The sequence below is a fragment of the Pelecanus crispus genome, chromosome 4, assembly GCF_030463565.1.
Source record: "Pelecanus crispus isolate bPelCri1 chromosome 4, bPelCri1.pri, whole genome shotgun sequence".
In the NCBI taxonomy this organism is placed as follows: domain Eukaryota; kingdom Metazoa; phylum Chordata; class Aves; order Pelecaniformes; family Pelecanidae; genus Pelecanus; species Pelecanus crispus.
Window position 1 is genome coordinate 59597346 of NC_134646.1, and position 72089 is coordinate 59669434.

The window sequence follows — 72089 nt, forward strand, 5'->3', positions numbered from 1 at the left end:
ACGAAACATAAATTCTTGCTTCTGCAGACCTGATATGATCCTTTTGAGCTATCATGTAAAAACCCTCAGACTATAATGACTGCTGAATATATTAATAGAATTTTAATGTCAGAGAATCAAATACTGATAAAGATAAAAAAATGTTACCAAACTTGCTACCAGCATGTCACTATTGACATCTATCTCTAATGAACCATGATGACATGGTGAATCTGCTGCTCAGTGTTGGGTAGCAAATTTACAACAGAAAGCTTAAATTTTCAATTTACTTTACAACATATTTGATTTTTATACATAATAAGGTTTTTAAAGTTAAAACAGATGTGTTATAGCTATGTTTAACAATTTAATTATTTCTAGGTATCTAATAACATCAACTGAGGAAGGAAAGAAGAAAAGTCAGAAATTGCTAGTTTTTTCAGATATAAAGCTTTTGGGAAAACTTTATACTTAAAAAAGCAGGGGAAATACTTCAAAGACATTTTTTTAGGGGGAGAAGAAAGTGTATTCCAATTTTTGCCTGATAACATCTACATGAATCCGGGCATCAGCAAAGATTGTTTTTGTCTGGATATTCAGATTAATTTTCTCTCCCTCAGTGCCTCTGAGGCAAACAGAGAAGTTAAAACAGGGATGTTAAATCTGACTTGCCATTCAGAATTGCTGTGCTGATCTTCGCTGTTTATGAAATACTTCCAGATTCACAGCCAAGAAGTCTTTTATCAGTTTGTAATTATTACTGTTATTATCAATATGAAATACCATGTTGGGAAAAAAGTGCTTTGGGGATTTAATAAAACTCTTGAAAATAAAGCTCACTATGAAGTTAAGCAAAAAAAAAAAAAAAAAAAGCTATTAACTGCTTTGGCTTTATGCTGTTTCTCTGCAGGTGTACATTGGATGAAGATAGTTGGTTACAGGAGGTTAATAGCCCCACTCAAGGTGGCTGTCAGGAGGAGTGAAGAACAAAGGCTGACACCAGCTGAGGATTTAGGACACCAGGGCGGAATAAACTACCTCTATTAGGCAAGACGTATAAACTGTTTGATGGGGAGAAGATGAAATGAGTGAATCTGGGATCAAATTCTAAAACCAAGTTATGGTATAGCAAGGTATTCTGGCCCATAAGTTATAGCACGGCAAAGACAGATGGTTGGGAAGCTCCAAGACAGGGCAATAGGATTTGTGGCTAGGCCCTGAGCCTATAAATCCTACAACAAGTAGATATACCAAGTTGGCTGAAGGTAAGCATAAAGTGCAGCATGACATACTTGGCATTATTGAGCATTAGATGCTCTGCAAGAAGTATAGGCTGCAATAGGAAAGACTTATTGCCATCATAGACCTGATAAAGGAGTGGAGAATAAATGCAGAAAAATATTATAGGGTTTTTCAAACTGTATTGCTCATGAAGTATGTCCTGGAAGATCAGATATGGTGGCTATAAAAAGAGGAGAGGATTTTATTGTTAACTTTTCTTTGATACAGAATGTGAACATTTGGTTGAGAATGTGAGAAAAGGCTGACAAATTTAGGATTATTATGTCCCAAACTGGTAAAAGAATGAAGGACACGGAAAAAGACCACGCAGCACCCGTCATCTAGGTGCACTGTGTGCACTGCTGGGAGTATCACAAGAATGCAACATCAAACAGCAAGGATCCCTGTTGTGAAAATTTGCATCCCACAGAAAGCACATTAATGGGTCTCTCTAAATCATTGAGGAAGAGGATTGTGGACTGAACTTTCTGAAATGTTTGTCTATTAATTATCTTTAGTTATTCTTGCTTCTCCTAAGATCTTAACTGATGGAGTGAATAGTAGTAACAATAATATTCTCCATATTTTTAAAAGTACAGTTCTGTTGTTTGATAGTATTCTAGTAAATTTTATTCTGTGATTATGATGAAAGGGAAAACTTATCAGCATCAGTTATTACCATCAATCTGTAATGAGCGGCAGCATCTCAAATATATAAGTAATGATGATGACTGTTTATTATTTTTGTGCTTATATTTACCAAAAAAAAATACAAGTTTTTACTGAGTTCTTTAATTTTGCAGACTGAGGTATTGATCTTCCTTTCTGTCTGTCTGATTAGATCCCTTAGGCAGTATAAAGAACTCATTGCCAGTGCAGCTCTGTTAATGCATAAGGTTTAATATATCATCCCACATATCTGGAGGCTTTTTGTTGGAGTACACCACCTTTGTCGTACTGTGTACTATTCCCACTTGGATGGGGAAAATTAATGTGCAAATGAACTTTGGGGGTAAGACAGAGTCTAGATATTCTTCAAAGTGGCAGACATTGGCCCAAATAAGGGGCAGAGCCCCAGACAGAAGTAGCAGTATGAAGTTGGTACTGGGAGTTAGCTCAGAGAGTATTCTGGTTTAGATGATGCTTCATAGATTTGTCATCCCCACTCATGTATAACCTACCTGACTTGAGATCAGAAATTAATTTCTCCTGTATCTGACAGACAAGAATGCATCCACCAGATTTAATACTATAAAGTAAAATAGCCACTTTTAAGTGGTAGTTTGATAAGTGTTCGCATTTAAATGATGACATTTGATGATTTTCTATTGATCATTATTTGCCTACTTTGAACAGATCATGATCAATGATAAAAATAACACCTTATAGTCAACCCTTCTGACTGGTCATATAACCCTTACTTGTTTTGTGTAGTCACAAGTTTTTTTTCTCCAGATCAAAATATAACTCTCTGTCAGCTACCAGAGGGCATTACCTTGCAGCATATTGCTTTTATATACTTTCAAATTTCAGGTCACTAAAGGATAATGACTTTTATTGTACTTAATGTCTGATTGTTGGGATTTTTCTTATAAATAAACCTTTGTTTTCAATAAGATGATCCTTCCATCAGTGGAAAAAATATGAGGCCTCAAATAGAGACAGGCAGTATATGTCTTATTGCAGTGTGGCTTTTCTTGAGTGGAAAACTTATTGGATTTCATAAATCTTTTAACTCATTCAAAACCAATTTTTCAAAGTAGAGCTGATAAGCTAGAAGAAGCTTAAACTGCAAGGTTTTTTCACAGCCATTTCCTTCTAATGCAATTATTTCCTAATTCATCACCCCTAAGCAAAGTAATGCAAGAAGAAAGAAAAATGGGATTAAACATAAAGATATATTTCTAATAATTTTTACTTTTCAAATTATTGTTGGATTATGATATCCTTTACTATCATCTCTAAATTATTTAAAGTAAGCTAAGCAATCTAAATTCTTCTCCTTACTAAATTATTTAGGGCATAAATGTCTCCTGTTGAATGCTTTTGTGGTTAAATAATGTATCTCAGGCTACGTGAATAAAATTAATTTTAATGTAGTAATACAAAGGCAATAGCTAGGAAAATACCTGAAGTGTCTTCCATTATGTATTTACTTATGAAAATTGTAAAAGTCAGCTCAGTAAAATTAATTTTTTATTTTCATTAATAAAAAAACAAAACTCTGAGGAATTTTTTGTTACTTTTTTCACGTGACACTGAAGTCAAAAGTGGTAAGTTTTTTCCAATACATGTTTACTTATAGCAGAATTCACTTCTCTTGTTTAAAGACCTATCAGCTTCTTTTCATTCATAATTATGAGTTCCCAGGTGTGGCTAATTAACTCACAGAGTGAGTGAACTTCTTGGAAGACCTCAAGACATGCCACATTCTTATTTTAAAAGAGGCATTTATACTATACACTACATAGTGTTAATTTGGTAACTGTATTTCACAGCAGTGCACTTGTAAAGGGAAGGTAGGCTAGACCCAGTCAAACAAGCATTTAAATCACTAGAATGACTCACACTGATTTGAAAGGACTGTGTTTGAGATCAGCAAACTTTAGAATCAGGTGTGGAGGTCAGTAAGCTCTACGTCTGATACAGTGTTTAGATATGAATTAAAAAGCCAAGCTCATCTGTGCAGCATTACCTGCAGAAAATCTCCTCATTCCAAATTAATATAAAATATTTTATTACAGTAGGCTGCTGACAGGTAAGACAGCACATCTAGTTTTATGTATCTTTAGAAATAGTACATCAAGGAAACAACCAGAGATTGAATGGAAATCAACTCCTAGGCGTACTATTTCTTATTAAAAATGGCTGGACTTTTCCCGCAGGGAAAGATGCCCATTGGTGTGTTAAAAGAGTAAGCTACTCCCCAACACAGCAAAACCAAAAATGTTGATTAAATAGCTTAATATTAAATAAAATTCATAATCTCTAGGCTCTTAAACAGTGCAAGTGAGAAATGCATTACTCTAAAATACCCCAATGTTATTACAAAGAAAACAAGGTGAGGATGGTGAAAACCCTGCTTAAAGGGGTCCTCTCTATTTAGAGTAACAAATTTACTTACACTCTACTCTTATGAATAGTAAAATCCTCTACAGACAAGACCAGTCATAAGCTCAGATTCCATCCTGAGACTACATAAAATTAAAGTACGTGTAGGTTTGTCAATGTGTGATCTTCTGTTGAAATTTAAAATATGATTATTTTATTCAGTATGATACGGGTTTTTTACTTGGAAAGAAATGCCAAATGCTTTTTATTTCTTAAAATTCATCAAATCAGTATTAATAACAGGAAGAGAAGAAGAAGGTTTTAAGTCAAAACTTGCAGAGGAAAACCTGCTATTGCAGCCCTGAAGTTCAGGCAAGCAGGGAGAAAAGAAAGCTCAAAAGAAGCTCCTAACCACCATCTTGTCACTGAAAATTCCCATACACCACTTCTCAGAGAACTTGTTCATCTCAGATGGGTCTGAGCTCACATGAGTGAATGCGTGCAGATGCTGAACAGGCATCTGACTTCTGCAGACATCTCATGCCAGGTATGAACTCAGTTGCTAGTCCCTACTACATCGGCATTTGATTTTGTTTTAGAAAGTACTCATATACTTCTTTCTCTGCCTTACGATGGGCAGTTGTTTCCTTTCCAAAAATTAACTAGAAAATGTTATCCATAGCAGTCTAGTATTTTCTATCTTACCCTGCTTCATTTCCCCCTCTGCTCTAAACACTTTTTTAAATTTCTTTTTACGTTTCTCTAGTTAGGCAAAGTTAGTTCAAAAGTTTTCTCCTTTCAAAATCGTCGTGAGGTCACCAAAGCGTGTGTATTCTGCAGGTCATTATATACTGCAACACCATGTTTGTCTAGCCATGGTGTTAATAATTTAAATAATAAATCACATTATTTAGAGTGATATGTACCATCCCCAGAGCAATAGTCACAGAGTCTTCGTTGCTTATACCTGAAACGATACCTTTATTTGTCAGTCAGTAGGAGCCTTTGCCGTGGGAGGGCCTGCATTTATCCATGAAGTTTCAAGTACGCGAGACCTCAGATGGCCCTGATGTGTAAGCCAGTTCGCTGCAGAACTTCAGTTTCTACTTTTCAGTTCTTTTTCATGAAAGTAACCAGTTATGTAACTGGTACCAGTAACCAGCCCATGAAAAAAGGAAATGAAAAATTAAATTCATAGAAAACTCAGAGAACAAGTTGCATTATGTCATGTCCTAGGACGTGAATCCTGATACAGCCAAGCCACCTGACGGCTGTAACATATCAGCCTAGGGGATATGTAGTCCACTGGAAAGCACGCTGTGAGCTACAGGACTGAGAACTCCCAAAACATTCTCTCTCAGGATCAAAAACATTATTTTGCAAAGCAGACAGCCTAAGGATTACCTTGCTCTCTGATACTTGCCCTCATATACGTTAATATGCTGAGCTGTCAGCCAGAAGATATTTACTTGTATCCTTACCTCAGAGGGGCAATGAGGGCCAGAAACAAAAGGAGCAGAGCTTGATGCACTGAGAAATAGAAAATCTTCTGTACAAAGATGCAGCTGAATGTGTCTTATTTATCACATCAGAGATCGCTGCTAACTTCTTAAAAGTAAAGATGCAACGCTGGTGTAAATCAGAACAGAGCTGCATTCCTTGTCTGTTCTCAGACTGGCTTAAAAGTTGTATTACTATCTGCCTGATGCGTATCTTATACCAGAAAGTGTCATACCCCTAAACTGGCTCCTGGGTTTGCCTGAGTAATATTGTCATTCTGTCACCTTCAGTGTTTCTAGGGTGGTTGGAGCAAGCTGAGAAGCCAGACCCAAAACCCTAGCAAAGGTGGTAAACCATGCAGTAAAACATCTTCTTGATAAAAAATTTGCTTTTGTTTTTGTTTTTTTTATGCAGGGTACTACAGGGAAAATATAGCTGGAGACAAAAAGCTGGTAATTTAGTTGATGACAGAAGAAAAAAGAACTTTTCTAGTACTGGAAATCTGACATAAGTTTCTCGAAAATATATGGTGCATGAAGAATGCTCTATTTGTGAACATTATGTGTGCTGTGTTTTACTTTATTACCTTCTAGTCTCCCATAAAAACTCTCTGAAAAAAAGATTCTACAAAATGTGCCTTTTTGCTTTCATCATTTCTCCTTCTAAAAAGAAAACTAAGGAGGTTTTGCCTCATCTTTGCTTGTAGGAGTTAAGTGCCCCTGTTAGAAGGGTCATGCCTAGGCTAGGACAGTCTCTCTAGGTTTCTTGCATGGCCCCTGGAGATAAATCAGGAAAGAAACTGAATTTAGTGTATTTGTCTCACTCTGAAGAGAACTCATTTTCTGATTGCCTGAGAGGTGGGAAAACCAGCTTGAAACCCTTATTCCAGATCAATGAGGAATTCAGTTTCACCGAAAATGTTTAACATCCTTTGACGAGTTGTAGTAATTTGGCCACATAGCGTTTCAGTGGGAGAATGGTGATATGGACTATTTCATCAAGCAAAATGGCTTTTCCAGGTTGAAGGCTATGGAATTACAGTATTACAGATACACTGTCATTTTCTTCAATAGTAATTTCCCTCGAGGACAAGTTTGCTTATGCCATCTTAAGTGCGGTATTCACTACTGTGAATGAGCTCACTCCCTAGATCCATAGCATGTTAACAACTAAAAAAAGTAAGTTTTCATGCATGAGAAATTATGACACTCTAAGCATCAGTATTCTGCTTTATGCTATATTTCATTCCCTATCACACCAGTCTAGACTGCAATATTAGCCAGAAATTGAGGTTACATGATGGTATTAAATAAAAGAAGGGAATTGTATTTTCTTTCTTTTCTTCTTTTTTCTTCTTACTCATGCAGTAATAAGTTAGGCACATCTGCAATTCAGAGTTTTATAGCTGGGGTGCTACTAAGCATTGTGGATGGCCTCTGTGGAAAATTTAATCTCTCTCATGTTATGCAGAAGATCCAGACACTCCTCTGAGCCTCACTGTAGAAGCTGTAGGAGCAGTAGGATCTTACAAGCATGTTCAGGCCTGCACATTCAATAGCTCATAGAATATGCATAAGTCCTTTAGATTCATATGTTCAAAAAGATAAATTAGCCCAACTTGTCCAATTCTTCAGCACCAGCTACCACCTCTAGATATGGCAAGTGGAATGGAGGGGGAGGAAAGGTTGTCTTCCGTTGATTCAGATGAGGGAAATAAGGCATCAGGAAACACAAATGTTATCAGAAGGGGCTTTTTTGCAAGCCACACTTTGTGCAGCTGTAGCTATTCTGCTTTATACCACAGCTGTGCTGTGCCCAAAACACTGACAGGAAAGCTGAGCTTCCCATCACAGACAAATTAAGCAAGGTTGTATGGGAAGAGGGAAGGGAAATGGGGAAGCAGCCTTTAGTAAAACCAGCTGCACTTACGCAAACCCCAAGCAGCACAGATTTACAAGGAATGAGGCAACAAGCAAAAAGTGACATGGCTTAACATTTGCTAAAACCGTTTCGGCAGGATGAATTGCCTACCATGGAAGCCTTTTCTAGCCAATACTAATTTCAACAAGCTGCTAAACCTCTGTATTGCTGTCCTGGTTTCGGCTGGGATAGAGTTAATTTTCTTCCTAGTAGCAGGCATAGTGCTGTGTTTTGGATTTAGTAGGAGAAGAATGTTGATAACACACTGATGTTTTTAGTTGTTGCTAAGTACTGCTTATGCTAGTCAAGGACTTTGCAGCTTCCCATGCTCTGCCAGCTACACAAGAAACTGGGAGGGGGCACAGCCAGAATAGTTGACCCAAACTGACCAAAGGGTTATTCCATACCATATGACGTCATGCTCAGTATATAAACTGGGCGGGGGTTGGCCGGGGAGCAGCGATTGCTTCTCGGAAACTGTCTGGGTATCGGTCGGCAGGTGGTGAGCAATTGCATTGTGCATCACTTGCTTTGTATATTATTATTGTTATTATCATTATTATATTGTTATTATTATCATTACTATTTTACTTTATTTCAATTATTAAACTGTTCTTATCTCAACCCAGGAGTGTTTCTCACTCTTACTCCTCCAATTCTCTCCCCCATCCCACCGGGGCAGGGGGAGTGAGCGAGCGGCTGCGTGGTGCTGAGTTGCTGGCTGGGGCTAAACCACAACAATTGCTTATGCCACTACAGACTGACATCAGCAGCAGGAGGAAGATGTGCAATGTCAGTGTAAGCAGAGGAAGGTGGCCCACTAAAGTACCCTGTTAAGAAGTGCTTGGCGGAAGTGCATGAATGCTAATGCATTTTCAAACTGGAATATGTCCACAGTCCATTCAGACTAACGGCTGACTAATTCTCTTGTGCTTGTGTTGGGGAAACCCACCAAAAACTACAAAGGTTCACACAGTGCTGGAGTTGTCTGGGCATAGACCAGTGGCCCTAAAGCACTTGCACCAGGCTAGCCCTTGAACCATAACAGTCACTAAGCTGAAAAAGCAGAAATCCCATCCACAATGACTTTCTGTGTAATTTATAAAGCTATCTGGTGTTCTCACTTGATCACTGTGGGATCTACTGTGATATGGAGGATCATAAAGCTCTGAGACAGTACAACAATGGTTATCAACATCTATGTTAAATGTTTATGTAACTTTGTCTAACAACATTAATTTAGTACTGAATACAAAGCAGCACTAAAAGAGAAAGCTGATCCATGGGACTTTTAAGAAATGTTTCTGTTCCTCTATTGCCACTTAGAATTCAGGCCAGAATTTGGCCACAGCAACTTTTCGGGGAAGTGTTAAGTGGAATGGTCTTGGGCTAGTCCACATCACAAAATAATCTTTATTGTCACTGATTTTTTTAAACTGCAGCTGCTCAGTGATCTGAAGGTTAAGCTTGATTCTGCCGTAATCTTGGGAGCATGACTCAGGACTCTGAACAGAAACACATACTATCGCTGACGATCCCCCATAGAAAAAGGGAAGACCTCACATCCAAAGGGCTTATAATACAATAAGTTTTGCAGACTACAAATCTCTCTATAAAGAATACAGAAAAATATATTTCAGAGTTCATGTTACGGTCAGTGACCTAAGTTTAAATGGCTCCATTGATCAAACCAGTAGAAGTATACTACAAATGAATTTTTATTGACTGAATTGGATAAACAGATTCATTTTTAAAAAAATCATATTACAAACTGCTGGAGTACCATAAAAACAGTTTGTACATGTGGAGATACCATTCTTAGCCTGCACAGCTCCTGCAGCGTTGTAGCCCGTTCTCATTGCAAGCGGTACATTTGAGGGCTTTGAAAGAGTCCGTAAAGCAGTTCCGAAACACAGACATCTTGCTCCCATGGCACGCTGAGCACGGCAGGAAACCAAAGCCCCCGCAAGAGAGGCACTCGTGAGGATGCTGGACTCTCTGCTCAAAGAAGAAAGTGAGAAAGACAAAAATGTTACCTCATCAACCACCATAAGCTCTAGGACAGCGAGGACTCCAGGACAGCTGACAAGACACATTCTGGTTCCCATCTTGAGCCATACCCACTGCCCCATCCCAAGGTATACCACCATGGAAGAACAGTACCTCTGCCTTTTCCTTTGGTCAGATCCACATGCAATGGTCAGAGAGGCTCATTGCAGGTTCATCAGTCACATTATATCTTAGTAGCCTGTGTTTATACTTAACAAAATAGCTAGTTAAAGGATAGCTTGCGTACATTATTCTGATGTAACTTTAGGTCTAGATCAATTCTAGGAGGCATTGCAATTGATTGAACCTAAACTCCAGGCAGTTTATATTGGTGTTATATTTTCTATGCTGTATGTTAAAATATTATGACTTTTAGCATGCTTGTATTGAATGTGTTGTTCCTATTACAGTTAGAGTTGATCATATCAAAAAGCAATTCATAGCTTTTGACAAGTAGTGCTTGAGGAAATAAGTGGTGTATTCAAATTTAAGGATGTAGAAAGCCAAATCTGTAAATGTAAAAGAGAAAGATCATCAATATTCAACAGTTATACCTGGAGAAAATTACTGCAAGCGAGGCATGGGCTCTCTCAATTGCCCTAATTCCTGAGTAAAACAATAATTTTACTCTTTTTTTTATTATTATTAAAGACAATGGAGAACACAGGAAGATATTTCAAAGACATTTTTAAGTTTCACTTGCTGAAAATGTTGCTAGTTTGTTTAATGACTGCCTTAAAGTTCTATGTCAGAGAAGTGAAAGGTGCATCACGTTGGATACTTACCACAGCACAGATACATGGCTTTAACATTGCCCTGTTGAATAAAGACTTTACAGATTTATTTATAAAGGAAGAACAGTAACCCATACAATTCTGCTAGTGTTAGTCTGAGGAATTATTCACCATTAAAAAATTAGTGACAAATTATTACCAGAGTATACTAAAATACATACAGATAACGTAGCCCTTGCAGCTTCATTGAGAAAACTGAAGAGGTTTCTACAAAATCATTAATAATAGCATTCATCTATTGACAACTCAGATGAACATGGAAAAAAGGTACTTTTTCTTTTTGTCCTGTAGCTCATAAACTTGCCATTCTTCTTGTTTGGAAGTATGTAATGTAATGGACAATGTCTGGAAGTATGTAATGTAAAATTAACACTCTTTCTATCTCAGGAGTGCCCACATCTTTCATAATTTATGATGGAGGCTTACTTCATTGGAAATCATTGCAAATAATCTCAAAATTTTAAGAGAATAATATTTTTAACCTTTACTTTCATTATTGCTTGTTAGGCTTGTAAACAACTACCTTTCCATGTAATGAGGAGAACTAACAAAAAACAAATGCAAAATTGCTTTAACTCACTTCCTTGAACAATCGCCACTTCCTTCTTGAACAGATGACATTTTGTGTCACCACTTTCTGAAGAAACCTGACTTGCCCCTTGCAATTGTAGCAAAGCCCTCTTTGCAATTAAAAAAAAAAAAAAAAAAAAAAAGCAACAATGTGTTTGAAGCAGTGTTTGTATTCAGTAAGCAGTTATCATAGTCTTCTGTAGTCTGGCATTGTTTGTCTTTTGGATGTACTTTCTGTCCCAAGATTAAGACACACATTGGGCTAGGTAATAACATCATAGGACCCCCCAAAGCAGGATCTGGGGATGTTTCGTTCCAAAGTAATGAAAAATGTTAAGGAGGTGTATTAGCTAATCTTTCTAGTCAGACAACAAGAATTCTGCATGCTTTAATCATATATATGTATTTGTTGAATAGTTTCTGGTTAGCTCGTCAATATGGTTCAATATGGCCAGCAGGTTAGAGATGGACATTTTGGTTTGATGTTATCGCCATTCACATTTTCTCAAACTTAATGGGCTGTTATACTATGATATCATTCATTCAAAGAGAAAAACAAAGACAACATTTGGGATCATCAGTTTGTAACAGAAGAAAAGGAACTGGTAAAAAAAAAAGTGTTCTTAATTACAAATATTCAATGTATGTACATTCCTTATATTTATTTGCAGAAATACAATTACCTCAATTTTGGTTAAGAGATCCTGCAGTTCCCCAGATTCATTCATTAGCAAAATTTTCTCAGCACCCTATTAGAAAGAAGAAAAAGGTCAGCCAGTTTAGCATGAAAAAACAGAGATGATCAGAAGATGTGGTCTTGAAATTTTAAACAGGCTGAGGACAAATTTGACTCACATTAAGTATTTTGTAATTAGGTCAACCTTAGGAAAGTTAGAAGAGGAGAATCCAATCGTAGTTCTGATAGAAGTGCCTGTGGTTCATTACCAGATGTCATATCACATTGTCTTTTTGCAAAATGTGACACAGCTTGGAAGTTCTGATTGTGTTCACTTTATTTTACAGGGTATGCTTCCTGACAGAATAAAAAATACATCTAGTTACCGTGTCAAAAATTACAATTATATAAATATACAACACATCAGAGAATGCAGCAAAATGAGAGGAGGAAAATGTATTTCAAATATTCTGGCAGTTGAGCATTGAATTAAGGCATAATATGCCTAATGTATGACACAAGGAGAAAAAGGGTAATGAAAATACTGTAACAACATTAAAGTCAGACACAACAATGAATAATAATAATATAGTCTGAGTACATTATGCCTCTGAGGGGTTTGAACTGAGGCAGTACTGAAGTGTTTTTTTCTTTCTTCCTTCTGAAAGTAAATGCTAAGAGATTATTGCAGACAAAATGAAAGTGTCAAAGATGATGTAAAACTTTTTTTTTTCCTTTTCTTCTACTTAGAGGGCCACATTTGAATGCCTACAATTCACTTATGTAACCAAATTCACTGAATACTAAACATTACCAAACACTTACAGACACTTTTAACCAGTGGATCACAAGAAACCAACAAAAGTTGAGGAAACTGAGGCACTGATGGAGGTAACTGCACAGCCCTCGCTCACTGCTCAGGGCGATTGGCCTCATCTAGACTGGCTGGTGGGTTCATGCCATCACGATGCCCCAGTTTGCTAGTCCCTGCACGCCCAGGCTGTTAAATTCCACCTTTGGGTTTCCTTCCAGCGTGAGCTGGGAGGTGCAGGGGGATTGCTGGCACATGGCTGAGGTGCGGTGGGATGCTGGCACGGAGCTGAGGTGCGGTGGGATGCTGGCACCGGGCTGAGGTGCGGTGGGATGCTGGCAAAGAGCTGAGGTGTGGTGGGATGCTGGCACGGAGCTGAGGTGCGGTGGGATAGAATCATAGAATCATAGAATCATCTAGGTTGGAAAAGACCTTTAAGATCATCCAGTCCAACCATTAACCTACACTACCAAGCCCACTCTAGACTAATCAAGGGTAGACCAGACTAAACCATGTCCCGAAGTGCCACATCTACCCGTTTTTTAAACGCCTCCAGGGATGGTGACTCCACCACCTCTCTGGGCAGCCTGTTCCAATGCCTGACCACCCTTTCCGTAAAGAAATTCTTCCTAATCTCCAGTCTAAACCTCCCCTGGCGCAGCTTAAGCCCATTTCCTCTTGTCCTATCGCTAGCTACTTGGGAGAAGAGACCAACACCCACCTCACTACAACCTCCTTTCAGGTAGTTGTAGAGAGCGATAAGGTCTCCCCTCAGCCTCCTCTTTTCCAGGCTAAACAACCCCAGTTCCCTCAGCCGCTCCTCATAAGACTTGTTCTCCAGACCCTTCACCAGCTTCGTTGCCCGCCTCTGAACACGCTCCAGCACCTCAATGTCTTTCTTGTAGTGAGGGGCCCAAAACTGGACACAGTATTCCAGGTGCGGCCTCACCAGCGCCGAGTACAGGGGGACAATCACCTCCCTGCTCCTGCTGGCCACAGCATTCCTGATACAAGCCAGGATGCTGTTGGCCTTCTTGGCAGGATGCTGGCACGGAGGTGAGACTGGCCATTACTTTGAGCTGCCCACAGTCAGCTCCCCACCAGCACTGCTCTCCCTCTTACTGGGAGCTACAGGAAAGGCTGCTGGGGAGCACAGGGAACACATATGGATCAGTAATGCATGTGCTAGCGTCCAAACATTTGTAGTGCCTCGCTAGGGACGGCAGAGGTTACAAGTATGTAGCCCAAAAGCCAACTAAGGGCCACCAAAATGTTGCAAAGGATTGTGTATGTCACCCTATTAAGGTTAGTTTCCTTGTGCAAAGTCTTTTTGCTCTGGTTTTGTACAAAAAAGAAGCGCTTTTGACTCTGTGTTTGATAATTTTCATTTCAGTTAAAAAGCAAAGTATTAATATTTTAGTGGATGTGAGTGTCACTTTTGCAGCGGACACTGCTCTTACAGTGCTACACTTTCAAAGAGTTTCTTTTTTAAAAGAAGTATCCGGAAGGTAATTAGTTGTGGTTAGTTACAGCTGATGACAGGAGACTCAGATCAGCCAGCCTTACTTGTGCTGACTCTTCTGCTGAAATCTGCTGTAGATCGTGGGCACAGAGCGTACCAGGTCTGCTATAGATCATGGGCACAGGGTGTACCAGCTTCGACATACGCATTAGGCTCTCTGCGTCCCCAGCAGAGCAGCTTTTAGCAGTCTGTCAGCCCCTTTCACGCTTACCCTCTAATCTTTTTCTGCTTTCACCCAGAACGGCCAATAGGAGTGATTGGCACAACAAAGCGAGGGCTTGCCAAGGCGGCCCACAGAGTATTAGCTCAGGGCCTGAGTACACTGCAGCGGCTTAAGACAAAGCTTGCGCTGCCCATCAGATGCGGAGACATTAAGGATTTGCAGCTTCATTGATGTAATTGCAGCACTGCGAATTCCCTAAGCCGGAAAAGGCCTGATTTGCCCCCGTTTAGGAAAGGATCTCTTCTCTGCAGCAACAGCTGGCAAAAGCGTTCCTGCGACTTATGCTCCATATTACAGTGATGCTGTATGATAACGCTGATTGGCTTTTGCAGCAGTATAATTAAAAGTCTGACAGGTTTCCCATTATAGATCCATATTTTAAAGGATTTATATTTCACATGACATTCAGTCAGCCAGCTGTGTTACTTTCAAAGTGGAAAGCCTCATTACTATGGTTTTAAAATTAAAAACCAAACGTCTGAATGGCTATCAACTTTTTTAAGTGTTTCGGCATGGCTTTTCTGATTAATGGCTGCCTCAAGTGAAATTTGAATAAAAGATACTTTGCAGAGGTTAACCTTCCCTTTGGATCTCTGAATCTTAACACACAGAGTCTGTAATTAACAGAGTAATTAAAGCAGCTGTTAAATAAGTCCAATAGCTGCTTTCTGAACAGAAAGCAACGCTTTTCTTTTTCTTCCTAGATTCTACTCAGTAGAATTACAAGTACCCTCAAAGGGATGTGAAACATTAAAGAATCTGTCCCTCCTAAGACTCACATAAGGAACATGAGGAACAGTGGCCATAATGTCTAGAGAAGCAGCAGGGAGAAGTGAGTTTTCAGTTTTGTTAACCAGTTAAATTTCAAAGCACCAGCCTGTGAATCCTTTATCTACTAACTTCAGTAGCTCTCTACCGTGGTGGAGGAGCCCAGGGGCTGCCGCCAGGTCTTTGCCCTTCTTTTGGCAAGGAAATGCCAGACTTGGCTAAATCACTCAACAGATTTTCAAGACCATCTTTATTCTTTTCCCAGTTTTCTCTTGAGAACATCCAGAAACCAGCATCAGATTTCAGGTACAGTCCCACTAACTGCAGAACTAGGATAAATCCAAGGTCCATTAAATCTCCTACTGCCACAGCTCTGTCCTGTCACTAAACCAGTCTGGTGCTCACGTGTCTTGGATGTAGCCCACTACCATTTTCACAATGTAACTCCTCATCAGGGAATACACATAGGTATATGGCTCTGCATCTGGCTGTACTAGAATACCTGCTGATTTTGGGAAGCAGCTTCTCTTCCACACGCTTCCCTGTATACCAAGAAAAATGAGCACGGCACCGCAACATCTGTCCTGTGGACCCGTTTGCTGTGCAGATAAGTTGCCTCTCATCTCCTTAAAAACAAACTTTTGCTAATTTTACAGGAGAGGCCTCTTGCTGAGGCAGCAGAATGCAATCACATGCCTTACCCTTACTGGACCTGCCTGGGGCTGAGCAAGGAGACAGACTGCATATACCTCTGCCTTTGCCCAAAGCTCACACACTCTTCAGCCTACAGCACTACACCTCTGACAACGAGGTGCCTCTTGGCAGCAGGCATGCATGGAGTGTGATTAAATGCCTGGAAATCTGCCCATAAACTGAGAAAATTGACACTGCAGTATAGTACCAGCACCAGAAACGCCGGGTTTGAGATGCAAAGAACTGTTAACACTGATATGGAAGGAGCTATCAGATTAATTAAACCCTGCTGTTCCTGAAATGTTAAACTGCAAAATGGAAGAAGCAAGTGGGAAAATGCTAGGTGATTCGATGCAATGATTACATCACAGTTTTGCTGCCACAGAGCCATTCATATCCACCCCATCAAGGCAATGCCAGGAGAATGTGTTTAACAAAACATGGAGGCAGTTGAGAACCACTAATCACATATGGCCACTGGAAAGCAGCAGAAAGAGAGCGGTAACTACTTGCATAATAAAAAAATATCTTACACAGATATTTTCTAGAAGTCAATTACAAAAGTAACCTTATCATTCTTAGGAAGTAAACATAACCAATGAGTCACATAAAATAATTTTACTGTAAATCTCATGCTGTTGTGGATTCATTACTGCTGGAAAAACTAAATAGGAAACAGTTTCTTCAGGAAAAAAAATATTAAATTCATATATTTGAAAAAGATTCAAGTAGGTTTATATGGCAGGTGAATACTGAATTCAGTCACATATTTAAAGTGAAAAATAAAAAAATGTATTTTAAAACTATTATACAGTGAGCTAACATGTTTACTAAAGATGACTCTATTTGCCTTTTTTTATGTGCATCCTTTTTCCAGCAGAGTGGGTCTTTACATAACGGAAACCTCTAACAGCCTTTTTAAAAGAGGAAATTAATGCTTCATATTTTATTTTTTTCTATGTTGCTTTCTCATTTCTGGAAGTCATTTTTTATTCTGCTTTGGTGTCCCAGCAGATGGCATAATTCCATTTCAGATGGCAACAGCCTCAGGTGAAAAGGAGGGATTAGATCAGCTGGTAAAGAGCATGCTGCAGAAAGAACCTGCAATTTCCTGACAGACTGATATTTAGACAGCGTGTGTCAAGAAATACAATGATTCAATCCTGAAAAAATGAGAAGATTAAAGAACCTGCTGTACTGCAGCATCCAGGACTTCACTTGACAGGGGCGAAATATTATTTTTCTATTGCTTCTGCCCAAGTCGCTGGTTTGTTTTCTTCCCCTGTGCAGGCAATGATGAATTCCACAGCGCTGTGAAGATTTATCCACACAGCCTGCAGTGCTCTAACAACCTTGTCCCTGCTTCTGAACAGCTCGGATACTGCATACTCTATCAGATGCACATACGCTGTGTTCTGCTGCTTTTGTTACATTTATCTCATTAAAAAATAATCTTGTCCCCTTTCAAAACTGTTCGTATTTTAATTAGGGGTTGGGTTTTTTTCTCCTTATGACTCATTGAAAGGTGCCTGGCTCAATATAGATTCTCCTTTGTATTGCTACACACAATCTTCTTCAGAGAGGGATTTGCCAGGAAATAAATATTCAAAATTTTAGAAAGAGAGACAGAAAAAGGGAGAGAGAAAATATTACATGATTAATTTACTGGCACACCAGGCTTCTGGATTCCTGTGTTGCATTTGCATATCAGAAGATAATTATCATAAAAGACATTACAGAAATGTCCACTGTTACCAACGAGACCAAATTCTGTAATTAGTTCTCAATCGCATTTTAATGAAACACAAGCCCAGCACAGGTTCCAGCCAACTTACTGCTTTTGGAGTCAGTGATGCAATGTCTTCTTAAGATGCCACATCCACCAGGCATTGACACAGCCAGGGGGGTGATCACTTCGTTGCCAGACCTCCTCAATATGCAAAGTGTCCCACCCCCCCCCCATTATTTCTCTTCCTAAATGAATGAATGCCAACTTCTCTTATGAAGCCATATTAAGACAAAGAAATAAAAAGTGCAACAAAATACTGGGGTATTGCCACATTTACCAAAGAGAGTGTGTGGATAGAGGTCCCCTGGGGCTGTCCCTTCCCATCACCCTGCCAGCCGCCGTGCTCCTGCTGGTAGCCACAGTGGGCTACCTGAGTTAGCTCTGCTCGCTTTGAACTTGGTTTTCCCATTCTGGTTCATGTCAATGAAAGCACGTTAGAGAGTGATGCTGATAGACCCAAAGCAGCAGTGCTCCCTAGTATGACGATGACCTTATCGCTCTCTACAACTACCTGAAAGGAGGTTGTAGTGAGGTGGGTGTTGGTCTCTTCTCCCAAGTAGCTAGCGATAGGACAAGAGGAAATGGGCTTAAGCTGCGCCAGGGGAGGTTTAGACTGGAAATTAGGAAAAATTTCTTTACGGAAAGGGTGGTCAGGCATTGGAACAGGCTGCCCAGAGAGGTGGTGGAGTCACCATCCCTGGAGGCGTTTAAAAAACGGGTAGATGTGGCACTTCGGGATATGGTTTAGTCTGGTCTACCCTTGATTAGTCTAGAGTGGGCTTGGTAGTGTAGGTTAATGGTTGGACTGGATGATCTTAAAGGTCTTTTCCAACCTAGATGATTCTATGATTCTATGATTCTATGATAATTAGTGGAGAGCAGTGGAGGGCAGAAACCTCATCTGTGAGCGCAGGTGAGGGGCACCCACATTGGCAGAGCAAAGGGTGGCCACCATCCCCACTGGCCATGGTGCCCCCCATGAGCAGAGCAGGTGTCTCCTGGACTGCTCCCCACCTGCAAAGCGCATTCTCCACAAATAATACCACTGTTACATGGAATAACTTTAATCCTCTCCTGGAGCTAAAGTCTGCTCCATTTAACCACAATGTGCCTCATCAATTTAATCAAAAAAAGAAAAAGAAGGAAAAAAACACACCCTGAAGTCTGATTTTGTTCTGGTTTTTAGCAGATCAATAGGTTTTTTTTTTTTTCCTTGTGTTAAACAATGTCCATGGAGTTGCTGTGCCGTAATAAATGTCTGTAGGCCAGAACACCAAATTCTTTCTTCATTTTTTTACCTACAGGAGGTAAAACCTGCTGAGTACCTGTCAGCAGGTAGTTGGACTGCTAGATTTGTGTCTTCCACAGACAGCTAGCTTCCTAATTCACTTGCCTTCCTTTCTATACCTCTCCAAAATATCTCATACAATACTTAAATAATTTTAATGAGATTGTATTGCTTGTTACACTGTTGCTTCTCTGTTAAAAGTCAAGTTTCCCATGATCTTGTAAAAAAGAAAGCAGCAGTGAATTAATGGGCCATCCATCTTATGAAAATGACTGTAACGAGGCTTCACCTAGAGCTGAGCAAATAATTTATTCAATCCATTTCAGTGTTTTAACTGAATTCTTTTGACAAATTAATCACACGTGGACTGAGATTTTCTTGGACTCTGTCATAACTCGCTACTTTTATTTTTAACGTGATAATTAGGTGAGCAAATCTTAGTCTGAATCCTGTTGAATTTTAAGCTGTTTTTGAATGACGCACTTCTGTGCCTGGCTGACTGGAGAACTCTCCAGCTCAGGTTTTTGATAAAAGCATCCTCTACTAGGAAGTAAAAATCACTGTCTGCTAGTATTCTGCACACAGGCGATTTTGCAGTTGCTGCAGTGGTCTGGTGAGCCCTGGGCCAGCAAATGCATTTGCTAGAGTACTTGGGGGAGCCCGCCTCGAGCCAAGAGCACCAAGAGCTAGGAGGCGGACTGGGAGTAAGGGGAGAAAGGGCCTATGTTTATACAGGCCCAGTATCAGTTATGCCTGATTGTTGATTACATTTCATTTCATTACTTAAACCTTTTGTGAAAATGAAAGTGTTAAGCAATACAAACACAATGACCCTGCTGTGTATAAATACAGTTTGCCTTCACAAATCACAGTCTCGCTGTTGGTGCTAATTGCTAGTTCCTTACTGCTCGAGACAAATACCTTCTCTGAGGTCTCAGGTTGTTTTCTCTGTTCCACTTTCCAGAATATTTTTCTTTTAAACTCTGATTTTTTCAGTTTCTGAGAAATACATTTCAAAAGTACAGGCTGGCCTTAATGAAAAGGCAATTTCAAATAGCAACAGGCTTTTAGTACCGGAGTACGAATTTGGATTATAGTTTTCCACTTGGAGCTTATGTCTTGCAACAGGGCAGAGTTGGGCTCTCTCTTTTACTGCTAGACTTTTCTAAAATTAAGTATTAACCAATTCTGTACCTAAAACAATGTTCAGTTGATTACGGATGCCTGATACAGACCACATCATATAAAATTCAATGCATGTTTAAGGTCTGACACTACAAGTTGTTAGTTTCATATTCAACACAGATATTACTAAATGACAGGTTTATGCTATGTGTGTTCATCTTCCTGGGTCAATCATAGATACAGGTTCCCATGAGGAAAAAAAATCCATTTCTCTAGATTTTCATGGTTTCAACTACAAACATAAGCTATTTTTTAAGACACACAGGATATCTTAGATTGTATTACTGCACCTTATTCCCTCTTGATCTCCTCTCCCTGGTTATCTTTTGCATCTTCAGATCAAACCTATCAGTGTGGATCTGCGCAGCACATACCACAAAAGGATCTCTATCTTTGTTCCCATCATTGCAGCATTGCAAACAATTTTTGAAGAACTCTGCTTCTTATTCATCAAGATTTTCATCTGTTCTTACAGACTGCAGAGTAAAACATAGGCTCATGCTTTACTTACCCCAAGATAATGGCCATCAATAAACACAACAGGGAGTGAGGGAACTTCACAGACCCTCCTGCATCTTTCATCTAGTTCTTTTCCATAATCGCTGTTCAGAGCAATGTTTTTTTCTTCAAATTTAACTCTGTGATTTTGAAAGATCTTTCTAACCAGTTCGCATCTTTCAAAAGTTGTCCTGACCACACGAAGGCTGGTAGTATAAATTACTATGCGGCCAAACTCTAGCACTGTTGATACCTGAAAAAAAAAAAACCAGTTCTCATTACACTAAATAAGGTGTTAATATTTTCCAAGTATTGAGTAATTTCATTAAAAATACTGTTTAAGAAAAAAAATTGCACCTTGAAAACACAATCCAATATTCTACCTTTTTCAAATGTAGAGATGGAAGGGGACGAATTAAGTTCTTGCAATCAGCAACTTAAGGCAATTTAAGTTGTTTATCTAAGTAATGTGCAACTTTACTTTTTTTTGAAAGCTTTGGAGATTGTGAATCAAGCCCAACATTTTCAACATACAGATGTATTTTAGATGTTGGTGTACTTCCAATGTCAATAAATCACCACCCTTTTGCTGTTGTCCTGCACACAAAGTCACCCATCCTTCCCCAAGCAGTAAATTACAATGCCATGGGTTAGTCTCCTCTCATGTATTAAAGCACAAATTCTTCAAAGCTGCAATAATAATGTGAATGCAGGACTCCCCTGACACTGACACCTCCCCCACCCCCCATTTTTAGAGATGTCTGATTCTGTTATAACAGTGACTTGTATCTGTTTGCACAAACACAGTACAGTAGTACCCAGACTAAGTTTAAATTTGCTAGCTCAAGCGTTGTTGACAAACTCCTTTAAGCAAGGACGAGACCCTAAGTTGAACTCCATCACATCCATGAGCCAACACTAACTTGGAGTACTTTAGGTCTCTCCACATTGAACTAGATTATAACTGCAGAGGGGACAGATGTATCTATAATCTTTAGTGAGGATCCACATCAAATTACTCTAACATCCAACCAACAATAAAAAAGTACATTTTGTGTGTTTTCAGAGCCCAATTCAAAGCCCACTGCAGTGAGGGGAGGTTGTTCCCTTGGCTGTAAGAAGTTTCATACTACAATTCAGATTTTACTTTTTACCCAACTTCTTCATATGTAAAAGTTTACACTACGTTTTTCCTTTCTGAGATCAAAACTATTAGGGAGGGTAAATACTACAGGGATTACTTTGTCCAAGAGAGAATGGTACATTTTCAAAAAGCCTGAGAATCATTGCCCTAAACAAAGATATTATGTTCAGATAAATAGCTAAAATCCTAGCTTTTTTACAAGGTAGTAAGGCATTTCCAAGCTTCAAATTATCCATTATATTCAGCAAATTATATTTAATTATTTCAGCAGTATTGCAGGAGTAAAACAACAAGTTAGAAAATAATAAGCAAAGATGCCTGTAACACACTGTAGCAATCTATGGAAAATGAACTGAGATGAGTGAATAAATAAATTTTGAACTATGTCATGTAATAACTGTAAAGACAAAGTTACTATGTAAATGCAAAAAAAAAAAAGGTCATTGCAAAAAGCATATTCTGCTTAGAAAGGTGTTTGCAATGTTCAATGTATGGTGAAGAGTTCTCAGGAAAAACACTTGGGTTTTACAGATCACTTCTAGATCACTGGAAGTGTAATTGCAAGCATATGTAATTTATTGGTTTTGTGTCTCCCGTTCTGGGAAGGAAGCATGTTGTGATAGGTCAGTATTTACTTCTCTTTGAATGGATGTCAGAAATTCAATTTTAGGAACAAATGTTATAAAAAGCGGGCTACTTTTCTCCAGCCTGTTTTCTAGATTGAAAACCTGTTACACTGCTACTGCAGCATTGACTCTTCTCCAGCATATTGTTCACACATTCCAAATGCAAGGATTAGCTCATCCTCTAATTAAAAGACAAGTACTGTACAGAAATACTCCCAAATATTTTAGTAACCATGCATGGGTTGCTGGAAGGAAGAGGAGTTCATCCTTTTCAGAAGTAACCAAAAGGAGTTCTTAAAATATTCCTTCAAAAGATAATTTCACACACTGATTTTTTTTCTCCTCTTTGGAGTGAAAATACATTTTTTAAGTGGAAAACTATTCAATAGGATGGAAATTCTTGTTCCCTCATAGCTCTAATCTCTAATGCTGTTTGTTCCCAGACACCAGAGGCTGGCAGCATAGATACAGACAGTCATTATCTAGTGAAGCATCAGGACTGTGCTGTCCCTACAGCATACAAATAAGCAGCTGAAGACATGGAAAATGGAAAGTTGTAAAGTGATCTGGAAAGATATCAACTGGAAAGTGTGTACTCAGAGTCACTTTTATGTTTATTCCTTTATTTTTTCCTAATGTGGCAATGAAGAAAAAACCTTGTTTGCCCTGCAAAGAAGTATCAAGGGCATTGACTAAATAATTCTTTAGGGAAAATTTAGTAAACATCTTGTTTTCTATGCTACAAACACACAGAACTCGTCCTTGGCAGGACATTATCATACCAGAGAAAACCCTTCGTGACACCTGTCTTGAACCACACTGGTAATTAAAAATAGGAGTCAAGACAGTTAGAGAAATTTACAGGACTTTTCTTAACAAGTATCTATGCTAATTCCTATTTTGCTACCCTATTCAATGGCTACACCCTGTAATATTTAGCGACTAGAATACTCTCTTTAAGTAAATCAGCAGAATAATGTTTGAACACTGTGCTTTTCATTCCTAGGTTGGAACTGTGGCAAAAACACAATAAATGACAAACAATGTAAACAAATTAATAGAAAGACATTTTAGAAAATGAACTTTTACAATTTTGCGTAACAAACTTCAAATGAGAATCATCCCATATAACTCACAAATGCACATAAAATTGTAGCTGAAGTTAAAGAGAAGGTAATTCTCTGGTTAATGGGCATGACAAAACTTTACTCAGGCTGTGGAAGTAGGACAGATGAACAAACCAAAAGATTTGGAGCAACTGACATTGACCACTTTCTCACACTTCCTCTAAGTGGGATTCTCATTGTAACCCGAAGCTTATGGAAATCTCTTGGCCTGAGGTGGAAACTTTTGTGTCAGACTGAGAAAACCCCATGCACATGAGCCAAGAATGTGCTTCGAAGAAGGTGTCCTTGTAGAAAGACTGCCAAGGAAGGGATTTCAGGTTTCAGAGGGAAATAAAAGTTGCTTTAGTAATGATCCTCTACACCAGTTACAGGTTTTAGTTTAACAGCACATTGCTAGCACCTCCCAAAGGATCCAAAGGCAGTATCTGTTTTACTGCATCAGCCTGAAGAGCTTGCATTTTGCTTGGGAGCTTCCAGTAGGCAGCACCAGCAGCAGCATGACCTGCATCACTTCATGGCACAGACACCACTCCCAGTGACTTGGGAACAGCTCCCTTTTCTTCTCAATCCAGAGAGAAAAAGCAACTGCTCCACCAGTTCAATCCTGTTCATGGCTGAACATGAGAAAACCAAAAGATCTTTCTTATTTTGAACCTGACTCAGTCTTTTCCCAGACTTCTCTACCAGATGGATCAGGGCTTTCACAAATGAGGAGTTAGTTACACTTTGGTGTACAACTAGGAGAAACCTATCCCTCTGCCATCCCACCAGCATCCATCTGACATGGTTGCAACTAAATGTAACCATTAACTGAGCAAGTCTTCTGCAAACAGCATGAGGGATGTCACTCCGTGAGACTAAATACATGAGCTTAGCATCAAGAGAGACCACAGAACAGAGGACATTGCTAATGAAAAAGAGAATGCTTAATAGAGCAAGCAGATGAGCAACAAAAGGGAGGGACGCAGGGGACGGAAAAAGGGCTGGAAAGACAGAAATAACCAAAAGATAGATAAGAAACCCAAAATCAAAATGTCAGAATACTGACAAAGGAAGAATACTACAAACTAAATGTAGAAATAAAACCATGAAAAATATGACAAAGAGACAGAGAGTAAAACAAAACAAAGTAAATGACAAAACAGAGAGAAGGTCACTGAAATATGACATCCTGAACATATTTAAAAGAAATCCTGGTAGCCAGTGTAAGTGTACAGTAACAAATATATTAGAGAATATGTAAATCTCCAGGTTGTTTCAATATTTTCAGGGTTTTTTTTTAAAAAAACTTTACTGGAAGTGCAGAAATAGGAAATATTTGGGAACCATAATCCTAAAACATATGTTTGAGAATTTACCTTTTCTGTATAACAGCTGCCATGACAATAACAACAGACTTCTCAGTAGCTCTGAAAATATTGTATAACAGTCAGGTGTTTCCATGGTGCTTCTGAAAGCCAGTTAAATATGTACATCATAAAACTCCCACAGACATCTCTGGGTTCAGGCTTCCCCACTGTATCTTATCCCTGGCTTCTGGATCCAGTCGCAACTGCAGTGGCAGCAAAAAGCATCCGTGTTTCTCTACTGGTCCCATAGCTACCCGGGCCCTGACCAGTCCCCTCAGCCTGAACAGATACCACTCACACTCCTATTTGTGAGGGGAATTTATAAAATGAATTATTGAATAATAATACTAGATTATTTCTTCAGCATATTTGTCATTAATTGCTTTCCCTAGGCTACAGATTTTCTTCAATACCTTTTATGACATTTTTATGTCTGCCTTGCTGACTTTGAGTGGCTCTTTATCTTTGGAACAAAACTCGTAACGTATATTTTTTTGCAGGACAGCTAAGAGCTGGCCAAATTCAGAGCAGAGGAAGTGCTCCAAGCCAATGCCTTTCTACTTGTGGTGTAAGGACCACTGGTGGACCATTGGGCACAAAGCAATTGTTCCTAAAACAGTGGTAACATTTTCTTTTTGAAAACCCCTGGATATGACCATGTCTGCAAGCAAGTAAACAGACAAGCCCAGCAGTAAGAGGAATATTCATGGTGTTAACCTCATTTTTATTTGGTTGCAAATGAAAACTATGACAGCAACATGACAAAAGTCATCATGTGATTATTTTTTTTTTTAATCCTCTCTCTGGACAGAAGACATAAACGTGTTTTAACCTCACTGGTGTGAAAAGAATAGGTATTTACATTCATATCCATATATAATTTATTTCAGTGATGTCATCACCCACAAATTTATGCTTGGTTCTTTTAAAGTACAAAGTAACAAATGCAAAAAAAAACCAGAAACACCAAACTCACTGTATACTTTGCATTATATGCATTATATGAGCAAGTGTATTCTAACAAAAGCAGAATATTTTTCTGCTAAGATTAATGGGCTGGTATAGTACTTTGGCAAAAGCTGAAATGCTAATGCCAACCTTTATCACATATGAGATTTTCAAAGGTTTTTACTATGTTTGGATATAACATGCAACTAATGTTATTCATGAGGTAGTGAATTGCTTCTGTGACCTAAATCAATGGCTGATATGCCCTTCTCTGTCTCAGCATATCATCTTTCAACATCTCAGAGTGTTCTACTGAAATATGCACCCCTTGGCTTTGTAATTAGATACTGTCAGACTGGCAGAAGTATCTGCTGTCCACTAAGTCGGCTGAGGCAGGAATCCAGAGTGCATTACAAATCCTGTGCCAGAGGTGCTTCAGTGAGTAAATGCAGCATTCATGAGCCAAAGAAAATGTTGAGTAAGAGAAAATGAGTAGATATATACGTATGTACATATGCATATATGTGCATACATATCTATTTTTATGTATGCTTTGCATATCTAGAAGCTTTAAATTAAGCTACTCACTTCATAATTGGTATTGCATAGCTTATAGCTTGAATTAGTATCAATAACTGAGTGGCAAGAATTATGGTCTAACACTAATTTTCTGACCACAGTCTGGTTTGGACTTTTTGTTTTTATTTTCCACTCAGAAAAAGAAGAAAACAGCTATGACTTTCTTGTTGAAGAATTTCTGCAGGAAAAAAAAAATCAATTTAAACATTTCATTTCTGCAAGATTGAAAAGCTTTTACTAGCTTTCAAATTTTAAAAGGCTTTCAAAATGTATACGAAAAGTAACGGATACTTTCTGAAAGATTATTTTAAAATAAAATCTATCATCAAAATGTTTCAATATTTTTCTACAAGACACTTCATCACAACATACATGTTTTCCAAAATGTATAGCATTTAATGAAAAGTATACTTTTCATCATGTCACTATTTAGATGAAAATGTTCGACATTCTTTGAATGAGAAGGCTGGAGATTGAAGGTCTGTGTTCTAGTGGAAACTACAATATTTGCCATCACAACAACATAGTACAATGGTAATGGAGTTGTGAACCAGTCCCTTCTGTCTGTCATTGTTGGTTGCCTGGTTCAAATTAAAAGTTTAATAGCATTTTTCAGGAAGAATTTGTTCGCTGGACAGAAGACCTCTTCCAACAAACAGACCTCATCGACCAAAGTAAAATGTTTTTCTTTGGAATGGTAAGGTCTTTCTACACATACAGGAGGAATTGCAAGCAGTTCCCAGCCACGGTGTGCACTCTCTGTATGAGATCACATTCCCTTCCACTTCACTGCAGTTCCAAACCTCCATGGGCTCTTACCCAGCAAAGCACAGTGCGCACTTAAATTTAAATTTAAGTACTCTCTTAAGTGCTTTATTACGTTAAGGCTGTAGTCCTGTTTCCATTGTCTTCAAGGACATGGCAGTATATCACTATTTGGGACAATTCAGAACTTGAACTTTATTATATTCAAAAAACTGTGCATTTTAGTAGAGCTCAGTAGAATAAAGATGAAATTTCTGCAATAGTGCAAGTCATATACTCAAGTCAAAGCATGTACTGACCTTCTCTTAAATACATCACTTTGAAAACACTGCATTTGTTCTTATCCAGTTTTGGTAATTACAGGAACCAGAACTGTAGGACTTGGAGTCTATGACCTTGTGTCGTTCGGACAGTTAAATGGTATCACCAGTTATCATCCTCATAACCATCAGCAAGCTGGGAAGGTCTATCAATATATCAATTTACAAGTGAGGGTATCAAGAGCTGCACTCCTAAACAAGGTAGCCAGAGAGTCTGGGACACTCCAAATATAGATACTAGTTTTACTTTCCCCAAGAAAGTGGTCAGGTCACTGTTTCGCTCAGCTTTTAAAATAGCACAAATACTTGTGTGCCTTTTGCCTCCTTGTATTCTGGCACTTGCCTCCCTCACAAACAGCAGCCCTAGGAATACATTCATTTCCAAAAGCTGTATAGGAATGCAGGCTCTTCTGCCTGATTGAGTGTCCCAACACAAGCATGAAACATCTCATTTTTTCCTATTTCAGTTTCATCTCTGAGGAGCTGGTCACAGTTATAGAGAAGGGTTGTGATTCAGCAAGAACCTGAATTCTTTGATCTTCTAACTGCTGGGTGACTGTCATCTCTCTTATCTACACACCCACCACATCCTGTTGATTGTAAAATAACACAGTTTTACCTCGTTAAGGTTGGCATCCTCAAAATTGTTCAACAACTTCAACATAAAATAGATATTATACCTAAGACATCGGTATAGTATATTTATATATGTCTGTAATTCATTTGTGTTTTTCAGGCTGTATATCAATTTTGGGGATGTGAGTAAAAATGAGAAAAATAATAATAATATTGCATGTGGTATTTACACTATTCCTTTCATCCTAAAATCACTTGACTAAATACTAAAAAAGCCAAAAGGAGGGCTTTCCATCTTCTAACGCCATGTATATGCGTGTTGTGACCCTTTCTGTTCCTCAGATAATACAATATAACATCATACCTTTTTTTTCTGCCACTGCAGGCTTTCCCACACATCTTCCGGCACAGACCACTGTTCAGGGGATGCCAAAGTGTTTTCATTTCAAAGCAGAAGAAATACTTACAATACCAGAGCAAAGGAGTGCAGGGCATGACCCTGCCTCTCCCTGCTCTTTCTAATGCTTCAGCTATCGGCAGGGTCAGAAGGTACAAAGACTACAACTGGGCTCACCTCCCAATGTCCTTATTCATCCAGCACACACCCACACAACCAGGCTACAGCCTGCTCTCCAGTGACCCGAGCTCAGCTAAGAGAACAGGTTATCTCCCTAGGGTTCATGGTCTCTGCTAGACACTGATGCCTCTGCTTGTGTAGATTTTCTAAAGTCAAAGTGCCTGCTACAGGTGTGGCACTGACTCTGGGGAAAAAAAAGTCGCTCCTGTTCAACAAGGCACAGCAATGCTATGGAAGTCAGCCAGGGTGACATTTATTACAGTGTTCAAATTAGTCGAAAGAAGATCCATATCTGTCCATGCCCAATTGGATTTTATTTATCAAGCATTGGAAGGTCTTTCAGTATTTTCTTATTAGTTTATTTATGCCATTCTGCATATGATAGGAATAAATGAAACCTTTGAAAATCAGAAGGAAAAGATAATCCTGTGAGCAATCCTAACCTCGTCTGCAATTCTCCCAGGAAGAAATAACATTTGTGATGTAATGCTTGTTTCTCTTTTTTGCTTGCCCGCTCCTTATTTCTCTCTTTTCATACTTACCAATTCAAAATCTCCTATAAATTCTTCCCAGAGAAAAAGAGAGAGAGTCTCTGGGAAGCCCTTGGCAAAGTTACATAGGTTTGCAAGAAAGGAGAAGCATTTTTTCGTTGCACAAGGACACTGCCCACAAAGACTGGAGGGGAAGAAGCAAGAGCTACTGAAAATAGTTTTGTCCTCAGCAGTTTACATGAGGCTGTAGAAGTTGTTTGGAAAAGGAGTGTCCAGCAATCTCCTCTCACATCGTGCGGTTCTTTGAACTATTCCTGTATTCAGCAGAAGAGACCTGAAGCCAGAGAATTTGTACCTAGACTGTCCTGTAACATCACTGAAGCTACTTTTAGGTAGTCTGGCCCATATGCCAGACGTAAATTAAGACAGGTAATAGCTGAGTTGTTTACACTAGTTAAGTGCTTCTGTCTTCTATACCTTCAAGTCCTCATCAAATTAGTAATCTCATCATTCTTTTTCTTTCCAAAAGAAATATAGTGACTTAAAAGAAATGGTAGGGTACTTTTGATCCCTGAAGTATCTTATGCTGCACAGTCAGCACAGTAATGTATTTTATAGCTGATAAAATGTAAGCATTTAGAGGATCAAACCACATCTCAGCAAAGTATTATCTCTCATACCCCTTTTTTTGGAGCAGTCAGTTGCATCTATTGAAGGAGAGTAATAGAAGAAATTATTACAGCAAGTTGTAATAATGGCCAAAATATTGTTCTGGAAACAACAGATATCAAGAAATTGCCAAAATGCGATTTTTCTTTTTCCATTTCCATGCAAAGTCTTCAAACATAATCGTGGTGTGTTGTGAAAAACCTTTAAATGATACACTCCCTATCAAATACTGTTTATATATCTATTAATGTAACTGCCTAAAATGTTGCTTATAGGTGAAATATAATTACAGAGTTAATTGACAAAACACTGTTACATTATCTTTAAAATGCAGTTTTAACTTTTTTAAAATCTCAGATAATCTAGTAGTGGTCGTAAGAACCAAACTGCGGATATCTCTTACTTAACTGACTTTACTTCATTGTTTTCCATTATTTAAAAATCCTTCATTGTTGCGGAGATCTCTGTGATTCAGTTTGCTAGCATCCTCCTCCCCTCTCATCAGCCTTATGAAAACACCAAGAAAAATACAATGTTAGGAAGCACAAGGCAAATAGCAATAAAATATTAGAGCCAGACAAATGGTCTTATGGGTAATCTTTTTACAGATATAAAGACTTTGGACTGCAAATAACTTTGAAACTTCCACTACCAGCACAAAGAAAATCTTTATGACTCCATCCATATCAGAAAAATCTGACACATAATTCAGGACAGTGCAATTTTCTTAACAGCACTAGCCAGAGAAACTGATTTCAGAAAATTTTCATCAATGAGCACAATCACCATGCAAAAATAATATGCAATTATTTTTTAGGGCAGACAGATTCAGTTCTTTGCCATTTACAGCAGGAAACCCCCAGTGCAATTTTAAGGCAGCAGCCAGGAACCTTATCTTAACCAAGTTTCAGAAAGCCACTTGATAACTTTCCCCTTCATTTGCAAAGTGTGCTGTGGGGTCTTACACCAAAATAGTTGAAACCTGATATACTATCCTTCAGCCTTATTATGATCTCACCTACAAAATATGTCTCTGGAGCCAAATGTTTCCTGGATTAAGTAGGAAACTTAAAATCAGGATTTGGGTGTTGTCCCATTGTTTTAGTTTCTTCAAGTACATCAATCATTATAAGCCACAGAAAGCATCATTCTAGGATGATTATTTTATATCAACAAGTTTGACTAATGATACAGATACATTTTGAGTTTTTTGCCAGCCAAAATCCAAGATTCAGCCCTGTTACAGTAAATGTGATGGCGAGAGTGCTCTGCCATTCACAGGGCATTTGCTATATAATTGAATGAAACCGCAATATTTCCTAGAATACACTATGTAAAGGGAAAATATTTGTCACTATGAAGGTTGACTGGAAGCAAATTTCATAGAGTGATTTTCTAGCTCTTGGACGACAATTTCTTGAGCACACATCAGTGAAGATTCACCTGGATAAAGTTCCATGACAGTTTCTCAGTGTGTGCATTTTACCAAATACAGTGTTTGCTTGTTGGGTGAACAAAGTGGCCTCAAACCACATGGAAAGTACACTTGCTTGTTCTGATATTGATCTTCATCTTCACTGAGAGCTTGATTGCTTCTCAGCCTTCAGTGGCAGGGCCTGGGCACAATCCAGTCTCATTCTTTCATCTGTTAGTTCCACAACTGCAATGTCAGCTCTGAAATGAACTGATCAGGAAAGGGGAGAGTAACGACAGTTAAAAATTGTTCTGATGCTGCTCATCAAACAGCCTGTTCATCTATTACCCTCCTCTTCCCTTATCAATACATTTCAGAGTAACAAGACTTCCTATACAAGAGGAAAGGGGCTGGGATTACTTTACTTATAAACACAGTATTTGCAAAATGGCTCTTCTGAGACAATGAACAACACTAACCTATAAGACTTTTTATCTTCCAGCAAAACAAACTCAGTTTTTCAGTGGGGAAACACTGCTGTTTCTGATAAATAGTTTTCACTTTTCGTAGCTGTTTTCCAGTATACTTAACGTGAACATGCTTAATACCTACCTTGACCTATACATCATGTAAACTTCAGCCAGCACCTGTCCTAACAGTGATTTTTCTTTGGCAATGGGTTATTCCTTATTTCCCCTCTGTGCCTACTCTGTGTTGAAAGACTGATTGTAGTGTGCTGTAACCTGGCATCCAACCAGGGAAACAATTCTTTTCTACGGGTGCAGTGTTAGTAGGAGAGTTATAAGCTAGTTTTACTAATGTTTGATTATCTGCTATGTTTGATAAATGGCTTTCAGCTGAACAATCTGGGTAGCAATATAAACAATTTCTCTTTGTTTGATGTAATTGCTAGATCAGGAAATTGAAATGTATACTTCTGCAAAATTGTGTTAGAGTGTTACAGGAGACATAAGCTCTCTAATTTGCTTCTTGGGTCTTTGTCTGCATAAAACAAATGTTAATTAGAAATGCTTATTAAATTTTAATACCACTTCTTAAGAAGTAGGCTGTGCTGGTCGGATGCAGATGAGGAGGTAAATTCAGGAAAATTAAATGGTAAAAACTGCAAAAATTTTGCAAAACTTCAAATTCCCTTGTGGTCAGGACTCAAGTTCTGGTGGAAAATTATGCTAAAGTTTGCTCTTCTGGCTAAAACAAAGTTAGGAAGAAAATTCACTGTAGATGTGGTTAAAATACAGGTATTTTTAAGTTGTAATCAAAAGAATGAACAAAAGGATTATTCTTAATTTTAGTCACCAACAGGTGTTGTTGCAGGACAGTGTAAAAAACAACCTATGTCCTCCCATTCATCTGACTTTGCAAGACCTTCTGTCAAGCTATAGTTGAAAACTCATGTTTCCCTAGTCCTTTTTCTTTCTCTTTACTTCAGAGAACTGACCAGATTGCTGACTAAGCTTCCCTTCCCCTCCAGTAATCCTGATTGCTCTTCATCTCTCTTCCAGGTCAAAGCCATCTCTCAGGACTTTAACACCCAGTTTTCCCCAGACATCCAGGAGAGGTTTGTCCTTCCTCCAACACTGCCAGCATGTGGAAGCCTTTTTTCTCCTGCCTCTCGCTTTCTGCTTTATTCTCTCAAGACAGAGTACTTCAGTGCTACACTTGACATTTCTGGCACCTACTGAGGGACTGATTTAAGTGCAGCCTTTATCTTTTCAGAAGATTTACGTAAGGTCAAAATTACAAGCCTGTGCTGCAGGCAGGCTGCAAGAATGGCTGGGAATGAGAGATTTCCATGGTGCCAGCTCAGAAGTAGCCGTTGCCTCCTAATCACGTTTCAGTAGGGCTGAGCGTATAATGAATCAGCCAAAATGGGGCAGAAGCCCACCAGAGGACTCACACCACTAAGCAAATAGACCTCCGCAAATCAAACCTAGGAGCATTCATGGTGAACACAGTTTCCAGGTTTCTGGACATGTCTTACTCGCTGTAAGTCTTGCACATGTCTTATCCTTTCACATGAAGATCATCGTCATGCATTTCCATGGAGCATGTATAATGCCACCATTTCAGATGAAGTCTACCTTTCTTGTGCAAACTAGTGCCATGAGCTAAGCCAAGAAAAGACTGAGCCAAAACCTTCAAAGCTTTGTATTGGTTGCAGTTTATGCCTGAAATGTGAAGAATTCAAAGCATCGCTTCCCTCTCTGGTAGGTTTGTTGAGGAATTCTGTGACTCCAAGTGAACACATTTACCTAGTCATCTTAACAAACACCGAAAATACAGGGTACTTAAAATCATTGCAGAGCATCTCCACAGCCATCACACCAGCTTTTCAGGCTCCCAAACAACATTCCAAACACTGACAATCACAGATCTTCCATTTCCCTCCAAGATGTCTCTGTGAATCCAGATAGCAGGAAACTTTCTCCAGCATCTGATGGATAAACTCAGTTTTTCTCCACAAATATTTGATTTACCTCCTGAATTCCCTCTACAACGTCAGTGTTCCTATTTTATTCCTCTCCAGCCTATCCCATATATTCACAGTCACAGACCTTGCATAACTAACACTAGAGATTTTCTGCAAACTAATTACTTTATCTCAGTATCTACAACCCAGCCGATCTCATTTGCCAAGATCTTGGTTTCCACTAGTTCTTCTAGCTCTTGGAAAAGGGAAAGAGTTGAATTTCTACTTTGGTTATTTGCAGTTGTTTACCTGGAGACAGTTTTCTGAAGCCTCTGCTCACAGAACAGAAGCATAATAGTTTATGCAATATGCCTTTGACATCAGAAAGATATAGGCATTTTAAAACATCTGGAAAATTGGGAAGTCAAACAAAATGTGAAAATAAAAATGGTAGATTGACAATTTATCATTCCTACCAATTTTCTGTGCCTACTAACAGACAACATGAAATTAGAGAACTGGCAAATTGGAAGGTCATAGTTACTACTTCAAAGTGCCTTGCAAACAGAAACCAATTAATGTAAGAGAGGAAAAAAAAAAAGTCTACTGCATGTCACCTAAAGAAATGCTGCCATCAGTAAATTAAAAATTTATGGCTTGAACTGCATAGCATCTGCCTGCCTAAAGCTATGTCTGTAAATAGTGTGGAAGACCAGAGAACTGAAAGAATGGATCACAGATGGGTCATGAAAAGAATGTTAATATTAACTAGATAAATCTAAACAATGTGCAAGCCCTGGAAATCTGAGAATAAGCCTCTGTTCTTAGAAGATTTGTCCTAGATTACACCATCTAATTTCCTTGCTTAACAGTTATGAGTTACTATTTGGTGATAAAAGTTATATGTAGGAGTATGGAAAATAATTATTATTCAACATTTGCTCAGTGTTTATTTCACCTCTATCTCTTTATCACTAGCAACAGGGAGAAACAGACTGAGTAAAATGAGAATTAGACTTCAATAAAATGGAACTTTTTCTCAAGTTTAAATAACATTGTTCAGTTTTTTCACTGATTTTTTCTGGGCCTTTCTGTTTTCTGGTTCTAGTCAAAATAAGAAGAAGGGCTGGAAATAAAAGAAAAGAGCGTGTAGGTCAACTTGAAAGAGTTCTGACTAGCGCTTAAGTGTTTGGTCACTTGGCCAAAAAGGACTTTTAAACATATCTAGACTTGCCTTTGGCAGTATGTATGAAATACTTGAATAAATTACTAGTTATTTTTCTTGCATAGCTATTTTTTTTACTGTCAGTTCACATTTTAAGATACTTTGGGGCTTGCTTTTTAATAATATGAGTAGGATTTTTCAAGTATGTTTTATTGTCTTGAGCGGGAGTGTTTTGTCCTGCTATTTACTCAGACTTCGGTGATAATTCTACTATTTACTTATGTGCCATTTTCCATGATGCCACCCTGAATTATTAAAAAAAAGAAAAACCAAAACACAATACATTTGTCTTAAACAGCACCCTTAGTTGTCGGGCCCAAATCCTATTTTCTCTTGTCATAAGCAGCTTTTTCTTTCGCTTTTTATTTATCACACTGTTCAAGATGTTTGAATCTTTAGTTGCCTGTCTGGGAAGGATCATTGGGCAGCTAGTGTCCTATTTGAGAATATTCTGTAAGTAAGGACGGCTTTAGCCAGAAGTGAACTAGAGCAGGACTTGCTGAGGGCTGGCAGATAAAGATGAAGCTGTTTGATATCTCAGATCATGTGGAAAAGTTAGCAAACAGCATGGCTCTGAGTGAGTCCTGGTTTGAGTACGCCAGTCCCATCTGTCCATGATCACTGCTGCTTCACTCAATAGAATATTTCATACTGAAGAGAGAGTCGTGTTGATCAGCAGCAAATGGCTGTCATGAAAATTGTTATGTCTACACTGGCCCATTTCTTTTTAACTTGGCAGCAGCTTTGGAAAACCCTGTTTACTGTTCTCTGGCAGGCAGATGAAGTTTAAAAAAACAAAAGGTTGCTACCCCTTCCCTCTTTCTCTTTTCTCCTGTCTTTCACCAGTCCCTTACTCATCCTTTCTAAAATATTCCCTGTGTATCCTTAGACCACTAGAGAGACTGATAGATGCCAATAATAACATAACAATAATACATACATTCATGCATGCATGGATCTCTGACTCAGTCATTTTACATTTAAACATAGCCAGGTGCAGTTTACTCATGCAGTGATCCCCTTTATAGTTCCCAAATGTCAATTACAGTTTGGTTAATTAAAAGGCATTAGTGGTCTAAGAAAATGAATTCTGGTTTGTTGAGCTTTTTACAAATGTGATTCATCATATTTCTGAGTGGAGAATAAAACGGTTAGCTGGTGAGATCCTGCTCGTGATATTACATGGCTCTTCCTTCTTTGCCAGGCCATGCTTTGTGTGGTGAATGGATGTGTCTTCCTAAGACTTATCTTCAATATACCAGAATATCATAGGAAACAGCACAATAGTCCATAACTTCTTTCTTATTTGCACCACTGCTAAAGCTGGTGATTTTCCTGGTGTTAAAGACAATCACCAAGTAAAAACTAGTGTTCAGGAAAGCTCTTATCATTTAGACTTTGTTCAGTTGAAAATTTACTGCATTTTTATTGGCAGGTGTTTCAGCCTTTCATCATGGATTAATTACACCCTACGGTCAGTCTGTCTTACACAACAGAACTACTTCTGCTCACTCAGAAAGCAACTAAAGAAGTTAATAGTATAAATGAAATAAGGTGTCACTCTGAATTGCAATCAGTAGCAGAGAAAATTCAAAATTATAATCCATTCTTCATAATTTACCTTCCTAAGCAATAAAATCAGAAGGAAGAGTGAACTGAAGTCTGGCTTTGATTTGGGATACACCCTGGAGTTTTCAAGTTTGGCAGATAATAGCCTTTCTGTCAAAAGTTATATTATCTGTATTGCTGCAAATGGAAGCTGGAATGAGATGCACTAAGATCCTGAAACTCCCAAGAAGTGTTGAACAAAACTGGGAAACCATCACCCTCCCAGTATGCTTAGTTTTCATTTCCAAACATCTGGCAAATTATGTACTTTTTTCTTTCCTGCTGCTCTATACAATTTAAATTCTACCTGAAAATGTTACTCATCTGGGCTGAGATAAAAACAGGCTATTCTGTACAAAGTTGAATTTGTCATTTGTACTGCACAGTTAAGGAAAACTCCAACCATTTTTCAGGTGGACACAGGAAGGGCCTTCTCTTGCATAGGGTCACAAAGCACTCTGCAACCAGTAATGAATTTTGCACCAGTCTTTGAATGAGGCAAAGGGCAAAGTTGAGCTATGCTTAGTGCAACAAAGTGCTCATGAAGTGCTGATGCAGTCCTTACTCCTCAGTGAGACAGTATCTCAATATCACTCAATACACGGAAGTGATGAAAAGGAATCTCATGAAGTTATAGCACTTCTTTGTTCTGTACTAGCACTGAGTGATGAAGGACCTTGTTTCCCTGCTATATTAGTTAACCTAATTGGAACTACACTCTCAGCTACTTCATTACTTAATAATACATAGAACTTTGGTATCTTCATCTTCAAACCCTGAGTAGTTAATTACTAGTTATACACTCAATCTCCATTTCTTTAAATTAAAGGTCCATCTGCATTGCACATATACGGTGCTTCATTCCTTTTCTTCTGTGATAGATTCCAAAACCAAAGGCAGAGAGCTTGAGATTTTTATGAAGACATAGACTCCTAGACAGCATACATAAACAAGCTCTGCCCTAGAATAGCCTATACTGTGTCTGCTAGCCTTAGAATCATAGAATCTTTGAATCATTTAGGTTGGAAAAGACCTTTCAGATCATCAAGTCCAACTGTTAACCTAACACTGCCAAGTCCACCACTAAACCATGTCCCTAAGCACCACATCTACACATCTTTTAAGTACCTTCAGGGATGGTGACTCAACCACTTCCCTGGGCAGCCTGTTCCAATGCTTGACAACTCTTCCAGTGAAGAATTTTTTCCTAATATCCAATCTAAACTTCCCTTGGCGCAAGTTGAGGCCATTTTCTCTTGTCTTATCACTTGTTACTTGGGAGAAGAGACCGACACCCACCTCACTACAACCTCCTTTTAGGTAGTTGTAGAGAGTGATAATGTCTCCCCTGCCTCCTTTTCTCCAGGCTAAACAACCCCAGATCCCTCAGCCACTCAACATAGGACTTGTGCTCTAGACCCTTCACCAGCTTCGTTGCCCTTCTTTGGACATGCTCCAGCATTGCAATTCTTTCTTGTGGTGAGGGCCTGTCCTGGTTTCAGCTGGGGTAGAGTTAATTTTCTTCCTAGTAGCTGGTATAGTGCTGTATTTTGGATTTAGTATGAGAATAATGTTGATAACACACTGATGGTTTAGTTGGTACTAAGTAGTGCTTACACTAAGTCAAGGACTTTTCAGATTCTCATGCTCTGTTGACTGAGGAGGTTGGAGATGCACAAGAAGCTGGGAGGGGGCACAGCCAGGACAGCTGACCCAAACTGGCCAAAGGGATATTCCATACCGTATGACGTCATGCTCAGTATATAAACTAGGGAAAACCTGGCCAGGGTACTGCTGCTCAGGGACTGGCTGGACATCAGTCAGTGGGTGGTGAGCAATTGCATCATGCATCACTTGCTTTGTATGTTTTTTTATTATTATTATTATTACTAATATTATTTTATTTTATTTCAATTATTAAACTGTTTTTATCTCAACCCATAAGGTTTTTTCACTTTTATTCTTCCGATTCTCTCCCCCATCCCACCAGGGGGAGTGAACGAGCGGCTGTATGGTCCTCAGTTGCCAGCTGGGGTTAAACCGAGACAAGGGCCCAAAACTGAACTCGGTATTTGAGGTGTAGCCTCACCAGTGCCAAGAATAGGCGGACAATTACTTCCCTAGTCCTGCTGGCCACACTATTTCTGATACAAGCCAGGGTGCTATTGGCCACATGGGCCACCTGGGCACACTGCCGGCTCATATTCAGCTGGCTGACTCTATCATTTCACAACCACTATGCCCAAGATGGCCTCCAACCATCACATCATCCACAAGTCCTTCTCTCTTCGCAAACAACAGGTCCAGTCGGGTGCTTTCCCTAGTTGGCTCAGTCACCAGCTGTGTTAGGAAGTTATCTTCCACACACTCTAGGAACTGCCTGGACTATTTCCCCTCTGCTGTGTCGTATTTCACTGTATACAGTGACTGCTGTATCAGACATCTGGCAAGTTGAAGTTGCCTTGACATACAAAAGGGAACAGATGACTCACCCATCATTTCTGTGTGAGCAAAATAGAATACATCTCCCTGGAGGAGAATTACAGACCTTGTTGCTGAAAAAAATCTAAGGTGTAAGCTTTTTTGGGGCTTTTTTTAACCAAATAGATAAAATGTCTGAAAATCAGAATGTAGCAGGTTGCATGTTTTATACCAGCTCCTAAACCTGTTAGTCAAAATAGCTGCCAAGTTAGTTATTCTGTGTTTATCACATCTGCGGTTGGAGTAAGTGTGATTCAGGATTTGGCCCAGAGATGTATATTTTTAAAATAAAACAGAAATTGTTATTCTTACAATCATACTTTTCATACAATAATGTTCTTATAATAGGGCTAGAATCTATATCATGTCATAGAGGTAAATGTGTTCTGGTCAAGGAATATGACTACAAATGCAGATGCTGAGATGATTAAATTGGCTATCTGCTTTTCTTTTGGAGCAACATTTCAGTGGCTCCTTTGCGTAGGTATCATTTAATCCCCTGCACAAGAAAAATCAATAACAACATTTATTCTGATATCATATCATGTCTTCAAACATTGCTGAAACCCCATACTGATTACATTTCTGCCAGCTGCATAACCTTCTGCCAAAATGAGGATTGAGACAGGTCAGAAAGTTCACTAGACACCTCTCCTTTTTTGACAACCCTTGCCCTTATCCATTGTGACTTCAGAAGAGAACTGCTAGAGCAGCTGATGATAAAACTACCTTGTTGAAGGAGCTGAATAGTTCAAGGCTGCTCCAGTCAATGGCAGCAGAAAAAAAGATAGTATTGGTCACTGTATCCAGCTGCAAATATTGACCTGTAAAAGTACCCTTCCACCCCACGGTGTTTCACATGAGGATCCACAAGAACATCATACACCAAACAGATAGGTTTGCAAAATGCCTGACCACCCAGCAAATACAAAAACAACAGCTGCCATGGCAAAATTTTGCAGACAGATTTGAATGAACAGAATCTATTTCCTGAACAAGTCATTTAGAAACTGCTGTCTCTTTTAAATCTTCATGACAGCTTAAGTTTGGACTTGAAGGGACTGAGTAGGTGGTTATATTTTTGGATTTGGAAGAACAACTGGACTTATCCACTGCATGTTTGGCAATCTGATTGAAAGCATCAGCCAACACCTGGCAAGGGAAGTTCTCAAGATGTAGATTAAGAACTCCAGCAATAATGCTTAAAGCTCTCATTTTTCACTGCATCTATCAGTCTGCCTCTTATGATGTTCTCCACTTGAACAGCAATTAAATGCTTCACAGTTGCCTGTGGGGCTGAGAGGGAGAGTCCTTTGCATTTGGATATAGTAAACCAAGAGCAGGACATGAGCAGTTGGGCAGGAAAATACTACATTTTCTTTAAAAAGCTGTAGCTTCACAGGTTTAGAAACTGACTGCTTTCTGTCTCACAGAAGTTGCATGGGGAAATAGATTTTTCTTCAGTAATAGTGTATGACTGCTGTCAATTCTTACTATTGTTAAACTTGTCAGATAATTAGCCATCAGCAGTGTTCCAAACAAGGCTACCAGGAGTAAAGAAAAAATTATTTGCCTTTGCACCAGCATTCACTGATTTGTCAATGCAGGATATAACATTGCATGTTGTTATAAACTTGTGCAAATATTGGCCAGTAAGTTTTCTCATATTTCTTGGGAGTGGAGAAAGAATGAGTCTGCATGGGGTATTTCTGTGGTATAGAAGACACACTCCACTGACATCATTGATGGATAGTGTCTCTAGATATAGTTCCAAAGCAAAATTGCACTAAAGTTGTTAAAGTGGTTTCCACAATTCATACTAGCAATGAATGATGGGTTTTCTGTCTTCTTTCTTGCCATGTGTGAAATGAGTCTCTACCTCACTGACTCCAGCTGCTCACCTGTGACTATTTCTGTTGCTTTGTATGACGAAGGCTGTAAAGAGTTGTGCTGTGGCAACCACTCCACAGCATAACTACTGTGTCAAGCAAAACCACAAGATAGCCTGCTTGAATGGGAAGCTATATTTTTCCAACTCCTTTTCAGAATCAACAGGCTGGGGATGCTGTCCTAATTACTATTTATCTCACAAGTTTTGGAAGAAATCAGAGACATTTGAGTTTCATGCTTTGTTCTACCTCGTACTGGGTGTTGCAGCAATGAGGAAGGTTTTCATGCATGAAAGTCATACCCTTTTCTCTCTGGCTGCAAATTCCATTCTGAAGCATATTTTATTGCACTTAAGCCACAAACGTATGATGCTGCTGAACATTGCAGCCACAGGTTAAAGCTCCAGCCAAAAAAAGCAGTATCTCTTTGACCATTTCTTTCTTTCAAGTTGTTAATCACGTACCTTGTGTTGGTGTAGTGTGTAATAAACTGTCAACACTAGTAGACAAATGTCAGAGCAGGCTTCTGACAGACCACAGCAGTCTAGCAAGCGTTTTCTGCAAATAAAGCATGACTTCTTTTCTTCTCTCTTAGGGAAGGGAATAGTCCTCAATGACACCTACAGGCCAATTAAATTGGCAGCAGGTGACTCCTGAAACATGGTTTTGGTCAACTGCTAAAATGCAGTTTTCCTGGGTCATTGTAACACAATACCGGTATGGCATGTGTACATTTATATTTGTCTAGCTTGTGTCTGCAAATACTAGTGTAAGTGTTTGCAAATCCTAGTTCAGAACTGAAACGGTTCTGAGATCTGTAATCTAAATGGAACTGTAATGTAATTAACTTGTTAGAAAGCATTTTTGTTAATGCCCTCTGTGGCATGAAATCAAAAGCATTAGTACATGCATGGAGAATCATACCACTGAGGTAGAGATAATTCCTCACTCTTTTGAACTTTTTTTTTCTTAAATAAAGGAGCTGTGTTTCATCCTTGTTATTACCATCTTTTTGCAATTGCACAACTGCACAGCTGTGCAATCTGGTGACAAATTGGCCCAGCGTGGCCAAATATTTGCTTCCATGTTTGTAAATGCAATTAAAACATACTTCACCTAAGACACTCAGATGCAATGAGGACCGTTAAGTATTTGGTTGCAAAGTGATTTATTTGTACACAAAAATTAGGGGGTCAATGGCCAAGAGTGATGCTAATAATGAAGCATATAGGACAGTTCATATTTGTAGGCAAATTATTTCAGCTTTATGTGTTCCACAAACTTTGTGTATGCTGTGTCAAAGGCATGCAGATATTCAGGAGCAAGAGGACACAACAAATGAGCTAGCAGGCAGCCTGCTGTACCATGTCAAAGAAAGGGGAATAGCCCCAACTTTTCTTGATGGTCCTAGTTTTAAGAATATTTCGAAATATATTTTCTCATAATTGTCCTGCTGAGCTACTGAGTTGAGCTCCACAGCTAGAAAAAAAGTGAAAGCTTATTGCTACTAATTAATGATTAAGACTAATCAGTTCACCTTTTTCATCTCTGATGTAAGAGGCCAATTTAGAAAAAAAAAGATTTTCTACTGTTAGAATAAGTAGAAAAAAATTCTGCACTAGCATCCTAAGAAAATTTTTTATAGGCTGTTTACATAACATTACTTTTTTCCAAGTCAGTTTAAAGTAAGATTGTCCTGGTTTCAGCTGGAATAGAGTTAATTTTCTTCCTAGTAGCTGGCATAGTGCTGTGTTTTGGATTTAGTAGGAGAAGAATGTTGATAACACACTGATGGTTTAGTTGTTGCTAAGTACTGCTTATGCTAGTCAAGGACGTTTCAGCTTCCCATGCTCTGCCAGGTGCACCAGAAACTGGGAGGGGGCACAGCCAGAACAGTTGATCCAAACTGGCCAAAGGGGTTTTCCATACCATATGATGTCATGCTCAGTATATAAACCAGAGGGAGTTGTCCGGGGAGCAGCGATCGCTGCTCGGGAACTGTCTGGGTATTGGTCGGCGGGTGGTGAGCAATTGCATTGTGCATCACTTGCTTTGTATATCATTATTATTATTATCATTATTATATTGTTATTATTATCATTACTATTTTACTGTATTTCAATTATTAAACTGTTCTTATCTCAACCCAGGAGTGTTTCTCACTCTTACTCCTCCGATTCTCTCCCCCATCCCATCGGGGCAGGGGGAGTGAGCGAGCGGCTGCGTGGTGCTTAGTTGCTGGCTGGGGCTAAACCATGACAAAGATGAAGCATTTTCCATGTTAATTCAAAGGTTGAACACCTTCTTGAGCAGTTCCACAAAGGGACGTTATATATGGGTACCAGAGTAGTACATGGGCTCAGACCCAGTATTCTTCTAGTATTCCAGGTCATCTACCAGACAGATAATTAAAAGTAAGAGGATGGCAAGCATATATGATATTTCCTCCTAACAGTCTCTCAGTTTATGACTGTTTTCAGCTCAGAGAATTTCCTGAGGCTGATATGATTTAGGAATCCCTCTTAGAACAACTAGGAGGCATTTTTTTTTTCCATTTGGCATTCACATTCATTGCCTGAGAAGAGTACACTGTTTCTTTCTTTCAAAAAGAAAGCACAAGCATTTTTAGATTTAACGAGAGAGGATGAGACAAGGTGGCAGAACACCACTATCTGCAATCTCTCATATCTTGGCTACCTGGATTCAGTCTCCTATCTACCTCTTGTCCCTAACAAGCAAGTTACAGGTTACAAGCTTTTCTAGGATACCTCCATACTGAAGCAATGCCATCACTATAATGTTTAAGAGCAAGAGAACAAAAATGGAAGTCAAGCATGATGCTGAAGCATAGTATTTGGGATGGCAAGTTGAGAATCAGCAAGCCTGTGTTCCACTCCAGCAACTTATTCATGCTGTCTTGTGACTGCCTAATTCAAAGTACAACTCCCACCACTGCCTCCTGCAGACACGATTCATAACAAAGCAGCATCTGTTTATGTAGTTTGTGTAGGATCTGATCCACTAGGCATGCTCAGAGGACACCTACTGTATCAAGCCCTGCAGGTGAGACAGGCAAAGGAACGCCTATTTTATGGTTCCCATAGGACGTGAGTAGGAGGTAACTGTCATGTCCTGTCGATACTGAGATGCTGAGGCACATGGCCAAGGCAGATCATTAGTCAAATTTTCATTAATAAAAGGCTTTTGCTGCCTTTAAGACTAGGTGGCACCAAAGAGAGGTTTGGACAATCACAGTTTTGCAGTGTGATGTCTAAGTCCTTCTTCAGAAGCCTATGGGTTTTTTGAATCTATGCCTAAAGACTTGATTCACTCTAGTACTACATATTTTGTATATACATATTCACTGCAGTATTACCATAGCTTCTTTGCTATGCCCTTTGTCATGCAAAGGATAAGGCGAGGAGATGAGGCTCATTAATAAATCACTCTGGGCAAGTAGCCACATGGTGTAGACTTCATAGAGGGAACAATTTAATTCTGTTCTCCCTCACAGCCAGAGCAGCAGCTCTGCTTTTTCCTACAGGCTGCACAATCTGCTTGGACCACAGGCACTTAGACCCTAGCTGGGGTAAGCATGAGACAGGTCTATTCACTAGTCAGTTGCTAGAAGTTGTTTTCTATCAACAGAAGAGAGAAGGTGCTAATGAAGTGCAAAACGATCTTTTCCTCACTGGTGCTTCCACCCTGCATCTACCAGAGTTTGGTTATACTTGAGACTCCAGTGTGTTTCACAGACCCTTGCTAGGAAGTGTGTCAGTTTGGTCTCTGTCTCAGGGAAAGCTGGTGTGCACAGATACAAAACTGCACCGCTCGTGCCACTAATGCCTGGCCTCTACTGCAAAATGCATAAAGGTTAGTTCTCAGCTGTCTGAGAATTGTATGTAGTCATTACCTATGCTAAACGAATAAAAACATTGCAACCAGTGGGGAAATATTAATTCAGTGTCATAACAATTTTCACTCACCTACAGATGTAGGTGTGATTCAAGGAGCGGTCAAAGTACCTGCTTATTATATCCTCTGAAGCAGAAAAATATGTAAACACGGAACAGAAATGTTTATTATCCCAGGGCTTGCTTCTGCTTAGCCCATACAGTGTACCTGAGTGTCTCAAGAACAGTGTCCTCATTTATGGATCCTTTACAAGGATCAAGACATATCAGAGCAAGGATAATCTTGAGGCCATGTGGTGCTCTGGAAGGTTGGACAGATGTCCAGTACATGCTGATCAGGCTGCCAACATAAAAGTCTAAAAATATTTTTTCTTCAATTATTGATTCAATCTTGAAGAATTGATAAATGTAACCATGGTTTTGTTGCTAAGCTTCCCAGTGTTGAGTGTATTGAAAAATCAAGACACCCCTTACCTACATTTTTAAAAAATGAGACAGCTAATTTTTTTTTAACTCAAAGCTTGTGTATCACTTTCAGAGGCTTAGATAGTTTAAAGTGTATTTACTGATCATTTCAAGTCTATGTCAAATATGTATTTCAAGTCCAATAGCAGCAAACACTAAAATATCATGAACAGTCTAATAACAGACTTGTCTGAGCTCAGTGTTTTACAGCTGATTTATACGAGAACATGAGAACAGTAAATACCAATATCCTAAGTACTGACCAACCCCAGGCTCCAGTTAAAAGCTCACAGACCTGAACATCTTCCTTTTTAAATCACTGTGGCTATTCAGCTACCAGCTCTGGAAACTACCTGTTTTAACTGTGACTTAATCAGCTGAATCAGCTGAATCACTGTCCCATGCACTGTGGTCACAGATCAAAGCACTTAGAAAGGTACAAAGGAAGTGCTGAAGGGACGCTATGCCCGTTCCAGTGGTGATACAGTTGTCCTTCTAACATTGAATTTTCTGTAACAAACAGAAACCTACATTTCATAATCACTTGATCCTCTGTGTCATTACAATTTTTCCTATTCTTAAATGGTTTTCAGTGTGTCACTGAAAACCATTTAGTTTTCCAGACTTGCTAACACCAGGAACATACACTGGAACTTTACACCTCAGAGGGGGTACCTACAGCTCACTGGGATGTATGTCCATCCATATAAGTGGCATTACTACAGCAAATGCTATGGCTTTACGTTCTCAGCAGGTTTCCCTAACATTGCTACTAGTAGGCACAAGCAATCCAGCACGTCTTTTCCTTTTGCAGGCTATGCCCATTTGGGAGTCACAGGGCAGCGTGTATGGATGAGAATATGAAGGGAAAGTTCAGGAGACCTTCCGCAATCTTAGTCCAGTCCTAGCAGAGGTCTTTGAGTTCAAAGTGTCCAATGATGCTGGAGTGTGTCAGCACAGATCATCTGCCAAAGAAGTGAGGAGGACAACATCATGACTTCTCCAGTGAAAGTGTAGACCTCTCTCTCTCTTCCCCCCAGAGTTTTGGGGATTGTAGTGATATATGCTCCAGGGGCTGGAGTGGTATACAATGTACCACCCACACTAAAACCTTTGCTTGTACTATTGCACCAAAAACTTTCCTTAACAGCGCTTTGCAGCATCTGCCTTCTTTGGAAGACAGTTGTTCTTATTTTCTCTATAGTATTAGCTAGCCCTACTGGTTTGTAAGCTCTGCATGTCCTGCTGTATATTCACTTTTCCAGGTCACCTACAAGTAAAGATGAAAGTGAACCTAACCACCCCAGAAGCTCTCCTTCTCTTAACAAACTTCCACCTGATTCCTAACTCTTTCTCACCTCTCTCTCTAAACATTAATAAGCAGATTCTTTATCGGGCTGAATATTGACTTACATTTTGCAACATTAAATGTTAGCTCTACCTGAGACACTGTGCTGGAAAATATCATAAAGACTAAGTACATTAAGTCTGACTCTTCACCCATATCCCCTCTGACGCAACGTTCACAACAGCATTAATCAGGTTTGTTAACCAGGCCTGTCCTTTCATAATAGATGTCAGCAGGCCCTGCCTGAGAATGAGATCTGTAGCTGATTTAGCAGAAGGTGACCTTTCAGAGGAGGCTAGAAGGCCAGTGGAGTGTGTAAGTATGGAAATGGAGAAAAGGACCCGTGCTGAAACAGTGGAAATGAGGGGACACCTGTGTAAAACCTTTGGCTGAGCTCCATTATGTTGCATGTTGGGATGGAAACCCAGTCTGGCATGAAATGATCGTTGCACTAACTAGTAATACACCAGACAACCCAAGGATTTTTGCTCTGTGTCACCTGGAAGCCATCACAGGGATGGCCTGGTCATAAAAATTGGTCATGAAGAGAATTACCTTTATTTCAAGGAAACAAAAAACATTTCTCTACCACTTTCTATGGGAAAATATAGGAAATATTCATACCTATTTGCATTTTAACAGTATTCTAAGTATTAGAAAACAAAAATTCTACTAATGTACTGAAACAAGACCACAATTACTTTGGATATGCAAGAAGGGGCTCATGCTTCTGATGCAATTAGCAGGTCACATCCCCAGCTCCGGAGCTGCCGACACCATCAGTTTTAGTGTTTCAGCAGGAGATAATTTCACTTATACCAAGGAGGTGGCCGAACAGGGAGACTGGGAGCTCCAGATCCTTTCTGTTATTCAGGCTTTTCAGCAGTGTACATTTCTCATGAATAAAGTGTTCCTGACCGTTTGACCTCTGTATTGCTATCCCTGCAGGAGGCCACCCCGCCAGTCCCAGGTGAGGTGCCTGTGGAGGTGGGGTGGACATCCCTGCCCTCCACTGATGACCACCGACTGGCCTCCCACCTTCCCCGCCAAGCCAGGGCCGGGGAGGTGTTGCTACAGCAATGCCCTCTCACAACCTCCCCGCCCAGGATGTTGTTGCTATGTCAACGATCTCCTTGTGGCATCCACCCGGGAGGGAAAGGCTGGAGGGGTTGTCATGGAAACCGTGCTCCTCTGAAGCATCAGGAGGGCTGGTCTCTTCCCCACCTTTCTGCCCCCAAAATGTCCTTCCATGAAGCTGAGGTGTCCCACCCCGTCCCCACAGCTGCGCCAGCCCCAGCTGCACGCGGCTGCTCCCACTGGGCTTGCAGCAGCTTCACCAGCTGTGCGGGGCCGACCTGATGGGAGACTTTTTGCTGTCACAGCGCAGCAGCAGCTCACATCTGGGACACGGACAGTCATTGGACAGACTAATGCGGGAGACCTAGTTTCTCTTCTCATGGAACGGTGGAAATGGGAAGTCGCTGGTTGCGCTGGTGATGGAAGTGCTCGAAGCATGGATGTGGGAAGATGTAGCAGGGGATGCACGTCTGCTTGGCAGTAGATGTACATTCTCAGGCCAGGCTTGTGTCATACAACAACAGGAACCAAAACCACCTTTTCATCTAGAAATGCTTCCTATATTACATCCCTCTTTTCAAAATCCCAAAAACTCCAGAAGGTGTGATTTTTTTCAGATGAGTCTGTTGTAGGAAGGAACTGTCTGAACCAATGCTGTAGGAAGGCTCTAGTTAGAACATGTGGAAAAAATATTCAAAACCCCAAATATTCCATGGAACATTAAAATACACAGGAGTGCTTTTAGCACAGGTATTTGAACAGAAAACATCAAAGGTCCTGACTGCATGACTTAACAAAGCCCAGTTAATACATCCCTGCTCATTCCTAGAATATCTGAGTAAAGTGATTTGTTTTAAAGGATCTCTATCACAGGGAGCATCTGGGGATTTTGGTAATAGCATAGTAGAGGAGTTTGCAGATATAGTCTGAAGAATCAGAATGCTGACACTGCAGAAAATCTAAAAAAAACCCTAGTTTCAGGTCACAGGACACACACACATACTCATTTGGCTTCTTGCGTACATGTCTTAGTTAATAAGTGATACATTAAATACTAAATAAGAAGTATTTGCATTCAAGAATTTATCAGCGCTCAGGATTTAGGACTGTCAAGAGTTCATGCGCATACTCTGTGATTAAAAATACCTGCTTTGACACAGACTCTGACAAATGTATAACAAGGTCATCTACTGCTGAATCGTCAGAGGGGCAGAGATGGGCTCCCCTCAGGGATAAGGGACTTCATATAAATCTTAACTGTTGTTATACATCCGTTGTTGCTTACCTAAAAGAAGCGAAACATGTAACTGCAGATGACCACACATAATCAAGGGGGGAGCTTACACAAATACCCAGATCAAGAGATTTTGAGTTATATCTTCTAATAGAGACATATTTCTATCTTACCGTATCTTTGAACAAAGAACACTTGTTGTTGTCTAAGTGGTATTACTGTGTAATTAATTGTCTGGAACATAGTTACAGAAAACTAGAAATCATCCTCTAATCTCATCCTAAAGGTCATTACTTTGTTTGTAATTGGACAGATTTTGATCATATTTCACATTGGGATCAAGCAGTTCCAAATCAGTCTCAAAGCCAACTTTTGTGCTTTGCTCTCTTCTGTGTTCACCATGTGGCATAGAAAAGTGGCTCACAGTATGACATAAAAGATATGCAAATGATTATTCTTCTTCACTAGACTTCAAACTTTATCTCTGAGGAAATGGGAACTTGTTTGTGTAGAAACCTCAAATCATGATGTTCTCTGTATTATTGAATATATGTCTTTGATCCAGTAGATGCTTAAGGTAAGAATATACGGGTATTTCTGGAAATCAGTCATCTACACCTGCCTAAACAGAAGCTGCTCAGTTCCCCGTGTATTCTCCTCATCCGCTTTCAAAACCTGCCTATTCTTTTGGCCTTTACAATGCCTGTAGCAGAGAGTTCTTAAATTTAATTATGTGCTGTATGAAAAACTGTTTAGCTTGTTTTCACCTGATAATTTAATTTTTCCACTTTCTTCTGCTGTAAAATATTGTCAATACAAGTTCCTTATCACCTTTTAAACCATTCATTATTTTTAGAGGTTTTAATTATGGACTTCTGTGGTAGACTTGGCTACATATCATTTTCTGAAGTTATCAGATGGGTATACCTCTCCTCAAGTCTTCCTTTCTTCCAGCATGGAAATAGTGATGGTCCTAGCTGTAATTCTGCTAGGAATAAAAGAAACTTCATTGCAATTAAGTACATTGATTTCAGTCCATGAACCTTTCCTGAAGAACTTCCAGCCTAAAACTGGAGATAGCTTAGCTTGGTGCCACTGATGCAGTGGAAGGAAACTTTTAGGAGGGAATGAGGCTAGCGAGGTGAAATGGTGTATTCCATGTAGCGAAACATGGAACGGTATTTGGAATCAAGGTTGGAGAAGAATCCAGACATGCCCCAGTTAACATTTCCTAAGTCATACTTACTTAGAAAAAGTGAGTTTGTTACAAATTTTATCAGAGTAGGGAACTCAAGGACAAACTCTTCAGCGAGTAGCTTGAAAGAAAGCAAGCTACTTGAGTGCTATGTGATGTAAAGAACAAAAATTAACAGCTAATTCATCTTTGAAATATCCATCTTCCACAGGAACATCGGTATTGACAGAAAGACTGTTATAATTTAGGTACAACATAGAGGAGAAATCCATATTCAGAAGCAAGACAATGTTAATCTATAGCCATTTCTAAACATATTATGAAATGACTTTTCTTCAAAGTAAGAAAGCACTTTTAGAAGATTTCATTTCAATGCACAACAACAGACATTACTAATATCAAATTCCCCACACTTTAAAAGTGCATAAATACCTTTAAAACAATGTATTGAAACCAATTACAGATTAATTTAAGTGACCATCCTAATTCTGATTTATAACAACCTTTAGAAAGAGTTCAGTTGCATAGCTGTTGCTCTTTGTTTGAATAGTAATGATTATAAGACTTGAATAGCATATATAGATAAATTATATATATGAGCTAAATTTTTTAGAACTTTTATCTTGATTTTTCTGAGGCCTGAATTTCTCTGCCTAAGACACCAGTGTGGCATATACTGTTTCAAATATAGATATTCTGCTCCTTCTACAAAATAAATGGAAAACAGACATTAATAAAAGAGACCTGTGACTAAGATTTCATTCCTCTGAAATTTTCATATAGGAAAACTGTCATTGCTGCCATCCTGCATCTAATTTGATCTACCTTGCAGATTAAACACAATGGAATTTGCAAGTATACATATTTACATGTAGGGGATAGTAGATAACATCTTAAACTCACTAGAACTAATATAATAGGAGTGGAAACGTGACACATCCCTGTACAGTGGATGTGTACAGATCTCCAATAAAGCCCCAGTTAATTCCTCTGTTATGTTTCTTTCCTGGTCCATACATGGGAAGAAGAACGTACACATTTCTAGTTCAGCAAACTTTAGGTCAATGTTGAAAGAAAAATTTCACAGTCAATTTTGAGTGCGGAGCCAATGGATACCAGAAAGTGTAAGCCAGAACAGCAAGTGGACAGCAATGGGAATGAGGCAGAATGGAATTCAGAGTTCAAGAAACCATAAATGAGAGAGATTTGGACAAAGGGAAAGAATAATGTGGGGAGTTAAAAGGAGCAGACACAGGGCTTACAACCAGCAGGACTCATCACCTACCTGAAATACTTTTGCCAAATTGTCAAAGAGGGCTTGACCAGCGCTGACTTTATGCTTGACTCCCCTGACTGTGCCATTTTTGCTGAGGATGTTGACTCGCTTTGTACCAAACCCTCTCTCTTTAGTGGCTCTGACTAAAAAGAGCAAGTCATCCTGCTCATTCTTGTTTTCGTCGCACTCAGACCCTACATGTCCATTCTGCTGCCCGTCCACTTCACTCAGACGGCTGGTTTGGTCAGTCTCTGAGCTACTGGCGTACTCGGAGTCCAGAGAGTCAGCAGCTTCCCCATCGGCATACACCTCCTTCAGCACCCTCCCGCTGTGTGAGGACGCAACGCGGAATCGAACCTTCCTCAACAGCCTCTCACTGTCCACCTTCATCTCACTTTTAAACATCACCTCTTCCATTGATATAAGCAGTTTGCATTGTTCCAGCGTGGTGCCCATTGCATTTGCCAGTTTGTCACACTTAACAACAATATCAGCGCTGTTTTCTGTTGACAGGGGTTCTCATATTAAACTAAAGAGGGTTCCCAAGAAGCTACACTGACGTTCTGCAGTTAATAATGGATGTGTTTGTGCTATGGTTACCTTTAAACTAAAACCCGTAAAATGATCTCATCCATTCAATATTAAAAAGCCATTGTGTACTTTTTAGCACTACAGAAGAATGCAAGAAAGGGAGAAATTATATTCATTGATTAAAATAAAAATTCAGACCCACACATGATAAACACAATAACAGAAATTACACAAGTTTATATCAACGCAGTTTTTGTTTGCTGAGAAAGGGAAAAAGGAATAGTTTTTTACAAGATCTGCAGAGCCAAAACTGTTTATGTATATTACATCTGTGGTGAAAATCATGAACTTCAGCACTGGAGTCAATGATGGGTACATTTCTTTCATCAAAACCCTTCCTTCCACTACCAGCCATACATCATTCACCAAAGTTTGCTTTTTATATAAGCTTACAGAGGTTACTTGGTGTTTTGTGACGTTGGCATTTTCATGGACTGGCAGAGCAGAGGAGAAGCAATTAGTCACAATTAGTTGCACAGAGTAGCAGTGTTATTAAATAAAATTGAGCCACAGCTAGTACCACACAGTAACCACAGCCTCTGTTCTGTTTTGTCAATTATTCAAGGGACTGGGCCAAGGGAATCTGAACAAAGGAACAGGAGAAAGCTAATTAACTGGGGCAACAAGGATCAAAGAAAGAAAAGTAGGGTAAGGTGGATTCAACCACAGGGGAAGCAAATTCCCCATGCCCAATAAATCACAAGTAGAGGCTGGTGGTGTCAGGCACCTGGCTCTAGATGGAAAAATAACAAACCCACACGAGGTTTCTGGCTATGTCTACTCAATATCATGTAGTAGCACCTTAGACCCCCAAGCTGGTTCTGAGTTTGCATGAATGGCGCTATTTCTGTATTTTCTCCATTTAAAGTAAAATGCAAAGCATTCCTTAGAGCAGCATTGAGAACTCCATCCCCTTCTTGCTTTCCCGGTAAACATTCCCTACATGCTCTCTACAGCTTCATTTTCTCTCTAGACTCATGAATACTGAATTGCTTCCTGAAGCCTGTGACCCCCCTCAACAGGTGTGCACATGAAATGAGTCCCTAGATGCTCAGCCAACCCAGAATGGTAATGCCTGTGGTCACGAGCAGCTGCAGAGCTTCAAGCATCTGAGGAGGCTTTCTGGCCAATATTTCGGAAATGCAGGCTCAAATCGTTCAGCAATTAGGTGGTGGTTATTGTGACTTTCTTCTGAACAAGAAGCATAAAAATACTGCTCTTAAGCCCAAGTAAAATCACAATTCTTATGACTAAACTCTGAAATTACTTATTTTCCATCTACAAAATGGAAACACAAATTATTAGTGGCATTCATAGCATTAGTGGTTGCCACACTTTCTAAAATGAGATGATTCACTGTATTATCAACTACTATTATTTACACAGAAAAAAATTAGGTAAAAATACTAAGTTACAAGAGTAAAAATGCGTTGCTACTTATCTTTCAGAGAAGAAAAACAGCTTGTATCAAGGTCTGTGCTAATATTGAATACAGCTATAGGACACTTTGTGAAATTCATTTTGGAGGGAGGGGTTGAATCACACTGATTGTAATACAGCTACTTGCCCACAGGAGTTTTGACAACAAATACAGTTCATTATTACTAAACACTGACTTAGAACTAAGAGCATTCTGTAGCTGAATGAGTATTTCAAAATATCTTTTATGGAATTATCTAAACAGGGCTACAAGACACCTGGAGAAATCACTTAGCCTGCTGCCTACCCCAAAGTTAACTATATCATAGTGTTTCCATTATTGTCTGAGTCATCGCCTCTTAGAAACCCGCAGTAATGAACTTTGTTTATATTCTTTTTTTTAATTAATAATGAAACGCAAGAGCTTTGCAATGAATTGCCACAGATTAAGAAATCTGAGCTTCTATAACAGAAATATTTTGCACAACACTTATAATATTTTTATCTCCTCCAATTGATGCTATATATTCTTTAACATAGAAACTATTTTAGTCCTTGTCCTGGTTTTGGCTGGAATAGAGTTAATTTTCTTCCTAGTAGCTGGCATAGTGCTGTGTTTTGGATTTAGTAGGAGAAGAATGTTGATAACACACTGATGTTTTAGTTGTTGCTAAGTACTGCTTATGCTAGTCAAGGACTTTGCAGCTTCCCATGCTCTGCCAGCTACACAAGAAACTGGGAGGGGGCACAGCCAAGATAGCTGATCTAAACTGGCCAAAGGGCTATTCCATACCATATGACGTCATGCTCAGTATATAAAGTGGGGGGAGTTGGCCGGGGAGCAGCGATCGCTGCTCGGGAACTGTCTGGGTATCGGTCGGCTGGTGGTGAGCGGTTGCATCATTTGTCTTTTTTTTTTTTCCCTGGGTTTTGTTTCTCTCTCTTGTTGCTCTCTTTTTCATTACAATTTTTCTTACTATTATTATTATTTTATTTCAATCATTAAAGTGTTCTTATCTCAACCCATGAGTTTTCTTACTTTTGCCCTGCTGATTCTCTCCCCATCCCACCAGGGGGGAGGGTGAGCGAGAGGCTGTGTGGTGCTTGGTTGCGAACAGGGCCTAAACCACAACGGTCCTATTGCAGGCAATGGGAAAGCTTGTATTGTCTGTAGTGCAAAGGATTTGATGCTGAGTTATTGAAAAAGTTAATGTAGCATTGAATAAATGCAGAATTAATCAGTACCACATTTTAAAAACACTCCAAATACTGCTAGCATCTTGTTCTCTGTTAGTGGGAAATTAGCTCATTGTTTAGTTTCATGGCAATTCCATTATTCACTGGGAAATATTTTTTTGTGTGGTTATAAGAAATGACAAAGTGTATGCACAGTTGTCTCTGCAGAAAAATAGTTAAGCACAGTGGAGAGTGCCCCTTGACAGCAGCGTTTACATGCATAAGATTTCATCTTGATGTTCCAGGTGCGGACCTTCTCTGAGCAAACGTGACTTTTGGGGTAAGTGCACGCAGCCAGCAGAAAACAGATTACAGACTCTAAACTGGTTGTATTCACGACATAAGACATTTGGGAGTTCAAAGACCTGAAATGCACATATTTGTACCATCTGCTGGGTGCATGTTCTCAACAAAGGCAGAAAGGATGGAACTTGACTAAGCATCTCTGTCCCTCCTGCAGAATAAAATCTGTAGTAAATGCTGATACTAACTCAACTTATCCAGTTCAATGCTGCACCCTGCCAGCTGTTACATTTGTGTTCATCATTTTCTAACTTCTCTAGACAAATTTCTTTTCATTCAAAGGGTTATTTCATTTAATGAGCAGTATCCACTAAAAGCTAATGTGGTGGAGTTTTGCAGTAATGAGATATTTTTTACCCATAATTATGACTCCCTGAATCATTTGGCTATTGTTAGTTTTTGTTTCTGCTTAGTTTGGTCCTAATGTTCTGCCATTGATTAATTCGAGGCCAGAGGGTCCAGCAAGCATAAACTTGAAGCACACAGAGAAAAAAGTTGTCACTGCAGAGATCTCGCCTGAATAGAGAAGCACTCTGTAAAAAAACACCTGGAAAGAAGATATTACATCCATTGCCTCTTTGACTCTGTCTCATCTCACAAGGAACTGGACCAACCCATAACCTTGATGTTGTGCTAAATAATATGGTTTCCAGTAAAATCCTCACATTTTATCATGTTCAAATTTATCACTAAGTTGAAAGAAACAAGGAAGATGATGCTTCTGCTAGTTGTTGACTTCTGATGCTTCTTCTTGACACAGAGTCAAGATAACAGTACTGGATGAAGCCCAGGGGCCAGATGCTGTACAGTGCAGCCCGAAAGACAAACATCTGCTCTGAGACAGACATCTGAGAATCTTCCACACTCCATGCAAGAAGGTGCCTGTAGAGGGCAATTCATCACATCTTTCTTCCATGACAGAGAATGTAGAGAAAGTCTAACTAATAAGCTTAGTCTGAATATTTATCTTTGAAAGGACTGAAATTAGGCCAGGTGTGCCAAACCCTTTAATACTTTTACGTTGAAAGCTTTGAACTAAGCTAAAGCACAACCACATTATGCCCTGTGAGACCTTTATAGCTGTATCAGGAAGGAAAAAAGAAAGAGCAGAAGAGAATAGAAGGAAACTCTAGTCTCATTTATAACCCTGACACAATTTCTTTAATATGTAGGTGAGATCTAGCTGTCAGAGTTCATCATATATATATACCTATATATATATATTTCAATTTCAGCAGCTTATACAAGTAAAGAATCTGTCCTAGGCACTCCATTTCTGTAAGTTTGGAGCACTACCAGCTTCACCTCCAGAAAGGACCACAAATCAATAACATTAAACTGTAGCAAAATGCTTGAAAGAGTATCTAGCCATCTATATTAAGCAGCAAAGATTTTTTGCATTTTGCTGAAGACATGTAGAGTGTGCTATCTGAAACTACTGTAAAAAGGTACCTCATGACATTCCCATTGATCAGTGAATAAAAGGTATAAAGAACTGTTAGAATTGGTAGTATTAAAATAGCAGCAAAATGAAGCCTGAATCATGTAAAGGAGACTTTTGGAAGAAAACAGATGTCAAAAAAAGAAATATATCAGGTTGAAATCAACAAATGCCTTGTTCATTTCTGCACATGTGATAATTTTAATAGAGCAGTTTACCCTATGACAAAGCATTATACGCTCTGCTTTGATGCATAGTGTAAGTGGGGCCATTTTGCCTTATGTATTTGCACGTTACCAAGTATATATAGCAAATCTGTAGGCTGATTTTATACCATTCACACTGGTGTCATCAGTGACATCACACAGATGGCATGAATTCACAGTGACATGCCTTATGATACTAACTTTTCTTCACTCTACAAAGTCTGTTTGCAACCACCTCTAACTTTATTACACTGGTAGCAATCAGAAGCATGCTTCTGTAATCACTAATTGTTAATGCACAATTAGCAGAGCAATTATCGGGACCCAGATATTCAAGAGTCCTATATTTCCCATCTGTTGTTGGGAAGCAGGTATTTTGGTTTGTAAAAGCACATGTGGAAAGTTGAGTTTGTTTATTCTATTACAAGTAAGTGAAGTTTGTGAATAGCGTGCTCTATGCTCTAGAGATTACAAAAGTAGATGATTTGAACAGTGAATGCTAAACATGTTTCTAGCTGAGACAGATTTAGTGCATTTCTCACTTGCTCAGAGAAGGAATATTCCCATTTGCTAAGCTGGCAAAACATCTATCTACTTTCCTGCAGGTCCAGAATAGCATTTTAACTGTAGTAAAGTTCAGGAGGACACATAGACCATGTTCCAGTACCCATCAGGGAACTCTCGCACCTGGCAGTTGTTTGTCAGGCATAGCAGCTGCTAAACAGAAATACTACAGATGAGAACAGACCGAGCATGCTGTTGATATTATAATGTCTAATTATTCATATGACAAGTGCTTTACACTGCCATTTCATTTTATTTGTAGATTTCATTTAACTTCTGTTAAACAATTGTTAGACAGAATGGCAGGGTTTCTGTGTCTAATTTTTGTTTACATTAGTGAATCTTCTTCAGTTTATACAATCAGGTATGTTGCTTCTTCCCTCTTCAATTTCTATAATGAAGGAGTTAAATGAATGAGGAAATGAACACAGGTATCTAGGCCATGCATGCAAGTGCACAAGGAGGTAAGAGGACATATGGGATCTTTCTGCTACCCTTTTTGCTGGGAGTAGCATAAAGCCTCCACTTCTAAGCTCTTTAGGGAGAAATGCTCTACATTGTATCTGGAAAGGTAGTCAATGACTATCCTTAACCTGAAATTCACAGCCATTTCAGCATAGTCTTTTCATTTCTGCTTATTCCATGGTAGATTTCTATAGGAACCAGGCTGCTGAGCTAAACGCAAAAGCAGTGGTTCATGAAGAGCTTCTGTCTTTATGAGGTAGTTCAGCTTCTGCTGAAAACTTATTTTATTTACTCTGAACAAAGTAAAAGGTCAGCTCTTAAATGTGTTAAATATCTGACTTATACAAAGCACAGAGTAGTTCTCCTTCTTCAGGAGAGCCTGTCAAATACTTCTAGCCTACTGACTACAGTAGTAAGAATAGTGGCTTGAAACTTTGATCCAAGTCATATGGCTGAAAACAGGCATAATCATTTATTTCCTCTTAGACAACCAGACCCAAAATTCATTGTTTGTAGCTCCGTTTTTTCTAGTCATGTAAGTGGTCACCATAGGATGTGTGTAACTGTTAGCTGTCTCACCAGAAGCATTAGCCTGTGGTTGGCCACCGAAACTTTTGGTGGCCACAAGTTTTAGAATCTAGAATAGGATTGAATTTATACGCTGATGCTCATTAAGATCTTTGGTATATTTTCTCCTGTGTTCTAGTTGAACACAGGTAAAAATAGCAAGAGAAAAATATTTCCATTATAGCAGCAATTTGTAGAGGAAAGAACTGTGTTATGAAAAAAAAATTTTATAGATATGACGCATCAGGAAAAAAAAAATCTCCAATTCAACAGAGAACAAAAAAGCATGTCATAAGAGGTAATTGCTCAGCCAGACTGTTCCCTTGTGTAATGTACTGGCTAGATATTAAGCTAGACATTAAGTTCTGTCTACCCAAATAACATCACAGTGAATTGTGAACCTACCAGTTTGTGGGACCACATATGCAGTCCAGACATGTGCTACTTAGTGTAGGATTAAGAACATAGTGTGCACCTCTCCTCCAAGCTGCCTCCCAAATGAGAACAACAAGCAAGTCCCAGGGAAGGAGGTGCGGATGCCAGAGTCTAGCACAGAACATATCTGAGGGTCACTGTCAAGTAAAGGCTGTGGAGCAACCATGAAAACACATGACAAAAAAGTTGGTTTCTGTCTGATGATTCCACAGTGGCTCTGCTTGAGCCTGTCTTGGATTGGTTTTACTGTTGTTAATACTGGAAACTATAAGTAAGGCTGTGCTGCAAAAAAAACCACTAGAGATTAGAAGACATTAATGGTAGAGCAAAATATTTGTACACATTTCTTGTAAGTTCTGGTTAGGCTTTCTAAATGTGAAAATGTGCTTCCATCTTTTTTGGTGTGGTTTATAACACCTTTATTTGAAATCTGGCCTAAAATCTGAGTCCTTCTCCATAAAATGTCACATTCCAAATAAGACCAAATCAGCTAAGATTTGGAGGAAGAACCTGCTACAGGAAGCTCTGATTCACTTGGAAGAATATTCTCTCCTGTACCCATACTGCATTTATCATTGTTTCAATGACAAAGGAACCTTTTCAAATCCAGGAACTTTAAAAAGATATTTATTCTTTGCTTGGAAAGAAAAATGATGCTCAGACTCATGATAGTTTTCAAGCTTGTAGTTGGGTGTAGTGGTCTTCTCACATTGCTATGTTCTATGAAACAGCTGCTGAGTCCTACTGCTGAGCTGTCAACATTTCATTAGTGTGAGACCTTATTTAAACACATCTAAATGTTCCTCGGAGACAAGAAAGATGTAATTACATAGTTTTACTGGAGTTACACCGAGACTTATAAAGAAATGAAAAGGATTTATAAATACTGTGAGTAGGCTTATGTTTTTAAAATTTTATTCTTAGATCATGAAAATGTTTTTCAGGTGGGTTTACATCCAACCTGGATTGTTTTTTTGGGTTGGGTTGTTGTTTTTTTTTTTTTTTTTTTTTTTTTTTTGATTGCTAGTATTTATTTTGGGACTTTAACTCTGAGGGAATCAATGCCAGCAACATGTAAGTGGCCCTTTTTTGGTCAGATTTATTCTTCTGTGGGGAAAAGAATACAAGTTACTACTTGCAGACTGTATGGGAATTCTGCTGCTGAGCATGCAAATGTCTACCAAAACCCTGTATTGGGCTTGAAGCACAGATCTTGCATGTCCCTCTCAAACTTTCCACTACGTTGTATTTTTGACATATTTTTGAGCCAAAAATATGACTACTAGGGATTTAGAAATTTTTTTTGCACCTCTGGCTTTTACAGGAGAAAATCATATTCAGTTTTCTTCCTGTCATTTTTTTTCCTTAGAAAACCACATTGTTGTTGTGATTGTAGACAGTAGATAGCCTAGACATAATAACATATAATAATGCAGCTTAGCTCTCACTTCACACGTGGGAATAAGAGTGATGAAAATAAGATAAAGGACTTTCATTTAGTTCCATTATTACTAGCTAATGTCACTGCTAGTATTCTTTCTGTAGGCTTCTTTTATTCAAAACTTGATAAATCCTTATATGTTGTTTGTTCTCCATGTCTTCAGATCATTACTGAGAAAAGAAAGGCTCCAACACCTTGTGAAGTTGGGTTTTTTCCAACTGTTCATGTACGTAACAGCAGACTGACTCCTGTATAAAGAAGATGATCTGCATACACTGTGTTTTCCTATATGGCCACTAGCTGGTAAGAAAAGTCATCCAATGCCTGGATTGCTATGCTATTTTTAATTTAAGATAGGGTGGGTATCAGTTTTGGTGAAGGAAATATTTATATGTATACAAATGTATTAAATCCTAGATGGAAAGGAAAGGGTATTTCATACAGCCTTCAGGATAACAGAAACATACCAGCTTTGTCTTGCGTGCTCCTGAGGAGAGTTTAATAGCCATGATTTCCCAAAGGTAAATCTTTATGAGACCTGGAGGCAGAAGAGCCATCCACGGACACAGAAGAGATGAGATCAGTTTGACTTTTCCACATGACAGTAACCCATAAGCGAGTCTAGAGGTGAACAGAGAAAGACCAGGTGGAGGGCAGGGGGTTAGGGTATTGGTCTGTTTAATGGCTGAGGGATGAATCATTAAGTCATTTAGGCTCTGTGGATCTCAGCCACTGGATTGGGAATCACCTCACTCTGATTCAGACAAAACCTTACTATGAGCTGGGAAATAATGCCATAGAATCATAGAATGCTTTGGGTTGGAAGGGACCTTGAGAGATCATCGAGCCCAACCCCCCTGCAGTGAGCAGGGATTGAACCTGTGAACTTGGCGTTATTAGCGCCGTGTTCTATCCAACTGAGCTAACCCGGCTGGTCAAAAAAAATATGGAACACTTCACGAATTTGCGCGTCATGTCAGCAAATGCTTGTCTGGACCATCTGATGAAACCATGCTGATGCTGGATGAAATCGCTGGCCTTACACCGACAGAAATTCAGAGCTTCGTCAGTCCCAATGGAGGAGCCTGGGCTGGTGATGCGGCCGTGAGCGCAGGGCTCACAGGTCCCCTCGGAGCCGGTCTCTGGGTAAGGCTGGCACACAGCAGCCCCAGGCAGGTGCAGGGGGGGCTGGAGAGGCACCACCAACAGGGGAGAGAGGCCTGCCTTTTCTGTTTGCTAGCAGAAAAAGGGGTACTCTTTGATCTACAGAAGAAGGAAAAGCTTGGGAGGACAGATTATGCTTTCTTCTTTTAGCACTGATTGCTTCAAAATGACTCAAAATGACACAGTGCTATCCAGCTTTTCCCCCACACTACAGTGCGCTGTTGTTATCATAAATCCAGTCATTCACGACTCTAATTTGCAGCCACTTCCTTGGGCCACTCATTTGCTATTTAAAAAAATGAGATGCCAAACATTGTCCAAAAGGATATGCACATCCTGTAGCACTGGGGAAAAAAAGAAAAATAAGATGCCACCTTCCTTAGCTACTCTTAATCTCTTTAGGCTAGGAAACACTGACTTGCCAGCTGAATACCCAGCACTCTGATATTTGAACACTGTTTAATAGGTTGGTTTGCACATTATAATGAATCATATGTCTTCAGCCGCATATTCTTTTGCTGCTGTTATTACTTTCTTTTTTTTTCAGTGTTATTGCATTCCTCAGGAAACCAAAGGCACCAAAACAAGTATAGCCTCCATACACTATTCTAATCTTGTTTTCTTTTCATTTCAGTTTGGATTTTGAGCACTTAGACTGAGCTAATTCAATTTACAGGCTCATTAACCAAACTGCAAATGAAAGGGGAAGACAGTGTGTCTCCGTCAGAACAGTCCCTGGGTTTTAAATCCTCAGGAGCTCCTGTGGCAGCATCAGTCTGTTTTCTCATACTTGCGATGCAAAATAGGACCCAACAGGTAAAGAAAGTGGCAAAGAAACTGAAAGGAAAATTGTAATGTTTTTTTCTCCAGTAAATATTAAATTGCATGTGAATTTCTCTATAGGCTTCCTGGTCAAATCTTTACAAATAATGTCTGACTTGCCAATAGGCTTTTATGCTAAATCACATTTTTTTTCTGATTGACCTTAAAGCTGTTTCAAAAAGAAATATTTCTTTCTCTCTCTGTATCTCTCTCTTTCTAGCTCTACCACTATTTGTCACAGCTGAGGCACAGTGACAGTATTCAAGGCTGTGTTTCCAGCAGGCATGTCTGAGGGCTGCATCCTGAGCCTGCCTGTCAGAGCTTTTCAGTGCACCCAGCCCCATAACATTATGGCTGACCGCATGCTAGTGCCACCTTTTAGTTGCAAGATTCTTCCCATGAATATGAGAGTCCTTAATCTATAAAATGGGGTTTGGGTCAGAATACCTTTTGGAAGGGCTTTTTATTTTGTACTGATTTGTTTTGGTTTGATTAGTTTAACTTTTCACTTACTATTTCTTATTTTTTTGCTCCCCAAAGCTGAGGAGATGACTGAATTACATCAGTTCCCAAAGGATGCAGCCGTCAGCTGAACAATCCTATATAAATGACTATTTCCTCTGTGGTGTGTATTCATCAGAGGCAAATTCAAATGCACACTCTCATTTTATTAGAGTCTTACATTTGAGATATGTATTTACAAACACAAGATTTCAAACCAAATCTTTGGGGAGGCTCCGTGACACTCCTGACTCTAAATAAGTTCAGCAGGAACTCAAACCTCCCCATTGCCCTGCCATCAATGATGCTGAGCCAAGATATTGACTGAGCTACAGCATATTTAATTTAAAAGTTTACTCTTAGTCTCTAGTTAATAACACATACATGCACTCTCTTCCAAACAAACCCCTTTCACAAGCAGTGGCCTTTATATCCAGCAGCTAAATGGCTGGTGACTAAATGTCACCTCTTTGAATGCAAAAGCTATTTCATTGTCCAGAACTGTTCCTGGAACGCTGAGCAGCATAACGATTCCTGATAAAATAGGCACCTGGGATGCCTGATACTGCGGTGAATTTTCATAGACATGCACTGTCACTAGAATCCCATTTTATTGTGGTCTCCAAAGACTTGCGTTTATTGGACTCAAAATCTCTCTTCTGCCATTCTACTGGCACTTCTGTTCCCGGCCAAATAATTTGTGAGATTTCTCTCACAATTTTTTCTGCATCTTACATTTCCTGGGGCAGATTCTCATCTTTTCTGCAGCAGGCTTTATTTACTTTCAGCAACAAAAACCCAGATGAAAGCTAAATCAGCTGGGCAGGTGAAGATTCGTTTTAAAAAAGTGAAGCCACTTTGGTGGTTTAGCTCTAGCACAGATATCAGATTATTTAAGGATGTCCCAGCGAGTGACCCCTAACGAATCTTAGACACCAATGATATTTCCAAAATGTTCAAAAATCATGAGTCAGGTCCCCTAAAATTTTCAGACCGGGTAAATATCATATGATTTTAAAATGTGTATATTTCTTTTCTCTTTGATCTTGATCTTGTTATTGCACCCCTTTGATATTTTCAAACCTTTCCCTGCAACAACATGGAAAGCGATCTCGTTTTTCATGGAAGCTGAGATTTTCATGCAATCCTTTTATTTCAGTAGTTGGGCATTTGCCCAGGACCATGTCCAGTCAAGTTTTTAATATCTGCAACATTTTTTACACTTTTGCTTAAAGATCACCAGCTATTGTGACACTCACAGCAAAATTGCAAGGATTGCTCACTCTAGTCTCTCAGGGTGAGGTGCAACAAGGTGCATACAGCACCTTGCATCTCTCTTGAACATCCTCAGTACAGCCTATTATGTAAGCTATAGGCTAGTAGGTTTAGTCATTAAGTCACACATCAAAAGTTATTCTCTTCAGTGAGAAGAGACCCCAAAACCTGCTTACATGGATTTCTATTGGCAGTTCTTACCGGGTCCCTATTACCTCAGTGTGTAAGCATCTAATCTTTTATGTAGAATATCTTCACAATGAGGTGCAAAAAGTGTTCGTCAGTCATCCACATTGCTTAACCTGGGAACAGCTGGGAAGCAAGACATCATCCTTTGCTGTGGGAGGACTTGAGATTTGGAGTGACCTCAGGGGTGAACTTTACAGATGCTGGGCACAGCACCATCTATAGCTCATATGGCCCTAATTGTCCTACCTGGCATTTTAGTGATATCATTTTGACATCTCATTACAGACCAGGTCAATATAGAACTTTCTCAGAGGGATGCCCCTGTTGCCTGCTACAAGGGCAGATGAGACTTGTGAAGGTTGGTGTAAACACAATATGAGTGCCAGCAGCTAATGGCAGAAGCACTCTGATTTTCAAAGTAACCATATATATTATGCCGTTACCCAGACCCTCAACAATATTTAGGCCCTTCACTCCTACTGCATGGTCCCAAGTCTCATAATAGGAGCTAGAGTTTCTGAGCAGCTCAAAGACAGACTACCCAGCAAACGTGGTAACATACGGCATTGACCTGAACTGGCCCACTGTTAGTGCCCAAATGACTGTCCCAGTCTTTCTTGATGAAAAAATTGAACTCTAGACCACACATCAAATATTATTTTTGTTGTTTCAGTCCGCCTTGCCTTTAAAAATATCAAAAGCGCACAGGAAGCCACAAGGTTAAAGCCACAATGAGAAAAGAGATGGTCGCGTGGTAAAGCAGGGGCTTTTTCTGCTCTGTCCCTCAGGCAGCTTGACAGCAGAGGGCAACACAGAGTGCAGCAGTGAACTGAGTTATCATTTGCATGAGCAAATAGGATAAAGCTCATGTCAGGAACACTAAGGACAGGGGGGTTTGGCTTTGGAAACTCAGCTACAGCTTTAACACTGTATTTGCTTGGAGATAACAAAATACTGCTTTTTAAAATACACTAATTTGTCAAATTTGGAGCAAAAATGAAGAAATTCTCACAGAATGCCTTTCCATGCTTTTAAGAGCTCTGTATTACCATTATTTGTCCATATAATACAGATTGGTTATTTTTCTGAGACCCAAGGATGTCAATTTTCATGGAAACGATCCCCACAATTATACAGAGAATACTTTAAGCAAACACTGTAGTTGAAAAATTTAGAAATCTGTACACCTTTGATTACATATACTTCTGTTATTAGGACATTACTTATCATGTAATATTGTTCATAGGTCTGCAAGTGTTCACTGTGGTATAAAAGTAGGCATATAGCATGATGACATAGCTTACAAGAATACCATGATTGTATTACTGAAAACATATGTACTGTAAAATTACTGGTTTTATACTGATAAATACTTGATTGGAACAAACATGAAGTTTAAGTCAAAGTTTTCATTGTCCATGACTACAGCCAGAATAGATGTACACACATGCACACTCACTGGAATGAAAGCCTGAATGTGTCTTGTAATTCTCCTTTTTTGAAAGAAAAAGAAAATTGTTTCCTCCATGTTGGTGCACAGTTGTAACCCTTATTTCGTAAGACTGCACTAGCCAGCATACATGAGATGACTGATTTCAAGAGCTGGTAGGTTTCCTTGATGCACAGTAATTGAATTTGGTGTCATCAGCTGGAGTCAGAAGAGTCTCATTTTACCTCAGTAAATTAAAAATGCTGGTGATCATTCTTTTTTTAAAAAAAACATATTGATGTATTTCATGTGTATATCACAACTTCTTCTGCTTATGTTGTTCAATTTGACAAACTATTTGTATGTGTGTTAGTGCTCCTGTTTCAGTGTCATATTTGCTGTCCTTGCACCTCCCTTTCTCTGTCCAAACTTCTCCCAACTTGAAACATTTTCCTCTTTCAGGCACCATTAACTAGAAAATAAAGCAGAGTGAGAAAGACATTAATTTGTATAATAATTGAGAAGGATATTAATTTGTATAATAATTTCCTTTAGTTTCATATGTAATTATTTCATTAGGAGCAAATATTTTGTTATGGCCAATTTTCTGAAAGCCTTTTAATCAAATTCAAAATTCATGGCAAATGAATAGTAAATAGGCAAATAGAGTAGTCAGAGCAGAAACGTTTGCATACCAAGCAAAGCTTACACAGTCATGGTTTTGCTTTTCTCCACTGCTCTGATCCCCTGCTTGGGCTGCTTCCTCCACCCTTCAGCCTCACCACTTTGCCTGCCTTCTATGTCTGACCTCCTTCTTGAATACTTCGTTGGAGAAGCTGAATCTCTACACTACTTTTTACAGTAAAAAAATATTTAGAATGTCTAGCTCATACACTTTCAGCAATGTAAGTATTTGTGTTCAGTAGAGTCCTGGTTTATTAGCTATACACAAGAAATACATAGTTCCTCTGACTGCAGCAAGACAGATTACAGTGAAGTCATTTCCCAACAAATTACCAAACTATGCAATCTTCTGTTTCATGATCAATAGGTGGTGTAATGCCAGAAGTTATTTCATACCTCTCTGGCTCCTGTAATGAAATAATTTTATTATACCAGAATTATGTGTATGGTCCTCAAACTAACTGTACAGCTGAACGTGTTATCTCAGGAAACATACATATTCTTAAAGTGAACTGGCTGATGCTTTAACAGTGCTTTCTTTTCCAACTTGTTGACCTGAGAAAGCAATCTGTCTTCAGTGTTTCTAAGCAGCTAGTACTTTAAGGCAAAAAGCATAGTATTTCATTTGATCTGGGCATTTCAATTCCTCTGCTGGAATCAAGAAAGAACCAAAATTTATTCAGGAGTAAGAAATTAAAAGATCTTTTCAAATGGAGCTTGAACTGAGGTAATGACTGCAATTCCCACTGATTAAACTAATTTCTTGTTTAAATATGTAAACAATCTGACAAGGCAGAGAGCCATTTTTGTACCTAAGGTCCAACACTGCAAAATAAGAGTTTAGATTTACATCTTTGCTGGTTTAAATATGTTCTTCTTTGGCCATTGTTGCTTCATGTGTCTAACTCTCACCCTCTAATCTGCAGGCTTGAAATACTACTGATGTAAGAGACTACAATGATTAAGCATTTACTGATTAAGCAATACACTACTAACAAAGTAATTGCCTAATTATATAATTTAATAATAAGCATATTACTACTACTGATTCAGTTATAGCATATTGCATACAATTATAAAGCTATTATCACTCAAATATTATGAAACACACAACTACTACTGAATTACAGCACTCTCACCCTTTCCTCCCACCACCACTTAGTACTTGGCTGCAAGTCCATCTGTCTTTACCATACCCCACAAAGTCTTCCAGACATAGACCTGATGGAAAGTTCAGTACATTGTCTAAGAGAGCTCCCTCCATCACCCCAGAAGATGGGACAGCATCCCAATCCACAGGTCAGCTTCATTAGTGTTTGTAGACATCTGTGCTCCCAGCAACAGAGGATTCAGCCCCTCCTGTGTTCTTTACCTGATTTTATACCTTATTCCCAGTTTACTCTATTTCCAGAGACAGCTTTTTGCCATTCTTGCACCTCCTTTCCTCTGACCAAACTCTTCCTTATGGACCTTTGCTTTAAGATCCTTTGCTTGAAGGCACATCTGGCTTCTCTTCACCTTTGAGTATAGTAGACCTATTTTCTTCTGGTAAGCCCTCAGATGGGGCAGTATCCTTCCTCTTGGTAGTTGAAGTCCCCAGCTTCCATCCTTCCCCTTCTCCAGAGGTTGCACTTACTTTAAGACTAGGTATGGACTCTGCCTGCTGCTCCACTGCAGTTAGGGTTCAGGGCTACTCAAGCTGCTGCATCTCAGAGAAGATCCCACCTTCTCCAATGCTGCACAGCCTGCTTTCTTCCTTCTGTAACTCTTCAACTTGATGGCACAGTTCCTGCAGGACAGAAGGCCATCTCTCCTGGCATCAGAAAGAGGCCCCAGGCACTCCTGCAGCCTGGGAATCATAGGACTGCATCTGCAGCTCAGTCTGTGCCAAAGCCTCTACCCTAGCATGGACAGCTGACCAAGCACCTCCTCAGGAAACTGCTCTATCATATATTACTACCACAACTAAGCACCTAGCTCTTATATAGGCCCATCCCAAGCACCAGCTAAAAGGGTGCTCGATCCTCCCTAACTGGTGGCAGCTGCAACAAAGGCTTCAGTCACTCTGGGTCAAGAGTACCTGATCATGCTTGTTAGAAGCTGATAGAGCTTCCTTGGGATCACACCCTTGTATCTCCCCTTACCTCATCCTTACCCATCAGTAGCAGACACCCTTAAGTTTCTCAGAGGTTTCCCAGGCATTTGCCAGTGATCCTGGACCATGTCCCCAGAAGGTCCAGAAGCTCCCAAAGCAGAACCCAGATACTGGTACACAAACTGCTGTGTCTGTGGGTGCCTCTGTTAGCTGTGCTCACAAGAGTCCCCATAACAGGAGTTACTGAAACCCCACAGAGAAGCTACAAAAACTGGAACCCCACCAGCTTGGACCAGCTCAGAGACAAGCAAGCCCCATGAAGTCGTGTAGAAGTGAGATACCAGTTAGATAACCCCAAATACCTGGAAAAGCCTAAGTAAGCTCTGCATTGGCAGGCTCTGAATTTGGAGGGGAAACATTTGCTGTTCTAGTTTTTCATGGCTGCTTTCCTAGACCAACCACACTGCAAATCTGAATTTAAACTCTGAATGGGAGATATACTAAATTAAAAGTCTGCTTCTTAGGGCAGTGTGTTGGCAATCCTATGATACTAATAGCAGAAGTAGGGCACAAAAGCCCTTGCCCAAAACCTGACCTACTTGTTGTATTGACCTGATGCTGCAGGTTATCTGGTTGTGGACTAATGCTCAGGACAGACAGAATTGTTGGACTACGGCATGTGTCTGTGTGACACACTATCCCAAAGATTTTTCTTTGTGGCCTTATATTTTGCTGTATTGTATTGTGGGGAAGATTTTGCCTACACCCAACTAACCTATTGACCACTGAAAGAGCAGAAAGAGAAAGCAGCCATGAGATCAGACACAGATTGCAAGAAAGCCTTATCTCTAAGGCTGAGTGGCCCCAAACTTCCCTGTCTTCAAGCTTTGAGGTTTTTTAAATTCCAATGATTGCATGTACACTGCTATGTAGAGCATCCTATAGGTCAGGCTTAAAGTCCAAATAGATGTCCATCTACATTGCTGCACTGTAGGCTGTCCCCGTGACCTGCAAAGTGGTGAGTTTCTAGGCTAAAGGGAAATCTTGGGTGTTGACAGTGCTTAAAGTGTCTCTTATAGCCTACTTGCCCTGTGGACAGGATCAGGCATCTTACTATCCAACGTACCCTAGGGACAGCCATGAGAGACAATAAAAAAATTGCTGGTGTAGTGCAGATGAAGCATTTGCAGTCAAGATGTCCAGCAGCAGAGTTTTCTTACACGCTTGTTTGCAGTTCATTCATTACGATCTTTGCACAGATGGGAGAAAATTAAACAATAAAGTCTGAAGAATGTAAATATGCTCAGGGCAAACAGAAACCTGTGGAGACCTATAAAGGGAAATCACTACATTCTCATCCTCCATTTTATCAATGCTTTGTTTACTATACAAACCTAGGAGAGGCAGAGGTGATGGGGCATTTGCTCAGGAATTATTCAGCACCATCTGGCATCTTGAGGTAATTAGTCTGCACTGTACCTCCTTTGGAAACCATAGCAACTCTACAATAACTTAATTGCATTCTCTGATGATGGCATAATAAATAATAAGTGCCGCTGCTGTAATATACTAATTAATGCGTTCTCAACTGCCCAGCTGCTGTATACAAATGCACTGTCTATTACAGGTTTCTTGGTAAGAAGTGTTTGCAAAACAAAAAAGAAAAGGATTCAAAAAGAGCATAATTTTGCATGACATCAGTCCTGGATAAAATCAAGGAGAAGCTGGTACATGATTTATTTGATTAAGAATTGCAGGAATCTAATTAATGTCAGTCAACATGGTTTTATGGGAAATAGATTGTATTTGTCAAACAAATCTAATTGCATAAGACCATAAGTTTTGTTGATATAAAATAACTAAGCAGATGTAATCCACGCAGATCTGTAAGGTATTTGATTTACTGCAACATGACAAAATATGCCTACAAATCAGTATTACACAGTATCAATAAAGTGCATGTTAAAGAGATTAAGAAACAGCTAACAAAATAGAGGGAGGGCAGGGGCAAACCTCAAAATCACAGTTCAACTTGGTGAAATGTAGGTTTTTACATCCAGAAACAATGAACACAAACTATAAAGCCAAAACAAATGAATCAGAAAAGCAGTGAATCTGGAAAACATCTCTGAGTAATAGTAGATTAAGAAATTAATCTAGATTGTTGGAAAAAGAATACAAGCTAGTGGATCCAGTATTAAAAACCCAGTGTTAGAGTATAGTAATAAAGTTCAGGTGCATGCCTGCATGCAGTGCAGGCAAGAGTGAAAGAAGATTGGAGAAAATGCTCTAGAGCAGAAAAATGCAGACATGCTGCAGCACTGGCCAAGATGCTAGCCAGGATTTGTCAAGCTAGCAGTGGAAAGTCGTACAGCTGCAGCAGTACAGCGCAAACACACACAGCTGAGAGACAAGGGTTATTTGCTCCCTGTGTCATCTCCTCCTTGATTGCTTCCGGAATTTGTGCTAGCACTTCAGCATAAGGCTGCCCTACATCATGAACACATGCCAGCTTGCTCAAAGCTAGCCTAGGGGTGTCTAACCAGGCACAGTATCACCTTATTTAGATGTGACAATACTCTGCTGAGTTTGTGTACAACTCCATTCAGACACAATGGAATATGAGAAACTGAAGCCAAATGCACATTAATGTCCTAAAATCAAGTTAGATACCCTTCAGGAACACCCAAGGGACTGGGCTCAGTACAAAAGTCAATGGAAGAAATATAATGGCCTGTGATACACAGAGGATGTTAAAAGAAATGATCACACAGCCCTAGTCAGTGAAGATGGACTGATGATTTCATAAAAACATACAGTCACCTCATTCCCAGTCTGTGATTACCACCATTACACCGTCACACTATGGAAAAACAGCAGTGCGATCATCCAGTCCTGGAGCAGCATAAAATTTATAAATACTGTGTTTTCATTAAGCCTGAATTCAATATAGTCAGACCCATTTAAAATCAGATATTTGCCTGTAAAACCCGGATTCCTTAATAATGGCAAACTGAATTCAGAACATTATTTAGCATGAGTTAAATTGGAGTGCCATTGCCATGCATTAAGAATGCCAAGACAAATCTCTCCTTAGCAACAACTATATTCATTTTGTAAAACACCGGCACAAAACATCATGTTTATACTTCTCTTATCCTCTCCCCAGGCCTGTCGATCACATTAGTTTTGACCCACCTTTTTTTCCTAACACAGATGTGACTGCATTGTATTCCCAACTCCCTAAGAAGGAACGTACATTACAAAATCCAGTGCAAATAAATACACTTGTATTCAAAGCAATGAGTGAAATAGTTTATAACCTTACTATTACAATGCCCAGTCCCATGCTAGCTTAGGCCTAACCTGTGCATCAATCCCTCACGATAGAACTAGCATGCTTTTAAGGCAGTATAAACAGTGTTATGAATGGTGGTAAAACAAAGATATTGAAGATACTATCATGTAGAGCAAAGAAAGATATTTGTGGTTCAAAAATGTAATGACAGGTTAAAATATATTGATATACCACAAAAAAATGTTAGCCAAACATATACACAGGGCTTTCAGAAAGAGTAAATAATCACAAGACAATCAGGAATTATTATTCTATCCATCATGATTCATATTTGACTCATATGGTAAATGAAATTAATTTGAGTCACCAGCATAAGTGAGAATGCATTTTGCTGTAGGAAGCTAAGAGGCTTTTTTGACTCGTTATTAGTACTATCCCGGATCATTCCCAAATATCTGAGGAAAAACTAAAGCCCACAAGGCCTAATTACGTGCTGAACTCACCTCCATTCAAGCTCATGGAAAGAAACAGATAAATGGTTTCCTCCCTGTCTCTGGTAACTGACCCTCCCTTTACATATACGTCATAACACCTATTTATGTTGAATTTTTCCAGGGAAATGGCAAAGGTCCTTTGAAG

The 72089-nt window shown here is 39.3% G+C and overlaps 1 protein-coding gene across 1 annotated transcript; it reads right to left on the bottom strand.

Moving 5' to 3' along the window:
- Window positions 1-9549: 9549 nt before the first annotated feature.
- Window positions 9550-51730, bottom strand: GRXCR1 (glutaredoxin and cysteine rich domain containing 1). The gene is made up of 5 exons (XM_075709759.1): window positions 51335-51730; window positions 48767-48769; window positions 20611-20850; window positions 11828-11893; window positions 9550-9729 (listed from the first exon to the last, which is right to left on the bottom strand). Exons 1-5 carry the CDS (start codon window positions 51728-51730, stop codon window positions 9550-9552), a joined length of 885 nt encoding a protein of 294 aa, XP_075565874.1.
- Window positions 51731-72089: the final 20359 nt, after the last annotated feature.

Coding starts and splice junctions, on each gene's coding strand:
- GRXCR1 (XM_075709759.1), bottom strand. CDS start 51,730: ATGTTTAAAAGTGAGATGAAGGTGGACAGTGAGAGGCTGTTGAGGAAG. Junction 11,894..20,610: donor TTGATGGCCATTATCTTGGG/GTAAGTAAAGCA, acceptor TCTTTCTAATAG/GGTGCTGAGAAAATTTTGCT. Junction 9,730..11,827: donor ATCTCTTAACCAAAATTGAG/GTAATTGTATTT, acceptor TTCTTTGAGCAG/AGAGTCCAGCATCCTCACGA.